The 72,089-nt window shown below is 40.8% G+C and overlaps 3 protein-coding genes across 6 annotated transcripts in view; 1 reads left to right on the top strand and 2 right to left on the bottom strand.

Annotated features, from left to right (window-relative positions):
* Window positions 1–6,621, bottom strand: part of LOC128702886 (lys-63-specific deubiquitinase BRCC36) — a 33,804-nt gene extending 27,183 nt beyond the window's left edge. The window contains exons 1-4 of one of the 3 annotated variants that reach the window (XM_053797373.2): window positions 6,486–6,621; window positions 2,108–2,235; window positions 1,325–1,423; window positions 965–1,070 (exon numbers count right to left, since the gene is read on the bottom strand). In XM_053797373.2, the coding sequence (XP_053653348.1) occupies window positions 965–1,070; window positions 1,325–1,423; window positions 2,108–2,221 (319 nt within the window). In that variant the 5' untranslated portion in view covers window positions 2,222–2,235; window positions 6,486–6,621. Of the gene's footprint in view, window positions 1–964; window positions 1,071–1,324; window positions 1,424–2,107; window positions 2,236–6,236; window positions 6,352–6,485 lie in introns of those variants that run through there. The other 2 variants (XM_053797376.2, XM_053797377.2) reach the window with 2 other exon arrangements.
* Window positions 6,622–26,167: 19,546 nt separating this feature from the next.
* Window positions 26,168–48,777, bottom strand: RpS8 (ribosomal protein S8). The gene is made up of 6 exons (XM_053797370.2): window positions 48,704–48,777; window positions 37,312–37,418; window positions 29,500–29,599; window positions 29,028–29,203; window positions 26,907–27,036; window positions 26,168–26,291 (listed from the first exon to the last, which is right to left on the bottom strand). Exons 1-6 carry the CDS (start codon window positions 48,705–48,707, stop codon window positions 26,182–26,184), a joined length of 627 nt encoding a protein of 208 aa, XP_053653345.1. The 5' UTR covers window positions 48,708–48,777; the 3' UTR covers window positions 26,168–26,181.
* Window positions 48,778–59,085: 10,308 nt separating this feature from the next.
* Rpp20 (ribonuclease P protein subunit p20) lies at window positions 59,086–71,501 on the top strand. Of its 2 annotated transcripts, none has more exons than XM_070102501.1 (4): window positions 59,086–59,121; window positions 60,246–60,416; window positions 65,639–65,804; window positions 71,005–71,501. In XM_070102501.1, the coding sequence occupies exons 1-4, from the start codon at window positions 59,101–59,103 to the stop codon at window positions 71,151–71,153; spliced, it is 507 nt and encodes a 168-aa protein (XP_069958602.1). In that variant the 5' UTR covers window positions 59,086–59,100; the 3' UTR covers window positions 71,154–71,501. The 2 variants fall into 2 exon arrangements, with proteins under 2 accessions (XP_069958602.1, XP_053653353.1); XM_053797378.2 differs by lacking the exon at window positions 59,086–59,121 and adding an exon at window positions 59,322–59,440.
* Window positions 71,502–72,089: the final 588 nt, after the last annotated feature.

The following is a 72,089-nucleotide window of genomic DNA, read 5'->3' as shown; positions in this document are numbered from 1 at the left end:
GTTTACTTTTGAAGTTTGGTAAAAATCGAACATTTCTGCTACTTTGAGCTCAATTTCAAGGCACCTTTCATTGTAAAACCAGTCCAAATCATCTCAATTTCAGTAATATGTCTTCCATTCTATAAAATGAGACCAAGAAAACTAGAATACAACAATAAATACCATACGAAAATACACTGCAAAGTCGCTGATTTATTAAAAAAAAATGGAAAAAGTTTTTTTTTTTCTCATTATGCACTGTGTGCTGCAGGATTTTTTTTAGACTGTGCACACTGACCACATAGACCCATTCTTTCATATGAAGGCCTACCAGCTTTCTCCCACTAGATTTGAGGTCGCTAGAATTTATGAGTACTAGTACGTCAAAAACCCCTACGCGTAAGACGTACTAGTACGACGAAAACCCTCAAAGGGTTAAAGTGCAGGCATTGTACTTCCCATTTCCAGGACTCAAGTCTGGCTATATAAAAATAACCGGTTTCCTTGAATTCCTTCACTAAATATTACCCTGCTCACACTCTAACAGCTCGTCAGGTCCCAAAAACCATTCGTCTCCATTCACTCCTATCTAACACACTCACACATGCATGCTGGAAGTCCAAGCCCCTCACCCACAAAACCTCCTTTACCTTCCCCTTCAATATTTTCAAGGGCGACTGCTACCCCGCCTTCCTTCCCCTACAGATTTATATGCTCTCCAAGTCATTCTACTTTGATCCATTCTCTCTAAACGACCAAACCACCTTAACAACCCCTCTTCAGCCCTCTGACTAATACTTTTAGTAACTCCACACCTCCTCCTAATATTTGTTATGACTGTCAAATCAAAAGGAATGTCCTATGGGAAAAGGTGTTGAAGATCTACTACAATAAGAAGTACATATACAGTACAGTATATCAAGCTCTCCTTGTTTTTGGTAATTTCATAGACACAACACAACATTAGCAGTGTGAAAATATTCACCAATATCAGAAGGCCACACTGTAATGTGAGGATGAGAGTGATACCATCCAACTATATGTAGCTCTTGGCCACTTGATGCTGACATCTGTTCTGCTCTCTGCTGGGCCTGCAAAGATTATAAACAACTTAAGCTTCTGTCTAAAGATATAACATGGTTATAAATTCATAAAATATAACTTAGGAATGAGTGTGTAACTGTGTAACAATATGACCTGCCTAGCAATGGGCCATTAGGCCTACTGCTGTGTGCCTTCATATGTTTTGATATTACAATTTTATTAATATCACTAACAAATGCACAGATTAATGCGGACTCTAGCTACATCCTGTATATCAAGCAGCAAATAATATGGTGTTTACCTCAATAAGCATCTCTGGAGAAATTTCTACCCTGTCCTTTCGCTTGTCAGATCTCCTAAGGGTGACAGCTGAATGAATGTCACACACAACTTCTGTACCCTATCAGAATAAAATACAAACATAACGAGAATGACCATTGGATAAATTAAAAAATATTCGAAACTTCATTAGAAATTCCACACTTTTTACCTCAACATCCATTTAGCCCAAAGGAACTGCATTCATCATCATTCATTCAATCACCATCTTGCCAGCTGTAACAATCCACATCATTATCATAATCTGAATGCATGACACTTTGCTATTTTAAAGTTTGATAATGTAATAAAATTATTTATTTATTTATATTTTATTACACTATCAAACTTTAAAACAATCTTTAGATATGTAGATGGGAAAATGCTAAAAAAAATCTTGCAACACGGTAAATTAAAATTGGAATATGCAATAGTGGTATGGTAAATGCACCTCAAAAATGTAGGCAAGATTGGAAAAAGTCCAACCATGAGCTATAAACAGGCACCAAGAGCTAAATAAAAATATGACAATGCAATACTGAAAGCATAAAATACGCCTTCATTAACCAACAGGAAGAAAAAGGATATGATAACTACATACAGTGTATGGTAATAAAAAAATAAATCAATAATAGAGAAGGGAAATTTCTGTAATAGTTGTGAACTAATAAATTTCTGTAATAGTTGTGAACTAATAAAGAAAAGGTGTTGAAAACATACTAAGAATGTTAGCTTTAAATATCCAGAACAAGATGCAAGACAGTACCTCACTAAACTCTCCAACTAAAAGTCCCAATACTTCCTCCTTCTCTGTTGTGAGAGCATGATGAAGACACACTAAGTACGCATCAGCTGCCAACCTCACATTTGACACACACATGGCCAATGTTCAAACTGAAAACACAAAATAGAACATAAATCTACCAAAATTTAGTACAGTACATGCTCTCTTACTCCATGCAAAGCAAATAACAAAAGATTAAATTATTATTAGTAGTAGTAGTAGTAGTAGTATTATTAGTTACTATTATTACAGCATACAGCAGTGTTCTATAAGGTACAGTATTCCCCAAAATCACAAACCCTATCCTATTTTTGTAAAAACTTAATCACATCTTGTACATCTGCACACTAACTGAATTATAATTATAATAAAAAAGAAGCGCTAAACCTATGAGGGTCATACACTAATTGAATACAAACTGAATGCTGCCAAGGAGCAACATTTAATTATTACCTTTTATATTTTTTGCCAAACAAAAATTCAAAATCAGTTTTTAATATATTTTAAGCATTGCTTAGGAGGTCCTGACAGTTGAACAAAATGAACTTAAGTCAGCTGTTCAATGTGCTCAGTATTTTAGGAAGTGTCTATTTGCCCAGCAGAGGGGAAACAGAGTTGGTTAATGGCTATTTTCATGGCAATCAAGTAGTGGCCAGTTCATCAGTTTGGTTATGTTAGGTTATGCTAGTCTATATAAATCAATAAAAACACATATTTAACCATGAATAAACAAACTGAAAAAAACAAACATGGTAGGTCTGACACTATGGTTCAATATCTGTTTATATTTGGGTACCTGGCTGCTGGTCATATAACCTCATGCATGGCAATTAACAATGCCTGAAAAAAATGTTGGCTATTTTTTTTGTTTTTTCAAAATTTTCCCATATTTTGAGCATTGCTGACAAAGTAGTAGTAAATGAACTGCAATTTTTTTTTATTATTTACATACCAGTTGTCTCCTGCCAAGCCAAGGCGACCCAAAAAAGAAGAAACACTGCACCATCACTCACTCACAGTATGTACATACATCAGTTATCTGTTCCTTTTTTAATAAATAATGCCTGAAAAGTGTATTTTTCTGTAAATATAAATCATGATATATATGATCAATTCAAACTTAAGATCTGATATTAGCACACACGAGTCAATAGTTAAAATTAAAATAATTTTCTTTTTATTTCTCAAGCTATACAAAGACCGCGGGTTCAATCCCGCCCGTGGTATGGTTTTTTTTAGTACAGTGTGTGTGTGTGTGTGTGTGTGTGTGTGTGTGTGTGTGTGTGTGTGTGTGTGTGTGTGTGTGTGTGTGTGTGTGTGTGTGTGTGTGTGTGTGTACTCACCTAGTTGAGGTTGCGGGGGTCGAGTCCGAGCTCCTGGCCCCGCCTCTTCACTGATCGCTACTAGGTCACTCTCCCTGAGCCGTGAGCTTTATCATACCTCTGCTTAAAGCTATGTATGGAACCTGCCTCCACTACATCGCTTCCCAAACTATTCCACTTACTGATTACTCTGTGGCTGAAGAAATACTTCCTAACATCCCTGTGATTCATCTGTGTCTTCAGCTTCCAACTGTGTCCCCTTGTTACTGTGTCCAATCTCTGGAACATCCTGTCTTTGTCCACCTTGTCAATTCCTCTCAGTATTTTGTATGTCGTTATCATGTCCCCCCTATCTCTCCTGTCCTCCAGTGTCGTCAGGTTGATTTCCCTTAACCTCTCCTCGTAGGACATACCTCTTAGCTCTGGGACTAGTCTTGTTGCAAACCTTTGCACTTTCTCTAGTTTCTTTACATGCTTGGCTAGGTGTGGGTTCCAAACTGGTGCCGCATACTCCAATAAGGGCCTAACGTACACGGTGTACAGGGTCCTGAATGATTCCTTATTAAGATGTCGGAATGCTGTTCTGAGGTTTGCTAGGCGCCCATATGCTGCAGCAGTTATTTGGTTGATGTGCGCTTCAGGAGATGTGCCTGGTGTTATACTCACCCCAAGATCTTTTTCCTTGAGTGAGGTTTGTAGTCTCTGGCCCCCTAGACTGTACTCCGTCTGCGGTCTTCTTTGCCCTTCCCCAATCTTCATGACTTTGCACTTGGTGGGATTGAACTCCTGGAGCCAATTGCTGGACCAGGTCTGCAGCCTGTCCAGATGCCTTTGTAGTTCTGCCTGGTCTTCGATCGAGTGAATTCTTCTCATCAACTTCACGTCATCTGCAAACAGGGACACCTCAGAGTCTATTCCTTCCATCATGTCGTTCACAAATACCAGAAACAGCACTGGTCCTAGGACTGACCCCTGTGGGACCCCGCTGGTCACAGGTGCCCACTCTGACACCTCGCCACGTACCATGACTCACTGCTGTCTTCCTGACAAGTACATGTATTCCCTGATCCATTGTAGTGCCTTCCCTGTTATCCCTGCTTGGTCCTCCAGTTTTTGCACCAATCTCTTGTGTGGAACTGTGTCAAACGCCTTCTTGCAGTCCAAGAAAATGCAATCCACCCACCCCTCTCTCTCTTGTCTTACTGCTGTCACCATGTCATAGAACTCCAGTAGGTTTGTGACACATGATTTCCCGTCCCTGAAACCATGTTGGCTGCTGTTGATGAGATCGTTGCTTTCTAGGTGTTCCACCACTCTTCTCCTGATAATCTTCTCCATGATTTTGCATGTGTGTGTGTGTGTGTGTGTGTGTGTGTGTGTGTGTGTGTGTGTGTGTGTGTGTGTGTGTGTGTGTTTGTTTGTGTGTGTGTATGTGTGTGTGTATGTGTGTGTGTATGTGTGTGTATGTGTGTGTGTATGTGTGTGTGTGTGTGTGTGTGTGTGTGTGTGTGTGTGTGTGTATGTATGTATGTATGTATGTATGTATGTATGTATGTATGTATGTATGTATGTATATGTATATGTATATGTATATGTATATATATATATATATATATATATATATATATATATATATATATATATATATATATATATATATATATATATATATATATATATATATATATATATATATATATATATATATATATATATATATTGGCAGTTTGGAGGGATATGTTGTGTATCTTTATACGTATATGCTTCTAAACTATTGTATTCTGAGCACCTCTGCAAAAGCAGTGATAATGTGCGAGTGTGGTGAAAGTGTTGAATGATGATGAAAGTATTTTCTTTTTGGGGATTTTCTTTCTTTTTTGGGTCACCCTGCCTCGGTGGGAGACGGCCGACTTGTTGAAATATATATATATATATACATAAATAATTTGATACAAAAAGTGGACACATAAGTCACAAATTATGCAGGTAACTCCAGGTACATTTCAGGCAAACTAATCATAAGGCATATATACTACTGTACTTAAATCTAGACCTAGCATGTTATTTAAGATAACATATGTAGTTCACTATAATCACGAGTACAATAATAATAATAATACTAATAATAATAATTTGGAAGTTAGGAGGAGGTGCGGGATTACCAAAACTGTCCAGAGGGCTGAGGAAGGGTTGTTGAGGTGGTTCGGACATGTAGAGAGAATGGAGCGAAACAGAATGACTTCAAGAGTGTATCAGTCTGTAGTGGAAGGAAGGCGGGGTAGGGGTCGGCCTAGGAAAGGTTGGAGGGAGGGGGTAAAGGAGGTTTTGTGTGCGAGGGGCTTGGACTTCCAGCAGGCATGCATGAGCGTGTTTGATAGGAGTGAATGGAGACAAATTGTTTTTAATACCTGACGTGCTGTTGGAGTGTGAGCAAAGTAACATTTATGAAGGGGTTCAGGGAAACCGGCAGGCCGGACTTGAGTCCTGGAGATGGGAAGTACAGTGCCTTCACTCTGAAGGAGGGGTGTTAATGTTGCAGTTTAAAAACTGTAGTGTAAAGCACCCTTCTGGCAAGACAGTGATGGAGTGAATGATGGTGAAAGTTTTTCTTTTTCGGGCCACCCTGCCTTGGTGGGAATCGGCCAGTGTGATAATAAAAAAAAAAAAAAAAATAATAATAATAATAATAATAATAATAATAATAATAATAATAATACAAATAATATTATCTTTATTTACAACAAGTACATGTACAAGGTATACAGGCCTAGCTGACATCAGCGACATACTACTATATAGAAAGCCGCTTGTTATGCTGAGCATTTCGAGCAAATTAGGTCAGTTTTGTCCCAGGATGTGACCCACACCAGTCGACTAACACCCAGGTACCCATTTTACTGATTGGTGAACAAAGACAACCTGTGTAAGGATTATCATGATCATCTTCAGCCTTGTTTATTTAATTAGTCGCCATGGCTATCATACTTTATCGAGACATACTTTTGACACCATGTAATATGCACCACCACAGCACTTACCTTAACGCAAAGACTCAGATAAGGTAAACAAGAACAGAAATATATAAATATATATGTTGTTGGGGGTATATAGGGCCACCTGGACTGACGCAGTATAGAATGTTTGATATCAATCAAGTAATCTGTTAGTAAGTTTATTTAGGCACAGGTACACATAAGTACAGTTATCATACACAGTGTAAATTACCTAGGATAATAAAAAAAAAGTCAAAGTGACTTATTTCCACACTAAAGCACTACTATCTTAGCTTAAGGTGTCTGCTTGCGGTAACTCCTAAGTCCCCACACTATGTATAATCAAATTCTATATTATTTAATTATAAGTTTAATTAAATGGCTTTAATATACACCCCCATGTCCATCTTGTGGGAGGTAGACTAAAGATTAGAGGCACATAATGGGTCAAGGAACTGGGCACCAAAGTTTTGATAGTTAACTAAGTTCATTTATAATGTACTAGTATTTACATGTTTATATATATTAAGTTACTTATTCAGACGTTAATTCAGTAAAAAATATTACGATGTAGATTATATATGGGTTTGAATCACTTATATTGCCTTATAATTTTTATAAGGTATGGTTGAATTTAAACAATTTTATGTGGTTATAAGAACATAAGAACATAAGAACGAAGGAACACTGCAGAAGGCCTACTGGCCCATGCGAGGCAGGTCCAAGTCCCTACCGGCTTAAGCCAATGCACCCAACCTAGTCAGGTCAGGTCACATTGACTTAAGGGAGGAACACGGCAACCGACCTGTTAGCACAAGCTATCAGGTCCAACTCACACCCACCCACATCTACTCATGTATTTATCCAACCTATTTTTAAAGCTACACAACGTTCTGGCCTCTATAACGGTACTTGGGAGTTTGTTCCACTCATCCACAACTCTATTACCAAACCAGTACTTTCCTATATCCCTCCTGAATCTGAATTTTTCCAACTTAAAACCATTGCTGCGAGTCCTGTCTAGGCTAGATATTTTCAGCACACTATTTACATCCCCTTTATTTATTCCTGTCTTCCACTTATAAACCTCAATCATATCCCCCCTAATTCTACGTCTTTCTAGAGAGTGCAGTTTCAGGGCCCTTAGTCTATCCTCATAGGGAAGGTTTCTGATACATGGGATCATCTTTGTCATCCTCCTTTGTACATTTTCCAGAGAATTTATATCCATTCTGTAATACGGTGACCAAAACTGTGCAGCATAATCTAAATGAGGCCTAACCAAGGATGTATAGAGTTGAAGAACAACCTGAGGACTCCTATTATTTATGCTTCTTGATATGAAGCCAAGGATTCTATTAGCTTTATTGCGAACACTTATGCACTGTTGTCTTGGTTTCAGATTACTGCTAACCAGAACTCCTAAATCTTTTTCGCAATCCGTAATATTAAGATCTACATTATTTAGTTTATATGTGGCATGGTTATTGTCCTGTCCAACATTTAGAACTTTGCATTTGTCTATATTAAACTGCATCTGCCACTTCTCCGACCACTGCATCAGTCTATTCAAATCTTCCTGGAGTGCTCGAATGTCCTCGTCAGAATGAATTCGACGGCCTATTTTGGTGTCATCGGCAAACTTGCCGATGTCGCTCTTTATGCCCTCATCTATGTCGTTTATGTAGATTGTGAACAGCAGGGGGCCCAACACTGACCCCTGTGGAACACCGCTCGTGACGCTTCCCCACTCTGATTTCTCCCCATTTATGCAAACTCTCTGCTGCCTATTTGTCAACCATGCCTCTATCCAGGAAAAAATTTCTCCTCCTATTCCATGTGCTTTAATTTTCCTCAATAGTCTCTGATGTGGGACCCTGTCAAAAGCCTTACTGAAGTCCATATACACAATATCATATTCATTACCATGATCTACCTCCTCAAATACCTTAGTGAAAAAAGTTAATAAATTCGTAAGGCAGGAACGCCCCTTTGTAAAACCATGCTGAGATTCGTTGATTAATTTATGCTTTTCAAGGTGGCTACGAACTGCCTCGGCAATTATTGATTCCATAAATTTTCCCACTATGGAGGTTAGGCTTATTGGTCTATAGTTCGAAGCTAAGGACCTGTCACCTGTTTTGAAAATAGGTATCACATTTGCCATTTTCCACTTATCTGGCACCATGCCAGTTTGTAGTGATATGTTGAAAAGATTAGCCAAAGGTGTGCTAAGCTCCTCTTTACATTCCTTTAGAACCCTTGCATACAGTTCATCAGGGCCTGGGGATTTGTTAGGTTTTAATTTATCTATTTGCCTAAGGACCATGTCACTTGTGACCCTAATAGTGCACAGTTTATTATCGTCCTGTTCTACATAATTTATCATTACTGGAATATCGCTGGTATCCTCCTGTGTAAAAACTGAGAGGAAGTATGTGTTAAAAATTCTACACATTTCCTTATCACTGTCAGTGAGCTGACCCGAGGAACTTTTGAGTGGGCCTATCTTGTCCCTGATCTTACTTCTGTATACCTGAAAGAATCCTTTTGGGTTAGTCTTCGATTCTCTTGCAACTTTAACCTCATAATCTCTATTTGCTTTTCTAATTCCCTTTTTTATTTCTCTCTTTAACTGAATATATCGATTTCTTAATTGCCCCTCTCCTCTTTTGATTTGCCTATATATGCCTCTCTTTTGACCAATCAGATATTTTAATCTATTGTTCATCCATTTAGGATCATTTTTGTTTGATCTGATTTCCCTATTTGGAACATAATTTGACTGAGCAGCTAGAACTATGCCCTGGAAAGCATCATATCGGCAACCATCACCACCTACCTGACCCCTAGTCAGGTCATTCCAGTTCAGCCCACCTAAGTAATTTTTCAGTCCTATGAAATCAGCCAAGCGAAAGTCAGGGACGGAGACTTGATTGCCATTATTAGGGGAATTCCATGATATGTTAAAACTGAGTGATTTGTGATCACTCTCCCCAAGCTCATCATTAACCTCAAGATTATTAATTAGTGTTTCCCTACTGGCAAGAACCAAGTCAAGGAGGTTATTTCCCCTAGTTGGCTCTGTCACAAACTGTTTTAAAAAACAATCCTGGATCGTATCAAGAAAGTCACCCGACTCTAAATTTCCTGTCAAATTGCTCCAGTCAATCTGTCTATAGTTGAAATCTCCCATTAGCACAACATTTTCGTATGTAGATGCCTTACGAATTTCGTCCCATAGAAGTTTACTGCACTCCCTATCAAGATTTGGGGCCCTGTAAATCACACCCAAAATTAGTTTTTCTCGGCCCTCGAGAAGCTGTAACCAAACAGATTCAGTGGCTGACGCTTCTAATTTAATATCTTGTCTAACACAACAATTTAAATTGTCTCTGACATACATCGCTACTCCACCACCTTTCCTGTTGACCCTGTCAGTGTGGAATAATTTATAGCCTTGTATGTGACATTCAGAGGGCATCTCTCTATCTTTCAGATTGAGCCAGGTCTCTGTTATAGCAATAATATCTATGTTTCCTGCACTTGCAATTAATCTTAGCTCATCTATCTTATTTCTAACACTCCTGCTATTAGTATAGTAAACCTTAAGGGAGCTAGTCCCTTGCTGCCCTCTGCTGTCCCCCTTTGTTTGCTGACCTGTTCTATTGTCTTTATTTATAACTTCATGCTGAATGCCTTTTATACATTTACTGTTTCCAACCCTAGTGTTGCAACCTGCTTGTTTCCCACACACACCCATACCTCTATCTTCCATCAGTTTAAAATCATAGGCATTTCACCAATGGCCTTCTCAATCGAGTCTGCAAGTGCTACCACCCCTGCCCCAGAGAGATGAACCCCATCCCTTGCATACATATCATGTTTGCGTCATTTATAATAGGCAGTCAGGGTATTTTTTTCCAGAATGTTTGGTAATATTCCAGGGGATAAAACTGACATTTCATGAACTTCAGTAAGTGAGTTGTCTTTGAATTCATTAATTTCTATCGTATTCCGTCCTTAATGACGCAAGGGTGACAACTGCTCATCTGGCAGTTTATATTTAGTTATGTCTGCATCAGCTGGTGATGCCGATGCATTCTTGTAGCCTGTGGCTCAATTGATAACGCACTCGCCTCACACACTTGAGTGTCCGTGTTTCGATCTCCAGTATGGGTGAAACCATGGGCATATTTCCTTACACCTGCTGCACCTGTTCACCTAGCAGTAAGTAGGTACCTGGGAGTTAGTCGACTGGTGTGGGTAGCATGCTAAGAGATAAGATTAAAGAACTCCAGTGGAAATAAGACATATAGTCCTGGACGACTCACTGACTGATTTGGGTTATCCGGAGGGTTAGCAACCCAGGATAACCCAATCTTAACCTCCCAATTGTACTTGTAGCCCAGCACGAGCCTTTGGATTTTATTATTATTATTAATCTATTTCCACAAAGTGCGTGATACAGCTGCTACTGACCTAGTTGACAGTGTTGGCGTACTTTATAAAGGCTCGTATGCAGAGCATTTCCCTAAGATGCGACCCATGACACTCAGCTAACACCCAGGTGCCTACTTACTGATAGGTGAATAAGGGTAGCAGGTGTAAGGAAACACGCCTACGAGGTGAAATTTCAACTATTCAGATATGGAAAACTTGAAGAAATTAAAAATGTGTTAGGGTATACCACAAATTCTAACCATACAATAGAGCGGAAAAGTAATGTGAAGGACTTGGAAGTGATAATGTCAGAGGATTTCACCTTCAAAGACCACAACAATGTATCTACCTCAACCGCTAGGAAAATGATAGGATGGATAATGAGAACCTTCAAAACTTGGGGCGCCAAGCCCATGATGATTCTCTTCAAATCGCTTGTGCTCTCTAGGCTGGAATACTGCTGTACACTAACGGCCCCCTTCAAGGCTGGCGACATTGCAGACCTGGAGAGTGTACAAAGAACTTTCACGGCACACATAAGTGCGATAAGGCACCTAAACTACTGGGAACGGTTGAAGGTCCTTGATCTGTATTCCCTCGAACGCAGGCGAGAGAGATGCATGATAATATACACCTGGAAAGTCCTGGAGGGATTGGTACCAAACCTGCACACGAAAATCACTCCATATGAAAGCAAAAGACTCGGCAAGAGATGCAACATTTTCCCAATGAAAATCAGGGGTGCCACGAGTACACTGAGAGATAACACAGGAAGTGTCAGGGGCCCAAGACTTTTCAATTGCCTCCCAGCATACATAAGGGGGATTACCAATAGGCCCCTGGCTGTCTTCAAGAAGGTACTGGACAGGCACCTAAAGTCAGTACCTGACCAACCGGACTGTGGTTCGTACGTCAGCTTGCGTGTGGCCAGCAGTAACAGCCTAGTTTATCAGACCCTGATCCACCATGAGACCTGGTCTCAGACCGGGCCGCGGGGGCATTGACCCCCGAAACCCTCTCCAGGTAAACTCCAGGTGAAAAATCCGTTCGGTGAAATGTCCGTCTGCGAAGTGTCCGTCAACCAAATGTCCGGGAGCCTTGCCCAGACATATTTTACAGTATAATATATTATTATTATAATCTAAAAGAAGCGCTAAGCCACAAGGGCTATACAGTATAATATAGCGGAATGAATAGCTGAGAATGAGGGTTATTAACGTGCACAAGAAGCGCACTTTCATTAAATGTCTCATCGGGAAAAGGATCAAGTGACTAATAAAACAGCCAGAGACAGGGAGGCCAAAAGTGAAGCATATTTTAATTCGTGTAAGCAAGTATATAGGCGAAGACTGGGAGAGTGATTCTGAAGCTCTCCCCGATTACCCCTGTATCTTCTTATATTCCACTCTAAGAAAGCAATAATCAGTAAGTAGGACAACAATAATAGCAGATAGGCTGTGTCTATGGTGTGGTGGTAGTGATAAATTAACAAGAACCGATTTGCGGGTACCTCGAAAATATGGTGTGGTGTAAGAGATTGTGGAAGCAAGAATGTGAATGCTTGAAAGGAGGGTCAGTGTCCATCACTGACAGCAGATAAGCGGTGGGAACTTGTAGGTAAAACAGAAAAAAAGACATTGGAAGTTACCAGAGATTATTATTAGTAGTAGTATAAAGAAATGAAGCGCTAAACCTACAGGGGTCATACAGCGGTACCAAAGGAGAGGACTGCGAGAAATTAGACGTATCCTGGGAGGAAGAAACTGGAGAAGGGATAGGTGTAGCGAGAGTACTGAGGGTAACTCATAAAATTGTAATGACACTATTGCAAACCATACCATGGATGGGACTTGAACTCGTGGTTCATGAGTCGTAAAACTACAGACTGACGCGTTAACCATTGGGCCAACTGACTTTTTTTTACTGAGGGTGGATCGACGTTCACAACTGTCACTGGCACAGGAAAGAATAAGGGACTCAACTCAGAGGTAAAAAAGTGACGCGTGTGGAAACAATGTGCTGGTAGGTTTTGGCAGTTATTGTAGTTTTGGACTTCAGAGGTGTTCGGGGCTTTGGAATGTCGATGTAAAAAATGAAGGTTTAGCCAGGATTATTATTATTTTAATCAAAAAAGAAGCGCTAAGCCACAAGGACTATACAGCAGGTTTAGCCAGGAAAGCCTGTGTGAATAGAGGAACTCATGGGGTAGATGGAGTAAGGATGGAAAATTTGGTAAGAACGTCAGAGGCAAGAACTGCATAAGGACTGGGCACGGGTGACTGGGACAGGGTACAAACAGGTTTGAGGACGTCGAGCATCCTTAAAGTAAGCGAGTCGTGAGTCTTTTCCTTGAAAGCGGAAGTGAGAGACAGTCATGGCATAAGAGGGCTCTTTCTTTTAGATAATGCATTTCCCGTTCCAGTAAGAAAACTGGGTAATGAGAATATGTAGCATATGCCTCTCCAGAGTATATGTAAGAAAGGTCGGTTGCGGGATGAACTCTAATCACTTGCACCACATTATTGCAATCAAAACTAAGCGCTAAACCCACAAGGGTCATTATTGATATAATCAGAACCAAGCCCTAAACCCACTAGGAGTCGTGGAGCACTGCAGGTAAACCACAGGCTGGGCATTCTGTCTTAGATTTACAGTACTTGGAGAGAGTGAAATACTGAAATCCCAGTACGACTTTGTGTTTAGTGAGCCACTAAGTCTGAGGATCGACGACCCAAATGATTTCTTCATGAATGAGCCTCAAAACTCCATAAATGTATGCCAGATTTCCGACATTGCTCTAACTCTGATAGACTTCGAAAAAACCATTGACAACATGCCCATGCACTCAGCCCCGGGCCCAGACTCATGGAACTCTGTATTCATTAAGAACTGCAAAAAAACCCTCTCACGTGCCCTAAGTACACTATGGAGGAGCAGCTTGGACATGGGTGAAATTCCAGTCACTTAAAACAACGGATATAGCCCCACTCCATAAAGGTGGCAGCAAAGCATTAGCTAAGAACTATAGACCAATAGCTCTGACGTCCCACATCATAAAAATCTTTGAGTGCTAAGAAGCAGGATTACAAATCACCTGGATTCCCAAAATCTGCACAATCCAGGGCAACATGGGTTCAGGGCAGGTCGCTCCTGCCTCTCACAAATACTGGATCATTATGATATGGTTTTGGATGCATTGGAAGAAAAACAGAATGCAGATGTAATATACACAGATTTTGCAAAAGCGTTTGACAAATGCGATCATGGCGTAATAGCGCACAAAATACGTGCTAAAGGAATAACTGGGAAAGTGGGGAGATGGATCTTCAACTTCCTAACAAATCGAACACAAAGAGTAGTGGTCAACAGAGTTAAATCGGAGGCTGCCATAGTGAAGAGCTCTGTTCCACAAGGCACAGTACTCGCCCCCCATCTTATTTCTCATCCTCACATCAGACAGAGATATACACCACAGCACCTCTTCAAGGGGGGCTCCTTGGCGTGGTGAAGAGGCTCTTGGTCTGAGGAATTAGCCCTGTCGGTCTTCTTCCTCAGACCGAACCTAATTACCCCCCATTCTCCCCTCCCCTATCCCATCCTCCCCTTTTTCCATTCCTCCTCCTCCTCCTCCTCACCCCTCCCTTTTGCCCTTCCTCTTTTTGGCCTTCGTGATTTCTCCCACAGGCGCGCTAGTTCCTAGGTAGGGGAAAGGACACCGGGGTCCATCCCATTCCGTTGAGGTTCTTGGCGGTGGCGTAGTTTGCCATGGAATCTGGATTGCCTGGGGATGTCCCGATCCCTCTCCGGTATCCCGGAGTAGCTTTGGGTGTCTTTTGGGCGACGGGTGTATCTCTGGAAGCCACCTTTCGGATTCCGGGGGTGGTGGCTGAAGGAGGTATGCTTTGTGGCGGATATCCGGCCGCCCTCTCTTTTGTCCACCGAGGTAGCTCGGCAGATGTGAGGTTGCTATCCCGGATTGCTGGTTTACTGGCATGAAGGGTAGGGTATGGCATGGGTTCCATGCTGCATCTGCGGTACTAGCGGTGTCGAGTCCTCTTGGGCGCGGAGGGAGATTTCCGGCCCTTTCATTCCTCCTGGGAACTATTCCTCCCCGCTCCCCCCTTTTTTTATTCTTTTTTTTATTTTTATTTTCTTTTCTTCTTTCTTTTTTTTTCTTAAAAACAAAAAGCAAAGGAGTAACCTAACCATGGCAGCCCTAGTCCATGAAACCACTACCCCCGGGCCCCTTCTTGATACCGCACCCCATTCTGACCCTGCCTTGTGTTTAGACCACTCTTCGGACACTCCTGATGCCCCTGTACCTCTTGCTGGTGCTGTTTCCTCACCCGCTTCAGGTACCGGGGCTTCGACTAACTCCTTCGATTTGTCTGAACTCCGCTCTCCTTTGACTATGCTTCCGGCTTCTCCCTCTACGGTACGGCAATTTTCGAATCGCCCACCCATTTCATGCCGGACCAACTCCGGTCCTACTCCTAAACGCCAACGTCACTCTCCTGATGATGCTCCGTCGTTACCTTCCCATTCTACTCGGAAACGACCGACACGTCAAGCACTCCCTCTCCACGCTCAGTTTCGGACCACACAATGGACTAAATTCTTTACTTTAAGACCAACTTCTTCTTCTGCCTACCTTTCTGACCATAGTATTGCCAAAGCGCTCCTGCGTCATGTTGGCAGAGATATTTCATTTCACGCTCTCAAGAGCGGTACGCGCATCGTCACTGTCCAGAATGCTACCCAAGCTCATGATCTTTCTCTCCTGTCGAATATCGATACTACTCCTATCACTATTGAAAAACATCTTTCTCTCAATTCTTGTAGTGGTACTGTCATTCTGCCCCATACCATAGTCCAACAGAATTTCCAGTCATGTGGCAATGACATTTTTGAACAGCTGGAACTCCAGGATCTCCCAATCCTCAAAGTAGACACTTATGTCCTTCCTGCCCGGGGGCGGAGACGTTACCCTTGCAATGTGGCTTGTTTAACTTTTGACAGCCGAGAACTCCCGTCCTCTGTATATGTCGCGGGACATCGGTTACAAGTTCGAAAGGTGATACCTACACCGCAACAATGTAGAAATTGCTGGCGTTTTGGTCACCCAGCGAAATATTGCAGATCTATGGCCGAATGCCCAGTCTGTGGTGCCGACGACCATTCTAATACATCTTGCAGTCAACCTCCATCTTGCCTTAATTGTAATGAAGCTCACCCTTCGTACTCCCGCCGTTGCCAGGTCTACTTAAATGAACGTGAAATCCGTTGCCTCAAAGAGGCAGAAGGTCTCCCTTATGCTATGGCAGTTACTCATCTCCGCCTCCAAGGGAGACTACCCCGTGTTTCTTATTCTCGTGTTTCCAAACGTCCCCCCACTTCTGGGGTCCCATCTTCTGCAGCCTCCTCTGTTGTTACCCCTCCCATAGCCACTACGGCATCTAATCCTTTTGCTGTCCTTGGCTCTGACGTCCCGACTACAACTCAGTCTGTTCTCACATCTTCGCGTCCTTCCTCACAAGTCCCAGTATCGACAAGACCTCGTACGACACCTAATACCAATCGCCCCTCTACTCAGAAGTCCAAAAAATCCACATTGCTCAAATCTTCTTTGCCCCTTCCTTCCCTTCTTCCACCTCCACACTTTACCTTTCCAGTCTCTGTACCTAGTTCTTCCCCTCTCTCTGGCTCTATTACAAGTGTGGAGATTCACCCTCCTCCTCGTACTATGCCTTCCACCCCCGTCCCCTCCCAAGTTTCTCCCTCTTCTGTCACCTCCCAGGTTTCTGCCTCTTCTGTCCCCCCCCACACTTCATCTCCAGTCCCTTACACTTTTCCCTCCCCCTCTACTTTGGTACAGTCCATTACTGTCCCAATCTTTACTCACCCTCCTCCTCCTATCTCCAATATGGTCTCCCATACATCTTTGAATTCAGAAACACTTGAAGCCATTTCAGAATATATTGCAGAGACTAAACCTTCAATGGACACTGATTCACTTCCTGTTCCTTCTCTTCCCTCTCCTCCACCTTCACAACCCCATTCTTCGCAACGCTCCGTTCCTTCGCTACTTGAACATCTTCCAATGCCACCACACGTTGACTTTTCTAACCCCTCTAGTCCGTAGGTACCTTTACCTACAGATTCCTGATATTTTCTTCATCGCCAATCATGGCCTATTTACAGTGGAATATCCGCGGCCTCAGGGGTAATCGGGGTGAGCTTCAGATGTTGCTTTCCAGGTTTTCCCCTGTTGGTGCTTGCTTACAAGAACCAAAATTACACTCGGCTGTTTTCCAACCTATCTCAGGCTATAATTTATTGTATTCTTCGGATCCTTTCTCAGATGGGACCTTTAATGAAAGTGCCCTTCTTCTACGCAATGATATTCCGTACTGTCAACTATTTGTCCATACCTCGCTGCATTACACTGCAGCCCGTATCCACTTGAATAAGTGGTTTACAATATGTTCTTTATATCTCTCTCCTTCTCGAGCATTTTCTATCCCAGACTTTGCCTTTCTTGTTTCATCCTTACCACCACCACTTCTGTTACTTGGTGATTTTAATGCCCACCATTTCCTCTGGGGGGGGTCTCATTGTGACTCACGTGGCATTCAGTTGGAGGCTTTTCTTGCCTCTCACCCCCTCCATGTTTTAAATACGGGTACTCCCACCCATTTTGATCCTCGTACTCATACTCTCTCTTGCATCGATCTATCAGTCTGCTCTTCCTCCACTGCACTAGACTTCACCTGGTCTGTTCTACCAGACTTACATGACAGCGATCATTTTCCGATCATTCTTACTTCTCCTTCCTATTCACCACCTTTCCGTAGCCCTCGCTGGCAATTTGATCAGGCAAATTGGGATCTTTACTCACACCTCACTGCTTTTAGTGAGGTTCCTTCTTCATCCTCCATTGATGAGCTCCTACACATCTTCTCGACATCAGTTTATACCGCAGCTTCTCATTCTATACCCCAAACCTCAGGCAGGCATTCTCAGAAGTGCGTGCCTTGGTGGTCTCCTGCTTGTGCTCGTGCAGTACGTTTGAAACGTGCTGCATGGGGCAGGTACCGGTACAATAGAACCGCTGAGAGACTTGTTGATTTTAAGCAGAAGCGTGCGATCGCTCGCCGTGTCATCTGTGAAGCTAAACGCACTTGTTGGCGAGACTATGTTTCCACCATCACCTCTGCTTCTTCTATGAGTGCAGTCTGGAAAAAAGTGAGGAAATTGAGTGGTAAATACTCTCCTGACCCGGCTCCTGTTCTACGGGTCACTGGTGTTGATATAGCAAACCCTCTCGATGTTGCCATTGAACTTGGCACACATCTGGTCCGTATTTCCCGAGGGCTCCATCTATGCCCCTCGTTTCTTTCCTCAAAGTCTGCCAGAGAGTTAGTACCCTTGGACTTTTCTTCTCTCGGAGAAGAACAGTATAATGTGCCTTTTACACTTCAAGAACTGGAGGCAACGCTCTCAGCTTGCCGATCATCGGCAGCTGGGCCTGATGACATTCATATTCGTATGTTACAACATTTACATCGGTCAGCCCTTGTAGTCCTCTTACACCTCTTCAATCTTATTTGGGCACAAGGAGTTCTTCCTCAGCTGTGGAAATCTGCCATTGTTCTCCCTTTCCGCAAACCGGGTACTACAGGACATGATGCCTCCCACTATCGCCCCATCGCTCTTACAAGTGCAGTTTGCAAAGTGATGGAACGCCTCGTAAATCGACGTTTAATGTGGTATTTAGAGACTCACAACAGTCTCTCCGCTAGTCAATATGGCTTTCGTAAGGGTCGTTCTACCATAGACCCCTTACTACGCTTGGATACGTATGTTCGTAATGCCTTTGCGAATAATCACTCAGTTATTGCCATATTTTTTGACCTTGAGAAGGCATATGACACAACTTGGAGGTATAATATTTTGGCCCAGGCCCATTCCTTAGGCCTCCGAGGCAATCTACCATCCTTCCTTAAGAACTTTTTAACTGACAGACATTTCCGTGTTCGAGTCAATAATGTTCTTTCCCCGGACTTCGTCCAAGCTGAAGGTGTTCCTCAGGGATGTGTTCTAAGCACAACACTTTTTCTCCTTGCTATAAATGATTTGGCCTCTGTTCTTCCACCCAATATTTGGTCATCACTCTATGTTGATGACTTCGCTATTGCTTGTGCAGGCGCTGACTGTCACCTTATTGCAGTTTCTCTCCAGCATGCGGTCGACCGTGTTTCCACTTGGGCCACCACACATGGGTTTAAATTTTCAAGTACCAAAACTCACCAAATTACTTTCACTAGACGCTCTGTTATCTCCGATCATCCTTTGTATCTCTATGGCTCCCGTATCCCCGAACGTGATACAGTCAGGTTTCTAGGCCTTCTCTTTGACCGTCGGTTAACCTGGAAACCTCACATTACCTCTCTGAAGGCAACTTGTCACAGCCGGCTAAACCTTCTTAAAACCCTTGCTCATCTTTCCTGGGGAGCTGATCGTCGAACTCTGCTTCGCCTACATTCAGCCCTCGTTTTATCGAAACTCGATTATGGTGACCAGATTTATTCCGCGGCCTCTCCTGCTACTCTCTCTAACCTTAACTCTATCCATCACCAAGGCTTACGTTTGTGCCTTGGTGCTTTTCGCTCTTCCCCTGTTGAGAGCCTCTATACAGAAGCAAATGTTCCATCCTTGTCTGATCGCCGTGATGCCCATTGCCTTCGTTACTATGTACGCTCTCACGATCTACACAATCCTTCCATTTATAGAATGGTCACCGATATTAGTAGACATTCTTTATTCGTTCGCCGCCCCTGTTTGCTCCGTCCCTTTTCTCTTCGCCTACATTCACTCTTGTCTTCCCTTCAGTTACCACCTTTATATGTTCATGTAGCATCTCACTTTTCCCTACCCCCCTGGGAAGTTCCAGCTGTTCGGGTCTGTTCTTTCTCACTCCCTTGCTCGAAAGCTCAACTGCCTACGGTGGCTTCCCGCTCTCTTTTTCTTGATCACTTCCACTCCCATTCTCATGCCACCGCTGTGTACACAGATGGCTCTAAGTCTTCAGACGGCGTCGGATTCGCAGCAGTGTTTCCGGACAGCGTCGTACGAGGGCATTTACTATCTTCAGCTAGCATTTTTACTGCTGAACTGTATGCCATTCTTGCAGCACTTATTCGTATCGCATCTATGCCTGTGTCATCATTTGTAGTAGTCTCAGACTCCCTTAGTGCTCTACAGGCTATACGAAAATTTGATACATCTCATCCCCTAGTTCTCCGTATCCAACTTTGGCTACGCCGTATCTCTACCAAACATAAAGATATTGTTTTTTGTTGGGTCCCTGGTCATGTCGACGTACAGGGCAATGAACAGGCAGACACTGCTGCGCGGTCAGCAGTATATGACCTACCAATTTCCTATCGAGGTGTTCCATTTCTGGACTATTTTGCTGCAATAGCTACCCACCTTCGCACCCGTTGGCAACAACGTTGGTCAACTCTGCTCGGTAACAAACTTCATTCTATTAAACCGAGCATAGGTTACTGGCCGTCTTCTTGTCATCAGTGCCGAGGTTGGGAGACCACTCTCTCCCGCCTTCGCATTGGCCACACTCGTCTTACTCATGGGTATCTCATGGAGAGGCACCCTGTTCCTCTCTGTGAGCAGTGTCAAGTTCCAGTATCGATTAGCCACATTCTGTTAGACTGCCCTCTCTATCAACGAGCACGCAGAATTTACCTCCAACGTCGTCTTCGTTCTACTACTCTCTCTCTACCTTCCCTTCTTGCTGATGGACCCTCCTTTAAACCTGACTCTCTCATTGACTTCTTGACAACGACTGATTTACTCCACAAACTCTGATGATACTTTTCGCACTCCCCTCAGCCCTTTCTAGTTCAGTCTCTTGCTGCCCTTTACCCTTTCACCATCCACTACCCCGCTGTTCTCCGTAACCTATTGCTCATCCATCTCCCTTTTGCCACCTGATGCCCTCGCTTCCTTCCTGCCCTGCAGCGCTGTATAGTCCTTGTGGCTTAGCGCTTCTTCTTTTTGATTATAATAATAATACACCACAGCACCGTATCATCCTTTGTGGATGATACTAGGATCTGCATGAGGCTGTCATCTGCCGAGGACGCGTTTAACCTCCAAGAAGATATAAACAAAGTTTTCCATTGGGCAACGGAAAACAATGTGATGTTCAATGAGGACAAATTCCAACTACTCCGTTATGGAAAACTGGAGGAGATAATAGCTAGAAAAGAGTATACTACAAACTCTGGCCATACAATAGAGCGGAAAAATAATGTAAGGGACCTGGGAGTAGTAATGTCTGAGGATCTCACTTTCAAGGATCACAACAGTGCCACGATCACAAGTGCAAAGAAAATGATAGGATGGATAATGAGAACGTTCAAAACGAGAGATGCCAAGCCAATGATGATCGTTTTCAAATCACTTGTTCTCTCTAGGCTGGAATACTGCTGTACATTAACATCTCCATTCAAAGCAGGTGAAATTGCAGATCTTGAGAGCGTACAGAGATCCTTTACTGCATGTATAAGTTCTGTCAAGCACCTTAACTACCGGGAACGCTTGGAAGCACTTGACTTGTACTCGTTGGAATGCAGGAGAGATATATCATAATCTACACTTGGAAAAATCCTGGAAGGAATGGTCCCGAATCTGCACACAGAAATCACTCCCTACGAAAGTAAAAGACTGGGCAGGCGATGCAAAATACCCCCAATTAAAAGTAGGGGCGCCATTGGTACACTAAGAGAAAACACCATAAGCGTCCGGGGCCCCAAGTCTGTTCAACAGCCTCCCATCACGCATTAGGGGAATTACCAATAAACCCCTGGCTGCCTTCAAGAGAGAGCTTGACAGATACCTTAAGTCAGTGCCGGATCAGCCGGGCTGTGGCTCGTACGTTGGACTGCGTGCGGCCAGCAGTAACAGCCTGGTTGATCAGGCCCTGATCCACCGGGAGGCCTGGTCATGGACCGGGCCGCGGGGGCGTTGATCCCTGGAATAACCTCCAGGTAACCAGGGAGGAAAAGATTGAGAATTTGTTCAGCATTCTGTGGAAAGGAGGATGGAAAGCATTCGGTGAATTGGAGCATAGATCAAATTCCTTAGATCAAGAGCCCCTCACCAGCATCAAGGCCTTCCTGCGAGGGGATTTATTCACAAAATATGCGAATGTTGAAGCACATTTAGGGAATTTAAACCCCTTTAATTAAAGAGCCGGAACTAACATCTGATATGAAAGTTACTTCCATGAAGAGTTATTCCCGACTGAAGGCGGCGTCCCTTGAAAATGACACCGTCTCCAACAGTAACTCATATCCGATATTTTTGCGCATTAGTTCAGTAAGAACCTGTTTCCCTTTGGAAACAAATTAAATCATACCCAACGTATTTGGTGTAAAATTCAAATGTAAATTAAACTAATATTTTGAATTAATATTTACGTCACTATTTTATGGTACAACTTCAAAGGCGGAGAATATAAGCCGAGGTAGCATATAAATTAAGGCATCACGAAAGAACTATATTACCCCCCCCCCCATTCACCTAAAGTATAATTGAATTTAAACGCAAAGGATGTTATTGTTCGACCTTACTCTCTATAATTGCAATCACTTTTTAATGCCCAACATTTCTTCCCTCAAATTATAATACAAAATATGGTTACATTATTATTATTATTATAATCAAGGGGGAAGCGCTAAACCCGGAGGATTATACAGCGCCTGGGGGGGATGTGATAGGCATTCAGGCTTAATTCGGGGAACTGGAACACAGATCCAATTCCCTAAATCAAGAGCCCCTCACCAACATCAAGGAACCTTCCTTGAGGGGAAAATATGGTTACAGCACAAACATATATAGGTGGTGGAATTTGGAAATCTCCCCTTTCACCTGTCCTTATCTACCGTCATGTGATGCTCGTTTCATATTATTCTGTACAAATTCATTATTTTCACAAACTCCAGCAGCCACTTTTGTGCCAGTCCACCTTCAAGGAAGGAGTTTCAAATTTAGGAATTATAATAAAAAAAAAGAAGCGCTAAACCTACAAGGGTCATACAGCAGATTTAGGTGTAGAAAAGATGGCAAATTATTTTTAATCCACAAACTCTTGCAAAAATTAGTTTGCACACCTCCACGTTTCCAAACCTTTGAACTTGCCTCACCAGCATCAAGGAAACACCCGTAACAGGTTTCTTGTATATTGGCAACTCGGAAAGGTTGCCAGTTAAGTACACTAGGTCATCTCACAGTTCACTAGGTTTAATATTACTGTCGGCACTAGTCTGCAGATGAGAAACTGTTAGTATGTCAGAAGCAAATTATTATAATCAAGGGAAGCGCTAAACCCGTAGGATTATACAGCATCTGAGGGGAGATGTGGAAGTTTTTGAGGTGTAATTTGGGGAACTGGAGCAGATCCAATTCCCTAGATCAAGAGCCCCTCACCAGCATCAAGGAACCTTCCATGAGAGGGTCAGCACCACACACTGACATTTCCCCATTATATAATGAAAGCAGGATACCCATAGGGGAGTGGTGTAATGCAGCACTAAAATTAGGTAATCATTTAATTTGGGAAGGGCAGCTCCCATACCTTGAATTACATGGCAACATTTCAAAGGGTCCCTACCTCTGCAGCCTGGTCCAATCCCAAGCTTTCCCTTAACAGTATGACTAATGGTTGTTGGCTGTACAGCTATTGAGAAGTGCAAGACTCAAGAAATCGTAATGACACGATTGCAAACAAACCATACCCCCGGCCGGGGGTACGATTTATTGAGTCATGTTGACGGCAGTGAAGGGACTTGAGCTAGAGTTCGTCACGGCCACGCTAGCTGCAGATTCGTCTGTAAAAACTTGCATTTGTGGTCACAGTGGTGCCTGTGCTAACCTTTCTATGGTGTAGAAATATACCTAGTTGGATGAATCTTATTGTGGCTAGCTGGTCTAGTGGCTAAAGCGATGGGCTGGAGTTTTGAGACTATGACCGCGGGTATGGTTTGGAGAAGTGCATGGTTCAACTGCTGGGGCAGAACGAGATTCTGTCCGAGGAATGGAACGTCAGGTCAAGTTCTTAGTAGACCCCTCACAAGCATCACAGATGCTTGTGAGGGAGTTAAGCTTCTAATTATCATGGCCTTTCACCAGCATCTTGACACTACTCAAATGCTGTCTAGTGCCTAAATAAAGACATTAAAGTGCAATCCAGAGGAATATAGTACCTAGGATCAAGAGGCCCTCACTGGCATCAAGGAACTTCCCATGAGGGGGGTGTATAGTATCCATACCATGGATTTGCTAAATAAGACCAGTCAGGGAAATTCTCCCACTCCCTCTGGAGGAAACTACCTTCAAAATAGCATTATTTACAATATATTGGGAAGATGGAGGGAATATTTTGAGGAATTGTTAAATGTTGATGAAGACAGGGAAGCTGTGATTTCGTGTATAGGGCAAGGAGGAATAACATCTTGTAGGAGTGAGGAAGAGCCAGTTGTGAGTGTGGGGGAAGTTCGTGAGGCAGTAGGTAAAATGAAAGGGGGTAAGGCAGCCGGGATTGATGGGATAAAGATAGAAATGTTAAAAGCAGGTGGGGATATAGTTTTGGAGTGGTTGGTGCAATTATTTAATAAATGTATGGAAGAGGGTAAGGTACCTAGGGATTGGCAGAGAGCATGCATAGTTCCTTTGTATAAAGGCAAAGGGGACAAAAGAGAGTGCAAAAATTATAGGGGGATAAGTCTATTGAGTATACCTGGTAAAGTGTATGGTAGAGTTATTATTGAAAGAATTAAGAGTAAGACGGAGAATAGGATAGCAGATGAACAAGGAGGCTTTAGGAAAGGTAGGGGGTGTGTGGACCAGGTGTTTACAGTGAAACATATAAGTGAACAGTATTTAGATAAGGCTAAAGAGGTCTTTGTGGCATTTATGGATTTGGAAAAGGCATATGACAGGGTGGATAGGGGGGCAATGTGGCAGATGTTGCAGGTGTATGGTGTAGGAGGTAGGTTACTGAAAGCAGTGAAGAGTTTTTATGAGGATAGTGAGGCTCAAGTTAGAGTATGTAGGAAAGAGGGAAATTATTTCCCAGTAAAAGTAGGCCTTAGACAAGGATGTGTGATGTCACCGTGGTTGTTTAATATATTTATAGATGGGGTTGTAAGAGAAGTAAATGCGAGGGTCTTGACAAGAGGCGTGGAGTTAAAAGATAAAGAATCATACAAAGTGGGAGTTGTCACAGTTGCTCTTTGTTGATGACACTGTGCTCTTGGGAGATTCTGAAGAGAAGTTGCAGAGATTGGTGGATGAATTTGGTAGGGTGTGCAAAAGAAGAAAATTAAAAGTGAATACAGGAAAGAGTAAGGTTATGAGGATAACAAAAAGATTAGGTGATGAAAGATTGGATATCAGATTGGAGGGAGAGAGTATGGAGGTGAGTGGTGCACTTAGGAGTCTGTGGAGACAACGAACTTTGTCCTTGGAGGCAAAGAGGGGAATGTATGAGAGTATAGTTTTACCAACGCTCTTATATGGGTGTGAAGCATGGGTGATGAATGTTGCAGCGAGGAGAAGGCTGGAGGCAGTGGAGATGTCATGTCTGAGGGCAATGTGTGGTGTGAATATAATGCAGAGAATTCGTAGTTTGGAAGTTAGGAGGTGCGGGATTACCAAAACTGTTGTCCAGAGGACTGAGGAAGGGTTGTTGAGGTGGTTCGGACATGTAGAGAGAATGGAGCGAAACCGACTTCAAGAGTGTATCAGCCTGTAGTGGAAGGAAGGTGTGGTAGGGGTCGGCCTAGGAAAGGTTGGAGGGAGGGGGTAAAGGAGGTTTTGTGTGCGAGGGGCTTGGACTTCCAGCATGCATGCATGAGCATGTTTGATAGGAGTGAATGGAGACAAATGGTTTTTAACACTTGACGTGTGAGCAAAGTAACATTTATGAAGGGGTTCAGGGAAACCGGCAGGCCGGACTTGAGTCCTGGAGATGGGAAGTACAGTGCCTGCACTCTGAAGGAGGGGTGTAAATGTTGGTTTAAAAACTGTAGTGTAAAGCACCCTTCTGGCAAGACAGTGATGGAGTGAATGATGGTGAAAGTTTTTCTTTTTCGGGCCACCCTGCCTTGGTGGGAATCGGCCAGTGTGATGATAATAATAAAAAAAATAATATAAAGTACCAAACATTAAGACAATGGGTCAAAATAAAAGGTCATCAACATCTTACATTATTTTATTTATTCTTCTTGCTCTTTATCTTCCTAAGGTAGAATTCCAGTTCTTTTCCCTCTATAATGTAGCCATCACAGCGGCCACACTGGCCAGGGCGTGAAGAGATGCAAGCTGGAAAGTAAATATGAACATACATCAGCAGTATTTGAGGAGAACTTTAAATCCCTATGTGATAATTACATCAGTGTAACTATGACAATTACTGCATCGACCATGCCAGTAAAAATAACTAAGCATAAGTGGTCTAGTAAATAGTTTTATCATCAGGCTGTGGACAATTAAAAACTGGTCAAAAGCTAATTTTCAAAAGAAGCCTATTTTACATGGTCCATTTTAAATTTAAGTCAGTTTGCAATTTAATCATATTTTTACATAGCTGGTAGTTACTAGAAAGAATATGAAACAGTGCATCTATACTGCCTGAACAATTTCATGGTCAATTACCCATTCTCTACATCCTGCCAATACCAAAACCATTTAGCAGCTAACTGTCCTTCGCATGTGGGGGCGATGATTTATGAAAAAATTCTGCATAAAATTTTTTTTTTTACTGTGAAGTCACTTCATGATTAACTACTTTCAATTCAACATGATGTAGCTCAATCCAGATTTTTTTTATTCTGCTTTGGTTCAACAGTTTATACATTAATACCTGTAAAGTATATTTAGAATAAACAAAACTATTTGTATTGAAATGTTTATTCACTGTACTTCATTTTATCTTACCCAGAATACGGCCAGTCATGAACTGGTCTTCAAGTGCAGCTTCGACTTTGGCAGTACGCTGGCGTTCCTTGTACTTCTTTTGGGTTTTCTTTGACCTTTTCTTGTTTAAAACAGCCTCTTCAGCATCAGTCTATGAAGAGATTAGAAGACAAAAATATGATAAATCCCAGAGTTAGGTCCACTCATGAAAAATATTTTATTTGGAATCAGAGTAACTATGATCATGTATCACAGACAGCTGCAGTGAAAACTACAAACACCATCTATTTAAATGGTTTTTCATCACTTGACAAAACAGAAATGTACAAGTAAATGTGTTGTGGTAGGCATAAAGCCTGCATCCTCTGTTTTAAAGGAGTAAATATCCTACCAGTCTATTATTGTGCTAACAAAAGGGCATGGATCACCATGAACATCTTATCTAATTTTATTATTATTAATACACCGGCCGATTCCCACCAAGGCAGGGCGAGCCGAAAAAGAAAAACTTTCATCATTCACTTCACTGTCTTGCCAGAGGGGTGCTTTACACTATAATTATTAAACTGCAACATTAACACTCCTCCTTCAGAGTGCAGACACTGTACCTCCCATCTCCAGGACTCAAGTCTGGCCTACCGGTTTCCCTGAACCCCTTCATAAATGTTACTTTGTTCACACTTCAACAGCACGTCAAAACCTAAAAACCTAAAAACCATTTGTCTCCATTTTTTTTTTTCAACAAGTCGGCCGTCTCCCACCGAGGCAGGGTGACCCAAAAAGAAAGAAAATCCCCAAAAAGAGAAAATACTTTCATCATTCAACACTCACCTCACTCACAATCACTGTTTTTGCAGAGGTGCCCAGAATACAACAGTTTATAAGTATATACGTATAAAAATACAATATATCCCTCCAAACTGCCAATATCCCAAACCCTTCCTATCAAATACATTCACGCATGCTTGCTGGAAATCCAAGCCCCTTGCACACAAAACCTCCTTTACCCTCCTCCCTCCAACCTTTCCTAGGCAGACCCCTACCCCTCCTTCCCTCCACTACAGATTTATACATGCTCGAAGTCATTCTGCTGCATTCCATTCTCTCTACATGTCCGAACCACCTCAACAACCCCTTGTCAGCCCTCTGGATAATAGTTCTGGTAATCCCGCACCTCCTCCTAATGTCCAAACTATGAATTCTCTGCATTATATTCACACCACACATTGCCCTCAGACATGACATCTCCATTGTCTCCAGCCTTCTCCTTGTTGCAACATTCATCACCCATGCTTCACACCCATATAAGAGTTTTATAAATATACAATAAGGTTTTACAAATATACAAATATTCCAAAATCCAAAATTGGAAACCACTTCCAGTCCCAAGTATTTCAGATGAGGGATTCTCAACTGTATTCACTTTCATTCATCCAGTAGCAAATGCCTCTCTAGGCTGACATACTGCAGTACACTAAGAGCCACTTTAAAGGCAGGCAAACCCTGCAGGTACAAAATCTTCACTGCATGCACAAGTTCAGTCAAGCACCTTAATTACTGGAAATGTTGGTAGTCCCTTGACCTGTACTCCTTGGAACACAGGTTAGAAAGATGCATTATAATTTACACTTGGAAATTCCTCAAGGAACTGGTCCTAAAGCTGCACACAAATCACTCCCTACAAAAGCAAAAGACTTTTTAGATGGGGTAACACACCCCAATGAAAAGCAAGGGTAACTTGAGTACACTATATAAGCAATAAGTCCCAGGGGCCCAAAAGTGTTCTGTTCAACAGCCTCATAAGAGGAATTACAGACAGATCCCAAGCCATCTTCAAGAGGAGACTGGATAGATGCCAAGTCAGTACTTGACAAGTTGGGCTGTGGTTTGTATGCTGGACTGCGAGAGGTCAGCAGTAACAGCCTAGTTGATAGGCCCTCATCCACATGGGCAGTGACTCTGAAACACCCTCCAGGTAGCTAGCCCATCACTGCCTTCAAGAAAAAACTAGGCATTTCCTTGCAATTTTTGTGGACTTCAAAGTGCCATACAATCTTGAGTTGCATAAATTTTAAAAACCATTAATGATTAAGAGAGGGTTCCCTATCTCCCACTAGAGGAAATTAAAATGTCCTTAATTACCAGCTTTGTAGTCTTTTTGCGTCCAAGCGGAAGCGCATAATGAGCTTCATACCACTGTCTGAAGGGTGCAGCATCAACAACAACAATGGCATTCTTCACAAGAGTCTTGGTTCGCACAAGTTCATTACTGCTCGCATTGTATACTACATCAACAATACGAGTCTTGCGCGTCTGACCTAAGGAGAGAAATTTTGAAATTACAGCATCCTAAAACTAGATTTGCAATTACTTTTATACAAGCTAACAATAACCATAAACCTAAGCTCTCTTATTCAAACAATGGCTGATATATTCAAATATACTATAGCCTATAGATAGAAGAATATAGCATGCATATATTAACAGGAATATTTTTCCAGTTTGGACAAATTGGCTATTAAAAAGATGACAAACTATTTATTCAAGATTTCACCGTTCCTTTGAACAAAATTAACTTTCAAAGTCATATACAAGTTTTATATTCAGTACACACCTTCTGAACCCCATGAAAAGTTGCCAGTATCAAGGCGGAGAGCACGATACTTCTTGTTGCCACCACGAGTTCGCACAGTATGGATCCTTTGAGGTCCAAGCTAAGAAAGACTGAATTAGTATAAAAATGAGTAAATACTCTAAGACAACTAGAATTCTAAATCAGAAATTGAACCGTGATTTTTTGTCGTCACTGGTAATCTACGAGGAAAGTTGATTCATCACAGAAAGGGGGCAAAATATTTCTACAATTATTTCATAATTTAGGGAAGTCAGGAATATTTTTGTAATAACATTCTAAAGAATTATGCACTCAATGGAATGTACAATACAGCCTCTTCTCACTTAGCAACGTACTCTTTTACCGATGCCTCGGACTTACAACGGGTACCAATACAGTGGACCCTCAACCAGCGATGGCATCGATTAACGATAAATCTGACTAGCGACACACTTTAATGCAAAATTTTTGCCTCGACTAGCGCTTAAAAACCCGACCAGCACTATTCGTTCCGTACCATACGCGTCCACTTTGGCCTGAGCGTGCCTCACTTGTCCCTTGGTGCCAGTGTTTACAAGCCAGCCAGCCACCGCGGTTGCTTCCAAACATACAACTGGAACATTTCATATTATCACAGCCTTTGTAGTGATTGCACCTGCAAAATAAGTCACCATGGGCCCCAAGAAAGCTTCTAGTGCCAACCCTACAGCAAAAAGGGTGAGAATTACTATGGGGATGAAGAAAGAGATCATTGCTAAGTATGAAAGTGGAGTGCATGTGTCTGAGCTGGTCAGGTTGTATAATAAACCCCAATCAACCATCGCTACTATTGTGGCCAAGAAAATAGCAATCAAGGAAGCTGTTCTTGCCAAAGGTGCAACTATGTTTTCAAAACTGAGATCGCAAGTGATAGAAGATGTTGAGAGACTGTTATTGGTGTGGATAAACGAGAAACAGATAGCAGGAGACAGCATCTCTCAAGCGATCATATGTGAAAAGACTAGGAAGTTGCATGACGATTTAATTACAAAAATGCCAGCAATTAGTGATGTGAGTGAATTTAAGGCCAGCAAAGGTTGGTTTGAGAGATTTAAGAAGCGTAGTGGCATTCATAGTGTGATAAGGCATGGTGAGGCTGCCAGTTCGGACCACAAATCGGCTGAAAAATATGTGCAGGACTTCAAGGAGTACATAGACAGTGAAGGACTGAAACCTGAACAAGTGTTTAATTGTGACAAAACAGGCCTGTTTTGGAAGAAAATGCCAAGCAGGACGTACATTACTCAGGAGGAAAAGGCACTCCCAGGACATAAGCCTATGAAAGACAGGCTTACTCTGTTGATGTGTGCCAATGCTAGTGGTGATTGCAAAGTGAAGCCTTTATTGGTGTATCACTGAAACCCCCAGAGTGTTCAGGAAAAACAATGTCCTCAAGGCTAATTTGTGTGTGCTGTGGAGGGCAAACAGTAAGGCATGGGTCACTAGGGACTTTTTCTATGACTGGTTACACCATGCATTTGCCCCCAATGTGAAAAATTACCTAATTGAAAAGAAATTAGACCTTAAGTGCCTCCTGGTATTAGACAATGCCCCTGGTCATCCTACAGATGTGGCAGAGTGACTTTCTAGGGACATGAGCTTTATTAAGGTGAAGTTTTTGCCTCCTGCAGCAGGTTATTTCCAACTTCAAGAAACTACACAAAAGCTATGTTTGAAAGGTGCTTTGTAGTGACCTCAGAAACTCAACTGACTCTAAGAGAGTTTGGGAAAGATCATTTTACCATCCTCAATTGTGTAAACATTATAGGTAAGGCTTGGGAGGAAGTGACTAAGAGGACACTGAACTCTGCTTGGAAAAAACTGTGGCCAGAATGTGTAGACAAAAGGGATTTTGAAGGGTTTGAGGCTAACCCTGAGAATCCTATGCCAGTTGAGGAATCCATTGTGGCAATGGGGAAGTCCTTGGGGTTGGAGGTTAGTGGGGAGGATGTGGAAGAGTTGGTGGAGGACAGTGAAGAACTAACCACTGATGAGCTGCTAGATCATCTTGAACAGCAAGAGGGCAGACCTGAGGAAACTGCTTCGGAGGAGGGGAGAGAGAAATTGAAGAAGTTGCCTACTTCTAAGATAAAGGAAATGTGTGCAAAGTGGCTTGAAGTGCAAACCTTTTTTGATGAAAATCACCCTGACACAGCTACTGCAAGCCGTGTTGGCAACCTGTACACTGACAATGTTGTGAACCACTTTAGGAAAGTCATAAAGAAATGAGAGGTACAGGTATCTATGGACAGATATGTTGTGCGACAGAAGTCCAGTGACTCTGAAGCTGGTCCTAGTGGCATTAAAAGAACAAGGGAAGTAACCCCAGAAAAAGACTTGCTGCCTCAAGTGCTAATGGAAGGGTATTCCCCTTCTAAACACTAACACCTCTCCCCTCCTCCCATCCCATCAATCATCACCAGATCTTCAATAAGGGTAAGTGTCATGTAACTGTGCATGTAATCTTCAGTTTGTGTGTATTAAAATTAATATTTCATGTGGTAAAATTTTTTTTTTTCAATACTTTTGGGTGTCTTGCACGGATTAATTTGATTTCCATTATTTCTTATGGGGAAAATTAACTTGACTAACGATAATTTTGATTAACGATGAGCTCTCAGGAACAGATTAATATCGCTGGTTGAGGGTCCACTGTATTTATATCTAAATAATGTACATTAGAGCTGATTTCCACTATTCTGTTTATTTTAATATACAGTATCCTACTGTATAACCATTTAAAAATATACCAGAAATGTTATAAATGGTGCAAAGGCGACATTAAAACAATATCAAAGATGGTCGACAAAAACCCACTACCATTATAGCATGCTCCTCACTTAGCGACGAATTCGTTTAACAACGTGATTTTAGGAATGGAACTCCGTAGTTAAGTGAGGAGAGGCTGTATTGAGAAATTACTAACGAGAAGAATATGCTAAATAAATTATCTCTGACATATTGAAAGAAATTGTTGCACTTAGCAATATTTCCTCTCAGTTTCTTTTGTAGGAAACTACTGAAATACTAGAATCAAAATGTTACATAGGAGAGGGTGAAAATATGTTATACAAGATGAAATTTACACGTGATATGGTTTTCAGGCGAATAGATAGATTAGCCCTTTCTGTCCGTCATGTAGAAATACATCATTGAACTCAAAAGTCCCTAATGGAGAACCATGATTAAATTCTAGCAGTTTTACATTTACCATGGAGACCTGGTAGGCCTAAATATAAGAGAATGGATCTGTGGTCAGTGTGCAGAGTATACAAGAAATCAGCACTCCCACAATGCATTTTGGGAATGCCATCTTTAGCACACTGTTCACCATGCCTGGTGGTCTGAAAACCCTCAATGAGGCAAACTGAACATCTTTTTCCAAGTGACAGTTCTAACAATAAAATACATGGAACTGATGAGAACAGTAATAACACAAAACATTTTTACTTTATGCAAACAAATTTTGTAAACTGTACTGATAACACCATTAACCCTTTGACTGTCGCGGCCGTATATATACGTCTTACGAGGTATCATGTTTGACGTATATATACTCATAAATTCTAGCGGCTTCAAATCAAGCAGGAGAAAGCTGGTAGGCCCATATGTGAGAGAATGGGTCTGTGTGGTCAGTGTGCACCATATAAAAAAGATCCTGGAGCACACAGTGCATGAGAAAAAAAAAAAAACTGTTTTTAATTAAAATGCCGACTTTGTGGTCTATTTTTGTATAGTACATGTATTTATGCTTGTATTCTCGTTTTCTTGGTCTCATTTGATAGAATGGAAAATATATTATAGAAATAGAGGCGATTTTGATTGATTTTACTATAAAAGAATCCTGGAAATGGAGCTCAAAGTACGGGAAATGTGTGATATTTGCCGATGTTCAAAAGTAAACAAATGATGTCATTGTCCAATAAATGTCCAACTAGCCATTCTAATATGCAGTCATGAATGGGTTGATGTTATTTAAACAATTATTACAGTATTGCAGTAGTCTGCATAACAGTAAATCTTCTATTTTTTGTTTGAATAAAAATTCAAAATAGAAAGCAAGAGTAATATCACAAGGGCCTGGAGACATGACTGATGAACAAAGAAATGTTATTTTAGAGCCAGGAATGTCTGCATTGTTCATTCTGGTCCTTAGTTTGAAATTGTCATATTTTTTAATTTTTGTGAAATTTACCAAATTGCAAATTTCTGACCACGTTATTGGGTAGTTAATTTGGTAAATGGGCAGTTTCTTGTACTCAATCGATAGAAAAAATGGAGTTCTAAAGAAATAGCTATGAGTTTGGTAGACTGGAACAATGGAATTAACCGAAAATAGGGCTCAAAGTGGGCGAAATCCCCGATTTGTAAATATCGCCGAGGTCGCTAACTTCGCGAGAGCATAATTCTGTCAGTTTTCCATCAAATTTCGTTTTTTTGGTGTCAATACAATCGGGAAAAGATTCTCTATCATTTTATAAGAATTTTTTTTTTTTTAAATTTTGCGACTCCACAGGATTGGGGGTTGCGACAGTCAAGGGGTTAATGCAGGTATGGTGTTGCATACAACATGCGGATATATGTACATTGTGCATTATATGGGTCTCATGGGCCACAAAAGTTACTGGAAAATATAAAATATTTGAAAACACCCAGAAAAAGTATAAAAAAAAAAATACAATTAAAAATAGTGGAGCCCATAGCAGTTGCCAATATTGCAGTCAGCAGGTCATTAACCTTCAACTTCATGCTTCTATATCCCTATAAGTACTGCTGGTAATTTTTTTTGCATTACTAGGAAAATATACTCGACCTGGTAAAAGAATTTCAGTGGTTAGGACAAAGAAAGTAAAAGCCAAACAAATCACCAAGCTCTGATGATGGGAACTTAAGAGGAACTTAAACCATTAGCTAGTCTTTTCAACAGATAGCACTAAAATCTGGTATGGTACCAGACAAGTGGAAAATGGCACAACAGGCATGATAGGTTACTATTCCAATTACATGGCATGATAGGTTACTATCGGCGAGTGAACATTACCCTGAGAGATCATATGAAACATTTTGTAATAATCCATTTTTTTTGCGCTTGTTTATTGTGTGACTGCTAAATAAGCCACCATGGACCCAAAGAAAGCTTCTAGTGCCAGCCCTTTGATAAAGAAAGCGAGAAACAATTGAATTCAAGAAAGAACACACCAGCCAGGGTACTTCCCCACACACACACACCAGCCAGGGTACTTCCCCACACACACACACCAGCCAGGGTACTTCCCCACACACACACACCAGCCAGGGTACTTCCCCACACACACACACACACACACACACACCAGCCAGGGTACTTCCCCACACACACACCAGCCAGGGTACTTCCACACACACACACACCAGCCAGGGTACTTCCCCACACACACACACACACACACCAGCCAGGGTACTTCCCCACACACACACACACACACACCAGCCAGGGTACTTCCCCACACACACACACACACACCAGCCAGGGTACTTCCCCACACACACACACACCAGCCAGGGTACTTCCCCCCACACACACACACCAGCCAGGGTACTTCCCCACACACACACACCAGCCAGGGTACTTCCCCACACCAGCCAGGGTACTTACCCACACACACACACCAGCCAGGGTACTTCCCCACACACACACCAGCCAGGGTACTTCCCCACACACACACACACCAGCCAGGGTACTGCCCCACACACACACACCAGCCAGGGTACTTCCCCACACACACACACCAGCCAGGGTACTTCCCCACACACACACACACCAGCCAGGGTACTTCCCCACACACACCAGCCAGGGTACTTCCCCACACACACACCAGCCAGGGTACTGCCCCACACACACACCAGCCAGGGTACTGCCCCACACACACACCAGCCAGGGTACTGCCCCACACACACACCAGCCAGGGTACTGCCCCACACACACACACCAGCCAGGGTACTGCCCCACACACACACCAGCCAGGGTACTGCCCCACACACACACCAGCCAGGGTACTTCCCCACACACACCAGCCAGGGTACTTCCCCACACACACACACACACCAACCAGGGTACTTCCCCACACACACACCAGCCAGGGTACTGCCCCACACACACACCAGCCAGGGTACTTCCCCCCACACACACACACACCAGCCAGGGTACTCCCCCCCCCCCCACACACACACACCAGCCAGGGTACTTCCCCACACACACACACACCAGCCAGGGCACTTCCTCACACACCTGACAACCCTACACTTGTTGTGGAATCTCTTGTGGCTTTGGGGAAGTCCATGGGATTAGACTAAGTGGCCAGGATGTGGAAGAGTTGGAGGACCACATTGAAGAGCTAACCACTGAAGAGCTGTAAGACCTTCATTTGGAACAGCAACATATCACAGCTGTTGAAACTGCTTCAGAGGAGGAGGATGAGAGGGAAGAAGGTTCCTTCTTCAGTGATTAAGGTCATTTGTGCAAAGTGGAGTGAGGCGCAAACATTTGTGGAGGAACATCACCCTAACAGAGCTGTTGCAGGCCGTGTTTGCAACATGTTCAATGACAATGCCTTGTCCCATTTTAGGCAACTCTTAGACGCTGGAAACAGAGCTCTGGAAATTTTTTTTGTGCGACAGGGGTCCAGTGACTCAAGCTGGTCCTAGTGCCATTAAAAAACAAAGAAGGGAAGTAACCCCAGATAAGCACTTGGTACCTGAAGTCTTTATGGAAGGGGATTACCCTTCCAAACAATCAGTCCTCCCTCTCCCATCCTCCCCATATTTGTGTCCCACACAGATTATTGGACCCCTTACTGTTCACTCCTTTTCAATGCTAGTTAAGGCTTGTCATGTGGGTTCGATAACGTGGATGGGGTAAAAACACTCACGTAGGCTGGGTAGTACGTATAATTATAACGAAAAGTATGGGAAGCACCATCAGCCGCCCTGCCTCTCTCTGCTCTCTATCTCAGACTGACCCACCAGTGCCTAGGGGCGAGTGTTGTTCAAAAACATGCTATGGTCAGCAGCAACGTGAATAACAGTCAATGATTCACACAGACGGTTGGTAGCGAGTCATCTACTGGTAACTGGTACTACTGAGAGCCAATGCCAGTTAAGGCTTTCTAGACAGAATATCAGCTTTCCCTCTGGTCTAGAGTATTAACGTTCATTAAGTAATGGACACCAAAACTGAGCAGCATAATCTAAACGAGGCCTTACCAAAAATATATAAAGATGGAACATATCCTTAGACTATCATTTATTCAGTATTCTCGATAGGAATCAAAGAATTTTATTAGCTTAATTACAAACCCTTATAAATTAAGTACTGTATATCTTAAACTGCACAAGTGCCATAGTTTTAAGAACACAAACATATTAAGGCAGGAACAACGTAGCAGGCCTACTGGCCCATGCTAGTTAAGTCCAGTTCACACCTACTCGTGTGCTGGTTCAATCTATTTTTAAGAGGAACCCAAGGTTCTCGTTTCAATGAAGCTACTTGTGAGTTTGTTCCACTTAGCCACTGCACCCCTTGGATTAGAATCTTATGTTAGTCTGCCTTCAACTGTTACTACTAGGATCACTTAAGCCTATCCAGATCATCCTGTAGCTCCTAAGCATCCCCAGGCAACTACTGAAATGGGCATAAATATTATACATACAACTTGCTAATAAAAGATTGGGTTGGATAATCAAGCATCCACACTAAACTGTTATACCAAAAACAAGCTGCCAAAATTATTCTACCTTTGTGTTAGCGGCAGGCCGACCTAACTCAAACTTCCTTTTCTTGCGAGGCTGGACACGTTTGCCTCCGGTGGCTCGCCGTTTATGCCAGTGATCACGCGAGATACCTAAAACCAGAGTAAGCCATATTAATGTTTAAAATATGATTGCTCTAAAATTCTTATGTTCATAATCAGCATTTCCCTACTCTTGTAAATAAACCCTGAAAGAGCACTGCAGTAGCCAATATTCCTAGAATTCAATACTGATATCAAAACTAATTTCCCAATGACTTTACAACTATATTGAGCAAATTTAGGTAATTTATGTAAACTGACAACCAGAAATAATTTGCATCTTAAGTGTTTGTAATATATTGTACCACTATTATATCCTTCATACTTCTATTACTTGTGCTTATCGATATGAAGCTGCCAGACTGTAGCTGGGCCCCCTGCACCTTTTGCTTTAAGGTCAAATTTGTCTGAGCCTAACCTGAGGGAGGAACTAACCACTTACCTCCAGGCAGGTAAGCAAAGAAGTCAACCTTATAGCAAAAATGTGTGCACTGTTGCCTCCAACAGTGCATCAACACTACACTTTATTTTGATTCAAATAATGTTTCTCTGAATTGACTTATCAGCCTAATTGTCTTTAGCGAATCTTTTCATTACTTATGCCCTATACCTTCATATACACTGGCATTCTTGAGGCCAGTATAGGAACACCACAGCAAGTCTACTGGCCAATACTAGCCAATCCTTTTCAAATCCAATCTATTCTCACTCACATTTGTCCAACTATTCCCAATGTTAGCAAAGTTAGCTTCAATACCTAGTGATAAGACAGGTTCTAATCACTCTTATATCTGTAACCGATTTTTAAAGCTTTGAAGGTTTTAGCTTTTATGACCCTACTTGGCAGATTGTTCCACTCGACAACTCTGTTCACAAACCGGTATTTAATAATTTCCTTTCCAAATCAAACTTATTTAATTTAAATCCATAAATAGAGTTCCTTCCTGATTCAATATCCTCAGCACTTTTTATATCTCCTTTGTTTATGCCAGTCTCCCATGTTTATATCCCCACATCCTACATACCTGAAGACAATGAAGGCTTATACAGTGAATTAATTTTAACATCCTCTGTTTTCCAAATGCATCTACATTATACCAAGTCTGTATTATGGTGACCAAAACTGAACTGCATAATCTAATTGAGGCATTACTACTGATAAACAGAGCTGTAAAACAACTTCTGGAGTCCTGTTACTTATACTTCGATAAAAACCCATGTAATCTGTTAGCCTTATGGCACACACTTAAACACTTATCTTGGTTTCAGAACTGACTAACCAAACCTTGAAGGTCAATGGTATCCTCAAACTATTATTCTGCCTATTTACTTATAAGAATATACGAAAGAAGGAACACTGCAGCAGGCCTACTGGCCCATGCGAGGAAAGTCCAAGTCCCTCACCAGCCCAAGCCAATGCCCCAACCTTGTCAGGTAAGGTCATATTCACTTAAGGAGCATGGCATGTGACCTAGTAACACAAGCTAGTCAGGTTCCAACTCTCACCCACACCCACTCGTGTATTTATCTAACCTATTTTTAAAACTAATTGGGAGTTTGTTCCACTCATCCACAACTATTACCAAACCAGTGCTTTCCTATATCCTTCCTGAATCTGCATTTTTCCAATTTAAAACCATTGCTGCACGTCCTGTCATGGCTAGATATTTTTTTTAGCACACTCTTTACATCCCTTTCATTTATTCCTGTTTTCCATTTATTCACCTCAATCATATCCCCCCTAATTCTATGCCTTTCAAGAGAATGCAGATTCAGGGCCCTCACTCTATTCTCATAGGAAAGATTTCTGATACATGCGATCAACTTTGTCATCCTCCTTTGTACGTTTTCCAGAGCATTTATATCCATTCTGTAATACGGTGACCAAAACTGTGCAGCATAATCTAAATGAGGCCTAACCACAGAGTAGGTTGGAGCATTAGCTTAAGCCGGTAGGAGACTTGGACCTGCCTCGCATGGGCCAGTAGGCATGCTGCACTGTTCTTTCTTTCTTATGTTCTTAACCAAGGATATATCGAGTTGAAGACCAACTTGAGGATTCCTATTATTCATGCTTCTTGATATAAGAACATAAGAATGAAGGAACACTGCAGCAGGCCTACTGGCCCATGCGAGGCAGGTCCAAGTCTCCTACCAGCCAATGCACCCAACCCAGTCAGGTCAGGTCACATTGACTTAAGGGAGGAACACGGCAACCAACCTGGTAGCACAATCTATCAGGTCCAACTCACACCCACCCACATCCACTCATGTATTTATCCAACCTATTTTTAAAGCTACACAACATTCTGGCCTCTATAACTGTACTTGGGAGTTTGTTCCACTCATCCACAACTCTATTACCAAACCAGTACTTTCCTATATCCTTCCTGAATCTGAATTTTTCCAACTTAAAACCATTGCTGCGAGTCCTGTCTAGGCTAGATATTTTCAGCACACTATTTACATCCCCTTTATTTATTCCTGTCTTCCATTTATACACCTCAATCATATCACCTCTAATTCTATGCCTTTCTAGAGAGTGCAGATTCAGGGCCCTTAGTCTATCCTCATAGGGAAGGTTTCTGATACATGGGATCAACTTTGTCATCCTCCTTTATACATTTTCCAGGGCATTTATATCCATTCTGTAATACGGTGACCAAAACTGTGCAGCATAATCTAAATGAGGCCTAACCAAGGATGTATAGAGTTGAAGAACAACCTGAGGACTAATATTATTTATGCTTCTTGATACGAAGCCAAGGATTCTATTAGCTTTATTGCGAACACTTATGCATTGTTGTCTTGGTTTCACATTACTGCTAACCAGAACTCCTAAATCTTTTTCGCAATCCGCAATATTAAGATCTACATTATTTAGTTTATATGTGGCATGGTTATTGTCCTGTCCAACATTTAGAACTTTGCATTTGTCTATATTAAACTGCATCTGCCACTTCTCCGACCACTGCATCAGTCTATTCAAATCTTCCTGGAGTGAATAACAAAAAAAGGCACAATACCGTGACTGGAACGATACACAAATAACCCACACATAAAAGAGAGAAGCTTACGACGACGTTTCGGTCCGACTTGAACCATTGACAGTCACACTGACTTTGTCAATGGTCCAAGTCGGACCGAAACGTCGTCGTAAGCTTCTCTCTTTTATGTGCGGGTTATTTGTGTATCGTTCCTGGAGTGCTCTAATGTCCTTGTCAGAATGAATTCGACGGCCTATTTTGGTGTCATCGGCAAACTTGCTGATGTCGCTCTTTATGCCCTCATCTATGTCGTTTATGTAGATTGTGAACAGCAGGGGGCCCAACACTGACCCCTGTGGAACACTGCTCGTGACGCTTCCCCACTCTGATTTCTCCCCATTTATGCAAACTCTCTGCTGCCTATTTGTCAACCATGCCTCTCCGGGAAAAAATTTCTCCTCCTATTCCATGTGCCTTAATTTTCCTCAATAGTCTCTGATGTGGGACCCTGTCAAAAGCCTTACTGAAGTCCATATACACAATATATTCATTACCATGATCTACCCCTCAAATACCTTAGTGAAAAAAGTTAATAAATTCGTAAGGCAGGAACGCCCCTTTGTAAAACCATGCTGAGATTCGTTGATTAATTTATGCTTTTCAAGGTGGCTACGAACTGCCTCGGCAATTATTGACAATTATAAGTAGGTTGGTAAACAGCAACCACCCAGGGAAGTACTACCGTCCTGCCAGATGATTGTGAAACAGAAACCTGTAACTGTTTTGCATGATGGTAGGATTGCTGGTTTCTTTTTCTCTTATAAACACGCTAGATAACAGGGATATCTTGCTACTCCTACTTACGCTTTGGTCACAGTTCACAGACACGCACATGCATATATATATATACATACGTCTAGGTTTTTCTCCTTTTTCTAAATAGCTCTTGTTCTTCTTTATTTCTTCTATTGTCCATGGGGAAGTGGAAAAGAATCTTTCTTCCGTAAGCCATGCGTGTCATATGAGGCGACTAAAATGCTGGGAGCAATGGGCTAGTAACCCCTTCTCCTGTCGACATTTACTAAAAAAGAGAAGAAAAACTTTATAAAACTGGGATGCTTGAATGTGCGTGGATGTAGTGCGGATGACAAGAAACAGATGATTGCTGATGTTATGAATGAAAAGAAGTTGTATGTCCTGGCCCTAAGCGAAACAAAGCTGAAGGGGGTAGGGGAGTTTCGGTGGAGGGAAATAAATGGGATTAAATCTGGAGTATCTGAGAGAGTTAGAGCAAAGGAAGGGGTAGCAGTAATGTTGAATGATCAGTTATGGAAGGAGAAAAGAGAATATGAATGTGTAAATTCAAGAATTATGTGGATTAAAGTAAAGGTTGGATGCGAGAAGTGGGTCTTAATAAGCGTGTATGCACCTGGAGAAGAGAGGAATGCAGAGGAGAGAGAGAGATTTTGGGAGATGTTAAGTGAATGTATAGGAGCCTTTGAACCAAGTGAGAGAGTAATTGTGGTAAAGGACCTGAATGCTAAAGTAGGAGAAACTTTTAGAGATGGTGTGGTAGGTAAGTTTGGGGTGCCAGGTGTAAATGATAATGGGAGCCCTTTGATTGAACTTTGTATAGAAAGGGGTTTAGTTATAGGTAATACATATTTTAAGAAAAAGAGGATAAATAAGTATACAAGATATGATGTAGGGCAAAATGACAGTAGTTTGTTGGATTATGTATTGGTAGATAAAAGACTGTTGAGTAGACTTCAGGATGTACATGTTTATAGAGGGGCCACAGATATATCAGATCACTTTCTAGTTGTAGCTACACTGAGAGTAAAAGGTAGATGGGATACAAGGAGAATAGAAGCATCAGGGAAGAGAGAGGTGAAGGTTTATAAACTAAAAGAGGAGGCAGTTAGGGTAAGATATAAACAGCTATTGGAGGATAGATGGGCTAATGAGAGCATAGGCAATGGGGTCGAAGAGGTATGGGGTAGGTTTAAAAATGTAGTGTTACAGTGTTCAGAAGTTTGTGGTTACAGGAAAGTGGGTGCGGGAGGGAAGAGGAGCGATTGGTGGAATGATGATGTAAAGAGAGTAGTAAGGGAGAAAAAGTTAGCATATGAGAAGTTTTTACAAAGTAGAAGTGATGCAAGGAGGGAAGAGTATATGGAGAAAAAGAGAGGGGTTAAGAGTGGGGTGAAGCAATGTAAAAAGAGAGCAAATGAGAGAGTGGGGGAGATGTTATCAACAAATTTTGTCGAAAATAAGAAAAAGTTTTGGAGTGAGATTAACAAGTTAAGAAAGCCTAGAGAACAAATAGTTTTGTCAGTTAAAAATAGGAGAGGTGAGTTATTAAATGGAGAGTTAGAGGTATTGGGAAGATGGAGGGAATATTCTGAGGAATTGTTAAATGTTGATGAAGATAGGGAAGCTGTGATTTCGTGTATAGGGCAAGGAGGAATAACATCTTGTAGGAGTGAGGAAGAGCCAGTTGTGAGTGTGGGGGAAGTTCGTGAGGCAGTAGGTAAAATGAAAGGGGGTAAGGCAGCCGGGATTGATGGGATAAAGATAGAAATGTTAAAAGCAGGTAGGGATATAGTTTTGGAGTGTTTGGTGCAATTATTTAATAAATGTATGGAAGAGGGTTAAGGTACCTAGAGATTGGCAGAAAGCATGCATAGTTCCTTTGTATAAAGGCAAAGGGGATAAAAGAAGGTGCAAAAATTATAGGGGGATAAGTCTGTTGAGTATACCTGGTAAAGTGTATGGTAGAGTTATTATTGAAAGAATTAAGAGTAAGACGGAGAATAGGATAGCAGATGAACAAGGAGGCTTTAGGAAAGGTACGAGGTGTGTGGACCAGATGTTTACAGTGAAACATATAAGTGAACAGTATTAGATAAGGCTAAAGAGGTCTTTGTGGCATTTATGGATTTGAAAAAGGTGTATGACAGGGTGGATAGGGGGGCAATGTGGCAGATGTTGCAGGTGTATTGTGTAGGAGGTAGGTTACTGAAAGCAGTGAAGAGTTTTTACGAGGATAGTGAGGCTCAAGTTAGAGTATGTAGGAAAGAGGGAAATTATTTCCCAGTAAAAGTAGGCCTCAGACAAGGATGTGTGATGTCACCGTGGTTGTTTAATATATTTATAGATGGGGTTGTAAGAGAAGTAAATGCAAGGGTCTTGGCAAGAGGCGTGGAGTTAAAAGATAAAGAATCACACAAAGTGGGAGTTGTCACAGTTGCTCTTTGCTGATGACACTGTGCTCTTGGGAGATTCTGAAGAGAAGTTGCAGAGGTTGATGGATGAATTTGGAATGGTGTGCAAAAGAAGAAAATTGAAAGTGAATACAGGAAAGAGTAAGGTTATGAGGATAACAAAAAGATTAGGTGATGAAAGATTGGATATCAGATTGGAGGGAGTGAGTATGGAGGTGGTGAATGTATTCAGATATTTGGGAGTGGACATGTCAGCGGATGGGTCTATGAAAGATGAGGTGAATCATAGAATTGATGAGGGGAAAAGGGTGAGTGGTGCACTTAGGAGTCTGTGGAGACAAAGAACTTTGTCCTTGGAGGCAAAGAGGGGAATGTATGAGAGTATAGTTTTACCAACGCTCTTATATGGGTGATGAATGTTGCAGCGAGGAGAAGGCTGGAGGCAGTGGAGATGTCATGTCTGAGGGCAATGTGTGGTGTGAATATAATGCAGAGAATTCATAGTTTGGAAGTTAGGAGGAGGTGCGGGATTACCAAAACTGTTGTCCAGAGGGCTGAGGAAGGGTTGTTGAGGTGGTTCGGACATGTAGAGAGAATGGGGCAAAACAGAATGACTTCAAGAGTGTATCAGTCTATAGTGGAAGGAAGGCGGGGTAGGGGTCGGCCTAGGAAAGGTTGGAGGGAGGGGGTAAAGGAGGTCTTGTGTGCGAGGGGCTTGGACTTCCAGCAAGCATGCGTGAGCGTGTTTGATAGGAGTGAATGGAGACAAATGGTTTTTAATACTGGATGTGCTGTTGAGTGTGAGCAAAGTAACATTTATGAAGGGGTTCAGGGAAACCGGCAGGCCGGACTTGAGTCCTGGAGATGGGAAATAACAGTGCCTGCACTCTGAAGGAGGGGTGTTAATGTTGCAGTTTAAAAACTGTAGTGTAAAGCACCCTTCTGGCAAGACAGTGATGGAGTGAATGATGGTGAAAGTTTTTCTTTTTCGGGCCACCCTGCCTTGGTGGGAATCGGCCAGTGTGATAATAAAAAATTTTTCCCACTATGGAGGTTAGGCTTATTGGTCTATACTTCGAAGCTAAGGACCTGTCACCTGCTTTGAAAATAGGTATCACATTTGCCATTTTCCACTTATCTGGCACCATGCCAGTTTGTAGTGATATGTTGAAATGATTAGCCAAAGGTTTGCTAAGCTCCTCTTTACATTCTTTTAGAACCCTTGCATACAGTTCATCAGGGCCTGGGGATTTGTTAGGTTTTAATTTATCTATTTGCCTAAGGACCATGTCACTTGTGACCCTAATCGTGCAGTTTATTATCATCCTGTTCTACATAATTTATCATTTCTGGAATCTCGCTGGTATCCTCCTGTGTAAAAACAGAGGAAGTATGTGTTAAAAATTCTACACATTTCCTTATCACTGTCAGTGAGCTGACCCGAGTAACTATTGAGTGGGCCTATCTTGTCCCTGATCTTACTTCTGTATACCTGAAAGAATCCTTTTGGGTTAGTCTTCAATTCTCTTACAACTTTAACCTCAATCTCTTTTTGCTTTTATAATTCCCTTTTTTATTTCTCTCTTTAACCCTTTCAGGGTCCGTCCCGTAGATCTACGGCTTTACGGTGAGTGTCCAAACCGTAGATCTACGCCATGAGCTCAGCTCACTCTGATAAACTGTGAGTGGTACATTTGGGCCTAGATATGAGAGAATACATCTATGTGGTATGTGTGCACCACATAAAACAGATCCTGCAGCACACTGTGTATAATGAGAGAAAAAAACTGAAATCATGATTTTTCGATTAAAACAGCAACTTTGCAGTGTTTTTTCGTATGTTTTTTATAGTTGTATTTGCGATTTCTTGGTCTCATTTGATAGAATGGAAGACATATTACAGAAATAGAGATGATTTTGATTGGTTTTAGCACTGGAAATGGCTTGAAACTGAGCTCAAAGTAGCGGAAATGTTAAATTTTTGCCGATATTCAAGAGTAAACAAACGACCTCACACGTCTAATACACGTCAGCTGGTGGGTCTAATATACATTCACAAATATGGTGATGATATTTATACAATTATTACAGTATTGCATAACAGTAAATCTTCTATTTTTTGGTGTGAATAAAAATTCATTATGTGAATAAAAAATCAAAATGGAATTTATTTGTAAAGCCTCAAAACATAACTAATGAACAGAGGAAATGTTAGTTTAGTGCCAGGAATGCCTACATTGTTTATTCTGGACCCTATTTTGAAATTGGAATATTTTGAACTGTGTTAAATTGGCCAAATTAACAATTTCCGATCACTTTATTTTGTAGTTGAAACAGCTGACTTGGCGATTTCTTGTGCTCAATCGATAGAATAGAAGTAATACTAGTGAAATAGCTAAGAATTTGGTTGATTGGAATAATGTAATTGGCCTAAAATGGGAGTCAAAGTCGGCAAAATCGCCGATTCGTAAATATCGCTGACACATCAAAATTCGCGAGAGCATAATTTCGTCAATTTTCCACCAAATTTCGTACTTTTTGTTTTATTACCTTCACAAAAAGATTCTCTACGATTTCATAAGAAAAAATAAAAATTTTTTTTTTTTAAATTCTTGGACACTGGTGCGTGACTTCAGATTTTGGCCTTGGACCCTGAAAGGGTTAACTGAATATATCGATTTCTTAATTGCCCCTCTCCTCTTTTGATTTGCCTATATATGCCTCTCTTTTGACCAATCAGATATTTTAATCTATTGTTCATCCATTTAGGATCATTTTTGTTTGATCTGATTTCCCTATTTGGAACATAATTTGACTGAGCAGCTAGAACTATGCCCTGGAAAGCGTCATATCGGCAACCATTCTCAGTAGTAGTAACCAGTTACCAGTAACCAGTGTACCGTTGAGTCAACAGTACACTGGTTACTGGTAACTGGTAGTACCCTTAGTCAGGTCATTCCAGTTCAGCCCACCTAAGTAATTTTTCAGTCCTATGAAATCAGCAAAGCAAAAGTCAGGGACGGAGACTTGATTGCCATTATTAGGGGAATTCCATGATATATTAAAACTGAGTAATTTGTGATCACTTTCCCCAAGCTCATCATTAACCTCAAGCTTATTAATTAGTGTTTCCCTACTGGCAAGAACCAAGTCAAGGAGGTTATTTCCCCTAGTTGGCTGTCACAAACTGTTTTAAAAAACAATCCTGGATTGTATCAAGAAAGTCACCTGACTCTAAATTTCCTGTCAAATTGCTCCAGTCAATCTGTCTATAGTTGAAATCTCCCATTAGCACAACATTTTCGTATGTAGATGCCTTACGAATTTCGTCCCATAGAAGTTTACTGCACTCCCTATCAAGATTTGGGGCCCTGTAAATCACACCCAAAATTAGTTTTTCTCAGCCCTCGAGAAGCTGTAACCAAACAGATTCAGTTTCCGACGCTTCTAATTTTATATCTTGTCGAACACAATTTAAATTGTCTCTGACATACATCGCTACTCCACCACCCTTCCTGTTGACCCTGTCAGTGTGGAATAATTTATAGCCTTGTATGTGACATTCAGAGGGCATCCCTCTATCTTTCAGACTGAGACAGGTCTCTTATAGCAATAATATCTATGTTTCCTGCACTTGCAATTAATCTTAGCTCATCTATCTTATTTCTTACACTCCTGCTATTAGTATAGTAAACCTTAAGGGAGTTAGTCCCTTGCTGCCCTCTGCTGTCCCCCTTTGTTTGCTGACCTGATCTATTGCCTTTATTTATAACTTAATGCTGAATGCCTTTTATACATGTAAATTATGAACAATAGGCCTAAAACTGACCCTCGTCGATGGCTCCCATTCAGATTTCACTCATTTATGCAAACTCACAAGAACAGTTTATTGATCTAATTCCACCATGTATCTATTATAAAGAATAAGGTAGCACAATCTTGCTAACTTATCTAATTTTACCAAATGAAAGTAGGCTTATAATACTGCATTCATAGAGAACAAGCAAGATTTAACAGGATTTAACTTAATTCTGGTTAGCAGTAATCTAAAGCCAAGACAACAGTGTAAGTATTCACAAGCAAGATAAGATGATTCTTGGCTTCATATCAAGTGTAAAAAAACAGGATTCCAAGTTATACACAACTATAAATCACTGGTAAGGCCTCGTTTAGATTATGCTGCACAGTTCTGGTCACCGTATTACATAAATGCTCTGAAAACAGGATGACAAAGCTGATCATGTATCAGAAATCTCCCATACAAGGACAGACTGAGGTCACTGAATATATATTCTAGAAAGGCATAGAATTAGAGATGGACATGACCGAGGTATATAAATAGAAGACAGGGATAAAAATTATCCCATAAATATCAAAATATCTAACCAACACAGGACTCGTGGCCATGGGTTTAAATTGGAAAAAAACGTAATTTAGAAAGGATCTAGGAAATCATTATTTTGGTATTAGCTGTGGATGAGTTCCACCAAGTAACGTCATTAAGCGAAACTGCGTGTAGCTTTAAGAACAAGTTAGACAGGTACACGAGTGGGGAAGTGGATGGCGAAATGTGACTTCAACCTGCCTAGCATGGTCCTGTAGGCCTGCTGCAGTATTCTTTTTTTACCTTATGTTCATGGGGGCAGTGTATGTGGAAAGTCAAGTAAGGAAACTTCATCAAAGAGGTTACCCCCTGTCATCAAGAGGCCTTTACCAGCAAAAGGCCAATAGTCTATAGGCCTAGACCTATGCTCAGTGAGCCAAGATTCCAGCCTAAGTCCCCGATTCTTAAGTTTAGTTTCGTATTACGTAAATCCTAGTAGGCTCTAATTCTAAATATTTAAAATGCTTCTCTTTTTAATTCTGAACCAACTAATTTTTATCTAAAAATTCAACGGAAGTCCGAGAATGAAACTTAGCACATTCGGTACGAGGAGCTTCATTTCCACACACCTTAATTTTAACCCAATAATAATCACACCATTGTTGTACTCGTATTTAATTCCTTTGTTACATTTGGTGTAAACCCCTACACAAGACTAGCACAAATACATATTAATTTATAAAGGGATGACGATGATAACGGGAGATAAATGAGGAGGAATGTATGAAGTAGACTCACCCATGGCTGCTGCGGCTGGTAGAGGAGAGAGGAAGCTCAGGCTGCGCTGCTACACCACAACAAACCTCATGACTCAAGAGTGACGCACGATGCGCAACTACGCAAATCAACATTAAAAAAAACGTATGTTAGTAAGTTTATTTAGGCACAGGTACACACAAGTACAATTATCATACGTAGTGTATATTACTTAGGATAACCCCAAAAAAGTCAGTGATTTATTTCCATTGGGGTACTTGTCAATTTTGATTACGGTTATACGTTGAAGCAGTAACTGCATGACTGATTTCTGCTGTATCTGACAGCTAGGTTTTAAATAATAAGATATTACAAGGACCCTCAATGGAAATAAGTCACTTTATCCAAGGTAATTTATACATATGTTAGTACCCCAATGGAAATAAGTCACTCTGACTTTTTTGGGTTATCCTAGGTTCTCTACACATATGCTGCTATGTATGATAATTCTATGTAACTATTGTGTATACCTGAATAAATTTACTTACTTACTTACTTACTAGTAAGCAAGTACGTTTATTACGGTAGAGGTACACATAAGTACACCTATCATATATATTGTAAATTATCTAAGATAACCCATAAAAAAGTCAAGTGACTTTATTTCCACTGGGGTCCTTGTTACTAGGTATGATAATTGTACTTATGTGTACATGTACCTAAATAAACCTATATATATCTTCTTAAGAAGGGGGTATCTGAGCTGCAATGTTGGTGCGCCTCTGGCAAGACAGCGATGAAGTTACTTAAAAGGAATTTGCTACAAGGAAACTACTTTTCAGTTTGGTACGTTTACGTACGACTGCTTTATTGAGCCAGTTCCCTTCCATATCCTGTCTATCCTACTTAGATCATGTATGTCTAACTTTCATTTAAACACTACTACCACGTTCCCAGTCCACCTGAAGTTTCATACTTCAGACTGAATTATTATTATAATAAAAAAGAAGCGCTAAACCACAAGGGCTATACAGTACTTCAGATGCATGAAACCCATCCTGTGTGATGAAATATGACAGGAAAATTTGGCTAGCTTTTGTTTTCACTTTGCAATTGTCATATAGAGTAGGGTAGCAGCACACCGATAGGTGGCTCAATATGTAGCAGCTTCAGCTTACACACTCAGGTACTGGGATTCGATACTCTGACGAATGGAAATAGGTTATTTCCTTTGGGGGTCCTTTAATTCTCTCCCCCAGGATGCATGAATTGTATCACTGTAGACAACAAGAGCATTTCACCCCCCATGGAAGATGTGTTCATTTAATATCACATGCCTGCAAGTCCCTCCTAAGAAGCTCATTGTTAGTAATCCCTTCCTTAAATCACTTGTCAAAGCAACTGCTCAAGAAGAAATTTTTCGCCTAGCTGGTAGTAATAAGTTATCACAAGTTATATACACTGATGGATCTAAACAGGAGTCTTCTGGCAGGGCTGCATCTGCTCTTGTTGCTACCTCCCAGTTAAGAACGATAATAAATTTGTTGAACTAGGCATAAGAATTAACAACTGGGCGTCTACACTGCAAACATAAGAACGAAGGAACACTGAAGCAGGCCTACTGGCCCATGCGAGGCAGGTCCAAGTCTCCTACCGGCTTAAGGCAATGCACCCAACCTAGTCAGGTCAGGTCACATTGACTTAAGGGAGGAACACGGCAACCGGCCTGGTAGCACAAGCTATCAGGTCCAACTCACACCCACCCACATTCATTCATGTATTTATCCAACCTATTTTTAAAGCTACACAACGTTCTGGCCTCTTAAACTGTACTTGGGAGTTTGTTCCACTCATCCACAACTCTATTACCAAACCAGTACTTTCCTATATCCTTCCTGAATCTGAATTTTTCCAACTTAAAACCATTGCTGCGAGTCCTGTCTAGGCTAGATATTTTCAGCACACTATTTACATCCCCTTTATTTATTCCTGTCTTCCACTTATACACCTCAATCATATCCCCCCTAATTCTACGTCTTTCTAGAGAGTGCAGATTCAGGGCCCTTAGTCTATCCTCATAGGGAAGGTTTCTGATACATGGGATCAACTTTGTCATCCTCCTTTGTACATTTTCCAGAGCATTTATATCCATTCTGTAATACGGTGACCAAAACTGTGCAGCATAATCTAAATGAAGCCTGACCAAGGATGTATAGAGTTGAAGAACAACCTGAGGACTCCTATTATTTATGCTTCTTGATATGAAGCCAAGGATTCTATTAGCTTTATAGAATCCTTGGCTTCATATCAAGAAGCATAAATAATAGGAGTTCTCAGGTTGTTCTTCAACTCTATACATCCTTGGTCAGGCCTCATTTAGATTATGCTGCACAGTTTTGGTCACCGTATTACAGAATGGATATAAATGCTCTGGAAAATGTCCAAAGGAGGATGACAAAGTTGATCCCATGTATCAGAAACCTTCCCTATGAGGATAGACTAAGGGCCCTGAATCTGCACTCTCTAGAAAGACGTAGAATTATGGGGGGATATGACTGAGGTGTATAAGTGGAAGACAGGAATAAATAAAGGGGATATAAATAGTGTGCAATAGTGTTTGCAATCCTAATGGCGCTAAAGCTAACCTATGACACTGAGTTTGACTCTATCATCATTACTGATTCTATGTCATTACTGGATGCTCTTAACTCATATAATGACTCCAACAACATGCTCATTGGAGAAGCCAAGTATAGATACTAAAAAATCAGGGACAAAGGAATTAATGTACATTGCTATGGATCCCATCACATATTGGATTACTCCTTCATGATAAAGTTGATATGTTAGCCAAGAAGAGTACCCAGAAGGAGAATGTAGAATATAACTTTGGTATATCTATGTCTAGTTTTAGGACTAATATTAGGAGAGAAGTAAATAATGAAAATGATTGTTATAGGAATGCAGTTAGAAGCCTGAGTAGATCTATAACCCACTATGATAACATGAACATAGATAAGTATGTTTATGGAGCAACTTGCAATGTGAACAGACTGACTGCTGTTGTGATGGCCAGGCTTAGGCTTGGTTACAAGTACTTCTGGCAGTTTGGGAGACACACAGATGATGATCAAACTAAATGTAAATTATGTGATCAGGCATATGGTCACTGTCTTGAACACTATGCGCTTAATTGTCCACTTATTGAGGAATGCAGAGACAGACAGTATAATAACCTATATGGCATGTCAAGATATCTTATTAATGAAAATAAGATACCAGATATACTAAGCAAATTTCCTAAATTTGCATGTAACAGATTCAAATTCAATTCAATTCAAATTCAAAGTTTATTCTCTATAAGGATTATAATGCTGAGTTTACAGAAATTTGGTTATTGTTTGGTTTACATGTAGTAAAATTGTGATTACAGAGTGTACCACTAGAACGCTTAGCATGGCTAGGCATTTCGGGCATACCTAGTTTTATTCTTAATTGTAAAATATTACAAATTATGAGGTAAGTTGGTATTATGGCTAAGTGACTAAATACTAGTTTATGAGTTTAGCAATGTGAATGCTTTTGTTTTGGCACAGTATATAGTTTCAGTATTGGAGTATCACAGGATTCATTATTTTAAGACTGAGATTAATATTTCTGTTTATGGTTAAATGAGTGAGCGAGTGTAAGTGTGAACCACCAGGTGGTATTCGTGTAGTTAGTTGACGGGGTGTATTAGGGAGATAAGATGTTTTCTAATGGTAGTTTTGAAGGTGATGAATGTGTCTGCAGTTCTAGAGTTCTCAGGTAGGGTATTCCAGATTTTAGGGCCTTTGACATACATTGAATTTTTGTAAAGGTTTAGTCGGACACGGGGAATGTCGTAGAGATGTTTGTGTCTGGTGTTATGCCTGTGGGTTCTGTCACAACTATCAAGAGAGCGTTTTAGGTCAAGGTTGATATTAGAGTTTAAGGCCCTGTAGATATAGATTGCACAGTAGTAAGTGTGGATGTACTGAACTGGGAGTAAGTTTAGATCTTTGAAGAGTGGGGGGGTGTGCTGCCAGGGATGGGATTTAGTGATTATTCTTACTGCAGCTTTTTGTTGGGTTATTATTGGCTTTAGGTGTGTTGCTGCAGTTGATCCCCAAGCACAAATAGCATAGGTGAGGTATGGATAAATAAGTGAGTGGTATAGTGTGAGAAGGGCATTTTGCGGCACGTAGTATCGTATCTTGGAGAGGATCCCAACCGTTTTGGATACTTTTTTGGCTATATGCTGGATATGGGTGCTGAAATTCAGGTTGTTGTCAAGGTATAAGCCTAGGAATTTTCCCCCATTATTTCTGGTAATTAGAGTGTTGTCAATCTTAATGTTAATTTGTGCATCTCCTGCTCTGCTACCAAACATAATATAGTAAGTTCTGTCAGTGTTAAGCGTAAGTTTATTGGCTGTCATCCAAGTCGATATTTTAATCAGCTCCTCATTCACAATGGTGTTGAGGGTGGCAAGATTAGGGTGAGAGATGACATAAGTCGTGTCATCAGCAAAGAGAATGGGTTTCAGGTGTTGGGATACGTTTGGAAGGTCATTGATGTATATGAGGAAGAGCAGGGGACCAAGGACACTTCCCTGCGGAACTCCAGTATCAAGTGGCCGTGTTGCTGATGCTGTGTCTTTAATGGTGACGTACTGATACCTATTAGTAATGTAAGATTTGAAATAAGCAAGCGCATGGCCTCTTATACCGTAGTGGTCAAGTTTGTGGAGTAGGATTTGGTGGTTTACTGTGTCAAAAGCTTTTCTTAGGTCAATAAAAATTCCTAGTGGGTATTCCTTATTTTCCAATGCTGTGTAAAGCAGATCTAGCATTTTTATGATTGCATCATTAGTGCTTTTATTTTTCCTGAATCCAAACTGGCAGGGGTTGAGTATGTTTTGAGCCGTTATAAATGAATACAGTCTCTTGTACACGAGTTTCTCAAAGATTTTGGATAGCAATGGTAAGTTAGATATTGGCCTATAGTTGTTTAAGTCTGTAGGGTCACCACCTTTATGTATTGGTGTAACCCTTGCCATCTTGAGTAGTTTCGGGAAGGTGCTAGTCTCTATTGACTTGTTAAAAAGTAATGAAATAGCATGCGAAAGGACATGGGCCGCTCGCTTGTACAGTAATGGTGGGACATGAGACAGATTCCCCGAGTTATTTTTAAGTGAACTGTAGATATGTAGATGTAAATCCAAATGTACACCTGTTAGCTCTTTTGGGGCCTAGTTCCTAGGCCTTTTGTGTATCCATATGCTCTTGCGCTACCCTCCACAGGATGGATATGGGGTGCACAATAAACTAGCCACTTCCTGGAGTTTACCTGGAGAGAGTTTCGGGGGTCAACGCCCCCGCGGCCCGGTCTGTGACCAGGCCTCCTGGTGGATCAGCGCCTGATCAACCAGGCTGTTGCTGCTGGCTGCACGCAAACCAACGTACGAGCCACAGCCCGGCTGATCAGGAACTGACTTTAGGTGCTTGTCCAGTGCCAGCTTGAAGACTGCCAGGGGTCTGTTGGTAATCCCCCTTATGTGTGCTGGGAGGCAGTTGAACAGTCTCGGGCCCCTGACACTTATTGTATGGTCTCTTAACGTGCTAGTGACACCCCTGCTTTTCATTGGGGGGATGGTGGCAAAATCTAAAAATCTAAAAAATCCCCAGGATGCCACCGACACCAATCAGTCAGCACCCAGGTACATACTGCTAGATGAACAGGTGCAGCAGGTGTAAGGAAACAAGTCCAACGTTTCCACTAGTCTGAGGATCTAACCCCAAACCCTCGGTGTGTGAGCTGAGACCTTTAGTAAGTTTGAGAAGTGATAAACCTGTAAGGGACACGGCGCATGGGTTTGTGTTTGGATGCTCACCGGCATCCAAACACACTCCTAGCCCCTCACCCTTGACGGATTGTAGTATAAAGAGTTCATTCGGGCTCGATACGGCGTATGCTGTCAGTGGCCCTGAAACCCAACAGAAGAAAAAGAAGAAGAGTTCATTCACTATTATTTGCCAGATTTTAGATTTTGCCACCGAAGTGGCTAGTTTATTGTGCACCCGATATCCATCCTGTGGACGGTAGCGCGAGAGCATATGGATACACAAAAGGCCTAGGAACTAGGCCCCAAAGGGTTAACAGGAATACATATGGATTTATATCTACATATCTATAGTTCACTTATCTGTTACAAGCAAATTTAGGAAATTTGCTTAGTATATCTGGTATCTTATTTTCATTAATAAGATATCTTGACATGTCACATAGGTTATTATACTGTCTGTCTCTGTATTCCTCAATAAGTGGACAATTAAGCGCATAGTGTTCAAGAGAGTGACCATATGCCTGATCACATAATTTACACTTAGTTTGATCATCATCTGTGTGTCTCCCAAACTGCCAGAAGTACTTGTAACCAAGCCTAAGCCTGGCCATCACAACAGCAGTCAGTCTGTTCACATTGCAAGTTGCTCCATAAACATACTTATCTACGTTCATGTTATCATAGTGGGTTATAGATCTACTCAGGCTTCTAACTGCATTCCTATAACAATCATTTTCATTATTTACTTCTCTCCTAATATTATTCCTAATGCTAGACACAGTTATACCAAAGTTATATTCTACATTCTCCTTCTGGGTACTCTTCTTGGCTAACATATCAACTTTATCATGAAGGAGTAATCCAATGTGTGATGGGATCCATAGCAATTGTACATTAATTCCTTTGTCCCTAATTTTTGAGTATCTATACCTGGCTTCCCCAATGAGCATGTTGTTGGAGTCATTATATGAGTCAAGAGCCTTCAATGATGACATAGAATCAGTAATGATGATAGAGTCAAGCTCAGTGTCATAGGTTAGCTTTAGCGCCATTAGGATTGCAAACAATTCAGTTTGCAGTGTAGACGCCCAGTTGTTAATTCTTATGCCTAACTCAACAAATTTATTATCGTTCTTAACTAGGGAGGTGGCAACAAGAGCAGATGCAGCCCTGCCAGAAGACTCCTGTTTAGATCCATCAGTGTATATAACTTGTGATAACTTATTACTACCGGCTAGGTGAGAAATTTCTTCTTGAGCAGTTGCTCTAACAAGAGATTTAAGGAAGGGATTACTAGCAATGAGCTTCTTGGGAGGGACTTGTAGGTATGTGATATTAAATGAACACATCTTCCATGGAGGGGTGAAATGCTCTTGTTGCCTACAGTGATACAGTTCATGTAGGTTATAAAACTTAATGCAATTGCACGTTTTCACAATCCATTTAGATCTGTGTGTATTTACCTCTAGACACTTGGTAAGATTCACTGTGACAGTGTCTGGTTCGTTTCTCAACATTCTAATACCGAGTACAGTGTTAATTTCAACAATCCTATCACTGATACTAGAAATACCAAGCTCCTTCCTCATGTTAAGAACTTTTGTAGATCTGGGACAGCCAAGAATAATCCTGAGAGCTTCATTTTGCATTAACTTCAAGGGTCGGAGAGAACTTTCTCTAGCTAATATCAACATGGGAGCAGCATAATCAATTAAGGACCTAACATAGGCTATGTACATCATTCTCACGATTCTCACATTAGCACCATAGTTGGGATTGTAGCCAGCAACAGCTTTGAGAGCATTTAGCCTAGCTTTGCATTTCTTGTTTAGTTGTGGTATAGTGGATTTGTTAAAGGGTACATCTACACCAAGATATCTGTAAGTTTTAACGTAGCTAATGATTTCACCCTGCAAATAGATGGGTGGGGGATGTCGTTTGCTTGTTAAGATCTTTGTTTTAGAGGAAGATATTATGAGGCCTAGTCGATTACAAATTGCTTGAACTTCATTAAGAATGGTATTCATCTTCTTATGCCCTGTTGTATGGATCATGATATCATCAGCATAGCTTATAGCTATATGTTTAGGTGAGGCAGGTAGAGCATTTAGGAGAGCATTAATCAGAATATTAAATAGCATGGGACTAAGAACTCCTCCCTGCGGTGTACCTAAAGACATTTCTTTAGAATCACTTCTGAAGCCTTGGTAAAGGACAGAGGATACTCTATTTGACAGGTATCCTATTATCCAGCAGAGTAAGCTACCACCAATATTCATTTTGGCTAGTTCATGTAGTATAACGGTTCTGTTCGCAATATCAAATGCAGATTTTAGATCAAGAAAAGTGGTAAAACTAGTAGAGGTGTGTGCAGTGAGAAAGGTGGAAATACAGTTCTGCACACTTACCTTTCATGAACCCATAGAGGTAGGGGGAAAGTTGGTGTCTGATTCTGTAGTACAGTCTGTTAAGCATCATTCTTTCAAAAGTTTTACAAAGACAACTAGTTAAGGAGATCGGCCTAAATGTATCAGGCTGTTGGGGCTTAGGGATAGGCACAATGAGACTATTGGTCCAGGAAGTAGGAAGAACGCCCTCAGTGTAACTGAGATTATACAGTGCCAACAGAGGGTTATCAGGCACGTGCCTTAGAGTTCTGAGAATATCATAGGTTATACCATCCTCTCCAGGAGCAGTTGCCAGCGGAGTCCCAGAATGAATTTATAGCATCAAGTGCTGACCATGTACATACGTTACATTAAATAAATTGTTATGTTCTGTAAGTTGCTATAATAAGTAAGTCAGTTTATTCAGGTATACACAAATACAGTTACATAGATTATCATACATAGCAGCATATGTGTAGAGAATCTGGGATAACCCAAAAAAGTCAGAGTGACTTATTAGTAGATGCAACACCTAATTTATTTCAACAAGTGGACACAATTTTTATACCGAGGAATGTATTCATACCATCAGAATGCTCTTCCTTTTTCGCTTAAGATTTCTAGTTAAAATTTATTTATTGCAATATGAAAATTTGGCTCTAGTTTTCATATATGGTGTTCGATATCTCAGTTGATCATAGATCAGAGCTTAAGGGTATGGCAATAATTCCGATGTAATGGCTGAGAAGTCTGCTTCTTTGTTTTCAGTTATCTTCTACTTTTTAATACCCCTCAAAGGAGGTTCCTTGATGCTGGTGAGGGGCTCTTGATCTAGGTAATTGGATCTGTGCTCCAGTTCCCTGAATTGAGCCTGCATGCCTCCCATCCCCCCACATGCGCTGTATAATCCTACAGGTTTAGCGCTCCCCATGATAATAATAATAATAATAATAATAATAATAATCCACTTTTTACTATTTTTCCAGTTCTTACGCATTTTCTCATTGCCTCTGTTTCTCTTTATAAGCTATGGTTACATTATGGTCTCTGCATTACCTCCGCTTAATGACAATTCCTCATCCTCGTCCTTTCCATCTAAGTAAGTTTATTCAGGTATACCTGGAGTTTACCTGGAGAGAGTTTCATAGAATTATCATACATAGCAGCATATGTGTAAAATACCTAGGGTAATCCAAATAAGTCAGACAGTAACTTATTACCATTGGAGTCCTTTAGGTACTCCAGTGTCCCATTCATTGTCATTTCTATTATAAATACATTGAGAGGGTCTATCATACTTGCATAATATTTTCTCCTTGTCTAGTTTGTAGCAAAGGTAGTTGAACCTCCAGACTATGTGGATGCTAGCAACAAGAAAAGATATAATGCTCCAGTGTATGGCCCTGTCCATCCACACAGTAGATTTTGTCATTGACATCTCCATACAAACCGTACTGCCAGATGCTTATAGCCTAGTCTTAGTCTGGCAGTGGAAAACCACGACCTAATTAATGGTTGTAATTATAATAATAATTTTTAAAGGGGGTGGAGGGGTAAGCCAGTGGAAGGCCTCGGTCAGATGGCCAAAAGCTCCAGATGCGGGCCATCATATAGACTAAAACCCGCGTCGGGAAATACCTGTCCTGTTTCCTGACACCTTCCTAACCTAACCTAGCAGAAGAAACATCTTGCACTCTCCTTAGTCTAGCAGTAGATATGTTTAACTTCACATTATGACTGATGATGTATCTGCTATTTCCTATCTGCATTGTTCTGCTTTCTTCAGGCTCGTTGCTAATTCCTTTCTGACTGTTTCTAAAGTTTGTTTGAAAAAAAAAACATCATACTCAACATTCTTTTTATTTAATGTTTGTTTAGCTCATTCCTTCACTGTGTCATGCTCCTGGAGGCCTATGTAAGAGGGAATCTACAAAAGTTTAATTGTAATATCTTTCTTAATAATTTGTGTATATCCGTGCCTAGCTTCACACACAAGCATGCTGATAAATTAGACACATGTGCAACTCTTGGGCATCTTTATTGAGGAAACGTTTCGCCACACGTGTCTAATTTATCAACGTGTCGGTTCTCTGAACCATTGATCTACACAAGCATGCTACAGTCAGTTCTCAGGTTATTTAGAACAAGTAATGAGGAAAGTGTTAGTTACAAATGATGTATGCACGATGGTACTCTTCCTCACTATTGTACGTAAATCCATGTAATCATTAGTAATTTGTAATATTGAATAAGAATTATTATTAGTCTGCCCGAAATGCCTAGGCTTGCTAGGCATGCTAGTGTCATTCTTTGTAATTGTTGTTTTATAATATGTAAACCCATTGTAATCTTAACAGAGAAATAAACACTGAAACTGAAATTTCAATTTCAATTTCAAATTTGACAGCAACAAATTTGAAGGAAAGCCATGTCTGTGTCCCTCCTGGGAAGCTCACGCCTCCGTCCGTCCTGGGAAAGATAAGTGCTAGCTCCAGCTGGTAGGCTGGATGTCAGAATTATCTCAAGGTAAACACTTCCTGACGCTAAGTAATATTATGATATAAATCTGAGTTTTTAACAAAGTTCGACCAATAAAACTGAGGAAAAAAATACACCAGTAGTCTGAGAAGAAAATAGTTAAATCTTGTATAGCTTTTCTTGGAAGAGTAATAACGAAAATGCGTAATTTCTGTGAGCATACAGGTAATGTAGGTACATGGGTAGATACATGAGTAAATTAGTAGGCACAAAGACAGCCACTAATTATGAAATGCATTTCGGGCAAATAATCGTAAGGCTTACAAACTATTTAAGAACTAGACATAGCATTGTGTAGGTCTTTTTGTATAGTTAAATAGGACCCCAATGGAAATGTCACTGGGTGGCTAACTCTCTGGGGTTAAAAATTAGAACAAAATCTTATATGTGACTTTTTTTGGGGTTATCCTAGGTAATTTACACTGTGATGTATATGTGTCCGTTACTATAATCATAGCTAAGCGCTAAACCACAAGGCCATACAGCACTGTGTACCTGTGCCTAAATAAATTTACAACAGTAAAGCAGCAGATGACAAAGCAGTCAGTTAGAAAACATTTACATATTATTTAAACAGGTTCCATAATCAGTTTTATTGCATAAATGAATCCAGATTGTGAAATTACAACAGGTTACTTAAATTACAATATAAATCTAGTGGGACAAGAGATGTATTGTATCTGTTACTTGATTATTGTGTGGGAGGTCTGGAGCTGCCACTTGGACCCTCCTGTATTTTAAAAAATGATCTCTAAATATAGTCCACTTAAAATCAATCAATACTCCCATACAGAGGAACTGGAATGATCATGTAATGGCCACAGAAACAAGAGAAACTGCCCCTCAGGTTAACAGCAGCATTGCTAGCATTGATCCAGAGGAGCAGAGGTTGCGACGAAGGCTGCCTCGGCATTTGCCTAAACGAGCTAATGATATATATGTGAATAGCCACTCAAACATTAAGGTGAGATAAACATAATTTATTTAATTTCTGATAAAAATAACTCGGACTGTTTAATTAAATGATATACAAAAAAGTTAGTAGCCATTTGGTGACTTTCTGGTCTTAATTTTTTGGGGGAAATAATGTAGACTTTTCCTGATTTTGTATTGAATAGGGATTATGATTGAATTTTGGTGCATGTGTGATATGGTCATTTTTTTTTTCTTAGTAAACATCATTTAAGAAATGTGGAATATGCTAAACTTTATAATGAATCCCTATATTATGCATGTTATAATGGATTTTGCCTATGCAAATTTGCTTTATCTGCCAATGGCCAGGAGTGCATCTATTGTATAGAGGGACACCTGAATACTATCTGCCCATCCAGTTTTTGCTGACCAATTTCTGTGACTGTCATAATAGCTTAACAGATTTGATGTACATAAATGTACAGAAATTTCCAGACCAAGTGCCAGACTATTTACTAGTCTGCAAGTTATTTATATTCTTTTTTGTTGGCTGGGTATTACAACCACGACTAATGTGAAAAGTCGTGACTTGTTACTTGGCTAAAACTGTCTGCATGTGTGTGATTTGGCCACAATCCCTACCTCAGGATGCAGAGGGGCTGCATAGGATATCATATAGTATTAACATCTGCACCAATGTGTGTGTATCTAGTAATTCAGTTTTATATATTTTTTTTTTTTTTCAACAAACCGGCCGTATCCCACCAAGGCAGGGTGCCCCAAAAAGAAAAATGAGTTTTTCTTTTTAAATTTAGTAATTTGTACAGGAGAAGGGGTTACTAGCCCCTTGCTCCCGGCATTTTAGTCGCCTCTTACAACATGCATGGCTTATGGAGGAAGAATTCTGTTGGCCTGGTGGCTGAAGCTCCCGCTTCACACACGGAGGGCCCTGGTTCGATTCCCGGCGGGTGGAAACATTTCGACACGTTTCCTTACACCTGTTGTCCTGTTCACCTAGCAGCAAATAGGTACCTGGGTGTTAGTCGACTGGTGTGGGTCGCATCCTGGGGGACAAGATTAAGGACCCCAATGGAAATAAGCTAGACAGTCCTCGATGACGCACTGACTTTCTTGGGTTATCCTGGGTGGCTAACCCTCTGGGGTTAAAAATCCGAACGAAATCTTATCTTATCTTCCACTTTCCCATGGAGATAAGAGGAAATAAACAAGAACAAGAACTAGAAAGAAAATAGAAGAAAACCCAGAGGTGTGTGTATATATAAGCTTGTACTTGAGTCCTGGAGATGGGAAGTACAGTGCCTGCACTCTGAAGGAGGGGTGTTAATGTTGCAGTTTAAAAACTGTAGTGTAAAGCACCCTTCTGGCAAGACAGTGATGGAGTGAATGATGGTGAAAGTTTTTCTTTTTCGGGCCACCCTGCCTTGGTGGGAATCGGCCGGTGTGATAATAAAAAAAAAAAAAATAAAATAATAATGTATATGAAGTGTGACCTAAGTGTAAGTAGAAGTAGCAAGATATACCTGAAATCTTGCATGTTTATGAGACAGAAAAAAGACACCAGCAATCCTGCCATCATGTAAAACAATTACAGGCTTTCGTTTTACACTCACTTGGCAGGATGGTAGTACCTCCCTGGGCGGTTGCTGTCTACCAACCTACTACCAAGGTCAATTTTATATACATGTACTGACAGTAGTTTGTTGGATTATGTATTGGTAGATAAAAGACTGTTGAGTAGACTTCAGGATGTACATGTTTATAGAGGGGCCACAGATATATCAGATCACTTTCTAGTTGTAGCTATACTGAGAGTAAAAGGTAGATGGGATACAAGGAGAATAGAAGCATCAGGGAAGAGAGAGGTGAAGGTTTATAAACTAAAAGAGAAGGCAGTTAGGGTAAGATATAAACAGCTATTGGAGGATAGATGGGCTAATGAGAGCATAGGCAATGGGGTCGAAGAGGTATGGGGTAGGTTTAAAAATGTAGTGTTAGAGTGTTCAGCAGAAGTTTGTGGTTACAGGAAAGTGGGTGCAGGAGGGAAGAGGAGCGATTGGTGGAATGATGATGTAAAGAGAGTAGTAAGGGAGAAAAAGTTAGCATATGAGAAGTTTTTACAAAGTAGAAGTGATGCAAGGAGGGAAGAGTATATGGAGAAAAAGAGAGAAGTTAAGAGAGTGGTGAAGCAATGTAAAAAGAGAGCAAATGAGAGAGTGGGTGAGATGTTATCAACAAATTTTGTTGAAAATAAGAAAAAGTTTTGGAGTGAGATTAACAAGTTAAGAAAGCCTAGAGAACAAATGGATTTGTCAGTTAAAAATAGGAGAGGAGAGTTATTAAATGGAGAGTTAGAGGTATTGGGAAGATGGAAGGAATATTTTGAGGAATTGTTAAATGTTGATGAAGATAGGGAAGCTGTGATTTCGTGTATAGGGCAAGGAGGAATAACATCTTGTAGGAGTGAGGAAGAGCCAGTTGTGAGTGTGGGGGAAGTTCGTGAGGCAGTAGGTAAAATGAAAGGGGGTAAGGCAGCCGGGATTGATGGGATAAAGATAGAAATGTTAAAAGCAGGTGGGGATATAGTTTTGGAGTGGTTGGTGCAATTATTTAATAAATGTATGGAAGAGGGTAAGGTACCTAGGGATTGGCAGAGAGCATGCATAGTTCCTTTGTATAAAGGCAAAGGGGATAAAAGAGAGTGCAAAAATTATAGGGGGATAAGTCTGTTGAGTGTACCTGGTAAAGTGTATGGTAGAGTTATAATTGAAAGAATTAAGAGTAAGACGGAGAATAGGATAGCAGATGAACAAGGAGGCTTTAGGAAAGGTAGGGGGTGTGTGGACCAGGTGTTTACAGTGAAACATATAAGTGAACAGTATTTAGATAAGGCTAAAGAGGTCTTTGTGGCATTTATGGATTTGGAAAAGGCGTATGACAGGGTGGATAGGGGGGCAATGTGGCAGATGTTGCAAGTGTATGGTGTAGGAGGTAGGTTACTGAAAGCAGTGAAGAGTTTTTACGAGGATAGTGAGGCTCAAGTTAGAGTATGTAGGAAAGAGGGAAATTTTTTCCCAGTAAAAGTAGGCCTTAGACAAGGATGTGTGATGTCACCGTGGTTGTTTAATATATTTATAGATGGGGTTGTAAGAGAAGTAAATGCGAGGGTCTTGGCAAGAGGCGTGGAGTTAAAAGATAAAGAATCACACACAAAGTGGGAGTTGTCACAGCTGCTCTTTGCTGATGACACTGTGCTCTTGGGAGATTCTGAAGAGAAGTTGCAGAGATTGGTGGATGAATTTGGTAGGGTGTGCAAAAGAAGAAAATTAAAGGTGAATACAGGAAAGAGTAAGGTTATGAGGATAACAAAAAGATTAGGTGATGAAAGATTGAATATCAGATTGGAGGGAGAGAGTATGGAGGAGGTGAACGTATTCAGATATTTGGGAGTGGACGTGTCAGCGGATGGGTCTATGAAAGATGAGGTGAATCATAGAATTGATGAGGGAAAAAGAGTGAGTGGTGCACTTAGGAGTCTGTGGAGACAAAGAACTTTGTCCTTGGAGGCAAAGAGGGGAATGTATGAGAGTATAGTTTTACCAACGCTCTTATATGGGTGTGAAGCGTGGGTGATGAATGTTGCAGCGAGGAGAAGGCTGGAGGCAGTGGAGATGTCATGTCTGAGGGCAATAATTGCCCATGTCATAGGTTATGAGTTTCCTTTTTTTTTTTTGGTGCATTGTATTCAACCCTTTCACTGTATAGACCCCCAAAATTAATATTGCTCCCAGTGTCTACTTTAAAAAAAATGTTTTCTTCTAAATTGGTAGAATCTTTTTCTGAAGGTAATAACACCAAAAGTGTGAAATTTGATGGGAAACCTACGGAATTACGCAGACACAAAATTAGTGGTCTGAGCACAATTTACATATCAGCGACTTTGCCCATTTTTAATCCTATTTCAAGTCAATTCCATTGCTCCATTTGACTAATTTCTTAGCTATTTTGCTAGTATGGCTTCCATTTTATTGATTGAGCACAAGGAACTGCCCATTCAAGTATTGCAACTAATCTGTAAGGTGCACAGAATTTGGTTATTTACCCAGTTTTACAAAAAAATTGAAAAATACCAATTTAAAAATACAGTGCAAAATAAACAATGTAGACATGGAGCTAAAAGAACTTTTACCTTATCCATTAATCACATCCTAGGCCTCTCCTATATTACACTTGCCTTCCGTTTTAATTCATAATCACACAAAAACCGATTTAATCTATTTTCTGGATAATAACATATTACCAGGAATGATTAGTCATGGTTGACAGCATCCTAATAATTGAATCAGATCTATTAGACACCCATAAAACAGACCAGGGGGTGTAGGGGGGCCTTACCTGTCCTCAGGAAAATTGGCAGAAATTTAATATTTTTGCTACTTAGAGCTCAATCTCTTAACTACTACTGGTCTTGAAACCAATGAAAATCATTTCTGTTTCAGTAGTACATCTTCCATTCTGTCAAATGATACCGGGGTTAAATTCGAGAAGCCAGTTGCTGGACCAGGTGTCCAGTCTGTCCAGGTCTCTTTGAAGTCCTGCCTGATCCTCATCTGATTTAATTCTCCTCATTAACTTCTAGAAACCTCAAAGTTTCTATTTTAAACTAAAAAAAACGGGGAAGGACTCTTTTTATACTGTGTACACTCATTGCATGGACCCATTCTCTCATGTCTAGGCCAAAATTTACCACTCAGCTTATCTGAGTGAGCTGAGCTCATGATGTAGAAATATGTGAGGGACCCTGGCCTTAGTGATGTAGTTCTACATGTCAGCCACTGAAAGGGTTAAGTATCCTTTCTAAGGTCTTCAGTTGACTCTTATCATGATTTTTGGGTACTGGTGGTAGGATTCCTTTAGTGGTTCATGAAACTTCAACATAAATAGCATTTTGAAGCGCAATGAAAAATTACTTTGTGGAAGGTTTCATGAACCACTGTGTCCACCATTTCTACTTGTCAGCTATTCCTCATCAGGCTGTTCCAGTTGAAGTGTGAAGCTTGTGCCATGAGTCAGCCAAGGGAATGCAGGTGTGTATGGCATGTGAAATGTAAGCGGGACTAACTGGGCAAAAATGTGAGCTAAAATTCTATTACTGGTGTTATAAAGGTTATACAGAGAGGCAGTAATTCCTGAAGAAAATTATCAGTAGTTGATGGTTTGTTTATTTTGTCTTAATATTTTCTTTTTTTCCAGGGACAACAATCACGTGGTGTGAGCTTACTGAATGAATCAGGCTGGGTGGTAGTCCATGGTCTGGGACCAGCTGTGCCTTATGCCATTAACTTAGCACTCACTCTGCAAGCTGCTGTTTCTATGCCCTCTACACTCCATACAAATACATCTTCAGTATATCTCAGTGGTTAAGTTTTAAATTTTTTTTTTATGTATAAATTATTATATTACTTCCAACATATATTTTAGTTGTTTCATTGTACATGGTCAGTGAAGGCTTTCTGTACCAGTCTAGTGAGAATAAACAACTTAAAGTATCATCATTGGCATGGCATTTTATTTGTTTTGAAGTCATTGTCCAGCCTTGAATATGAAATTTGACATTATTACTTCCAAGTCCCTTACATCAATTGACCTCTCTATTGAGTAGTTTGAATTTGTTTTACACTTCATTCCAGTTTTTTATTTCCCCAATTAATCCATAGCATATTAACTAAAATTTGTTTTCCATAGTCTCCTGGAAGATCTGGTTTATATCGACTTGGAAATTTGTTTGTCCTAAATGGATGCCACTCTAGTACAAGTTTTAGTATTGTTTGCAAAGGATGATATGATGGTATGATTTGTGTCTGTCAGATTTTTTTTTTTTCAACAAGTCGGCCGTCTCCCACCGAGGCAGGGTGACCCAAAAAAGAAAGAAAATCCCCAAAAAGAAAATACTTTCATTATCATTCAACACTTTCACCTCACTCACACACAATCACTTTTTGCAGAGGTGCTCAGAATACAACAGTTTAAAAGCATATATGTATAAAGATACACAACATATCCCTCCAAACTGCCAATATCCCAAACCCCTCCTTTAAAGTGCAGGCATTGTACTTCCCATTTCCAGGACTCATGTCTGAATATATAAAAATAACCGGTTTCCGTGAATCCCTTCACTAAATATTTCCCTGCTCACACTCCAACAGCTCATCAGGTCCCAAATACCATTCGTCTCCATTCACTCCTATCGAACACACTCACGCACGCTTGCTGGAAGTCCAAGCCTCTCGTCCACAAAACCTTCACCCTCTTCCTCCAACCTTTTCGAGGACGACCCCTACCCTGCCTTCCTTCCCCTACAGATTTATATGCCCTCCATGTCATTCTACTTTGATCCATTCTCTCTAAATGTCCAAACCACCTCAACAACCCCTCTTCAGCCCTCTGACTAATACTTTTATTAACTCCACACCTTCTCCTAATTTCCACACTCCGGATTTTCTGCATAATATTCACACCACACATTGCCCTTACACAGGACATCTCCGCTGCCTCCAACTGCCTCCTCGCTGCAGCATTTACAACCCAAGCTTCACACCCACATAAGAGCATTGGTACTACTATACTTTCATACATTCCCTTCTTTGCCTCCATAGATAACGTTTTTTGTCTCCACATGTACCTCAACGCACCACTCACCTTTTTTCCTTCATCAATTCTATGATTAACCTCATCCTTCATAAATCCATCCACTGACACGTCAACTCCCAAATACATATCTGAAAACATTCACTTCTTCCATACTCCTCCTCCCCAATTTGATATCCAATTTTTCTTTATCTAAATCATTTGATACCCTCATCACTTTACTCTTTTCTATGTTCACTTTCAACTTTCTACCTTTACACACACTCCCAAACTCGTCTACTAACCTTTGCAATTTTTCTTTAGAATCTCCCATAAGCACAGTATCATCAGCAAAAAGTAACCGTGTCAATTCCCATTTTGTATTTGATTCCCCATAATTTAATCCCACCCTCCTCCCCAACACCCTTGCATTCACTACTTCTGCAACCCCATCTGTAAATATATTAACCCTTTGAGGGTTTTGGTCGTACTAGTACGTTTTACGCGTAGGGGTTTTTGACGTACTAGTACTCATAAATTCTAGCGGCCTCAAATCTAGTGGGAGAAAGCTGGTAGGCCTTCATGTGAAAGAATGGGTCTATGTGGTCAGTGTGCACAGTCTAAAAAAAATCCTGCAGCACACAGTGCATAATGAGAAAAAAAAAACTTTGACCATTTTTTTTTTAATAAATCAGCGAATTTGCAGTGTATTTTTGTATGGTATTTATTGTTGTATTCTAGTTTTCTTGGTCTCATTTTATAGAATGGAAGACATATTACAGAAATTGAGATGATTTTGACTGGTTTTACAATGAAAGGTGCCTTGAAATTGAGCTCAAAGTAGCAGAAATGTTCGATTTTTACCAAACTTCAAAAGTAAACAAATCGTGCCAAGCGTGCAATACACGTCAACTGGTGAGTCTAATATTCTTTTACAAGTGCACCAATAATATTTATACCATTTTTTACACTAATGCAGTAGTCTGCATAACAGTAAATCTTATATTTTTTGTGAGAATAAAAATTCAAAGTGGAAAGCAAAAGGATATAAGAGGGCCCTTGAGACGTGACTAATGACTAGAGGAAATGTCATTTTAGTGCCAGGAATGTCTTTCTTGTTTATTATGGACCCTATTCGGAAATTGGCATCTTTTGAAATTTGTGTGAAATTGGCAAAATTGCTAAATTCTGACCACTGTACTGGATAGTTGAATTTATAAATGGGTGGTTTCTTGCACCCATTCGATAGAAAAAATGGAGTTCTAGCGAAATATTCATGTTTTTTGTCGACTAGTACAGTGAAATTGGCCGAAAATGGGGCTCAAAGTGGGCAAAATCGCCGATGCGTAAATATCGCCGAGACCGCTAACTTTGCGAGAGCATAATTCCGTAAGTTTTCTATCAAATTTCAAACTTTTGGTGTCTTTATGATCGGGAAAAGATTCTCTATCTTTTCATAAGAGAAAATAATTTTTTTTTTTTTTTTAAATTTGGCCGACCCTGAGAACGAGTTTCGGAGAGGGCTTGTCGACCCTCAAAGGGTTAAACAACCATGGTGACATTACACATCCCTGTCTAAGACCTACTTTTACCCTAACCTGAGCCTCACTATCCTCATAAAAACTCTTTACAGCATTTAGTAACTTACCACCTATTCTATATACTTGTAACATCTGCCACATTACTCCCCTATCCACTCTATCATATGCCTTTTCTAAATCTATAAATGCAATAAAAACTTCCCTACCTGTATCTAAATACTGTTCACATATATGCTTCAACGTAAACACTTGATCTACACATCCCCTACCCACTCTAAAACCTCCTTTCTCATCAGCAATCCTACATTCTGTCTTACCTCTAATTCTTTCAATAATAACCCTACCATACAATTTTCCTGGTATACTCAGTAAATTTTTATTTTTTTTAACAAACCGGCTGTATCCCACCAAGGCAGGATGGCCCAAAACGAAAAAAGAAAGTTCTCTTTTTAAATTTAGTAATTTATACAGGAGAAGGGGTTACTAGGCCCTTGCTCCCGGCATTTTAGTCAAGTCTTACAACACGCATGGCTTACGGAGGAAGAATTCTGTTCCACTTCCCCATGGAGATAAGAGGAAATAAACTAGAGCAAGAACTAGAAAGAAGAAGAAGAAAACCCAGAGGAGTGTGTATATATATATATGCTTGTACGTGTATGTGTAGTGTGACTTAAGTGTAAGTAGAAGTAGCAAGACGTACCTGAAATCTTGCATGTTTAAGAGACAGAAAAAAGACACCAGCAATCCTACCATCATGTAAAACAATTACAGGATTCCGTTTTACACTCACGTGGCAGGATGATAGTACCTCCCTGGGCGGTTGCTGTCTACCAACCTACTACCTACAACTCAGTAAACTTCTTCCTCTATAATTTTTACAATCTCTTTTGTCCCCCTTCCCTTTATATAAAGGGACTATACATGCTCTCTGCCAATCCCTCTTTCATACATTTATTAAACAAAAATACCAACCACTCCAACACTATATCCTCCCCTGCTTTTAACATTTCTGTCATGATCCCGTCAGTTCCAGCTGCTTTACCCCCTTTCATTCTACATAATGCCTCATGCACCTCCCCCACACTCACATCCTGCTCTTCTTCACTCCTACAAGATGGTATACCTCCCTGGGCAGTGCATAAGAACATAAGAAAGAAGGAACACTGCAACAGGCCTACTGACCCATGTGGAGCAGGTCCATGTGCCCCCCCCCAGATTAGCCCAATGACCCCCCCCCCTCGGATTAGCCCAATGACTCACCCAGTCTGGTCACCTCCACTCAAGGATGGAGCACGGCACCAGACCCAGCAGCACAAGCTAGCCAGGTCCAACTCACACCCACTCATGTATTTATCTAACCTAATTTTAAAACTACACAACTTTTTAGCCTGAATAACTGCACTCGGGAGTTTTTTCCCACTCATCCACGACTCTATTACCAAACCAAACCTATATCCTTCCTGAATCTGAATTTTTCCAGCTTGAAACCATTGCTGCGAGTCCTGTCTTGGCTGGAAATTTTCAGCATGCTATTTATATCCCCTTTATTTATTCCTGTTTTCCATTTATACACCTCTATCATATCCCCCCTAATTCTTCGTCGACATTTAAAAGTTCCTGAAAATATTCTTGCCATCTACCCAATACCTCCATCTCCCCATCCACTAACTCCCCTACTGTGTTTTTAACTGACATATCCATTTGTTCCCTAGGCTTTCTTAACTTATTTAACTCGCTCCAAATTTTTTTATTATTTTCATTAAAATTTCTTGACAGTGCCTCTCCCACTCTATCATCTGCTCTCCTTTTGCACTCTCTCACCACTCTCTTCACCTTTCTTTTACTCTCCATATACTCTACTCTTCGTATAACACTTCTGCTTTGTAAAAACCTCTTATAAGCTACCTTTTTCTCTTTTATCACACCTTTTACTTCATCATTCCACCAATCACTCCTCTTTCCTCCTGCACCCACCCTCCTATAACCACAAACTTCTGCCCCACATTCTAATACTTCATTTTTAAAACTATTCCAACCCTCTTCAACCCCCCCCCCCCTACTCGCACCAGCAAACCTTTCTGCCAATAGTTGCTTATATCTCACCCGAACTTCCTCCTCCCTTAGTTTATACACGTTCACCTCCTTCTTACTTGTTGTCATTTTCCTCTTGTCCCATCTACCTCTTACTCTAACTGTAGCCACAACTGATATTTGAAAAAACTGGGGAGAGTTGAGCAGATCTTTACACTGTGGCAGTCTCTGATTTTACTTTGGCCCTCCCCTCCCCCCTCAGAAAACAAAATAATGCAACTGTCAGCTATTTTTCAGACTTCATTAATATTACTGTAAATCATTCGGTATGTGAAAATATGCTTTAATGTTGCTACATGATAATTTGTTGCTCTGTGTAGATACTTGCAGATATTTATTTTATTCATTCCATTTATACAGGTGATGCTGAACCCTCACTAGATGGAGTAGACCACAGTTATCACTCGAAAGGCTGTGCAGCTGTGCACATCAAGATTTCTCTTCCTCAGAGTAATGGTAAAATCAATTCTACAGCAAAAGATCCCAACAGACTGGTAAAAGGAAGCTAGTGTGTAGTAAATCTTGCAAATATAGTGTTTTGTTATGTAAAAGTTATCAGTTTTACATAACTAAATATTCTAATGGAAGTTTATTAACAAAAAAGAGAAATTAAAGTGCATTTGTGTCAGATTTGTGGCTGAAAAGTTTTGCAATGTACATACGCTGTGTGTATAGGAATTAACTAAAAGCATATGAAAATGGTATTTGTTTTAAAACATTTTTATGCAAAAACTGAAAAATTGAAAATGCTGTGGTAGTGTGAAATAAGTATCCATGTGTCAATATGCTTTTAAGCATCTAAGAATTGGCAAATTTATGAATATCAAGAAATTAGACATCCAATAAGCAAAGATGTTTTTCAGTCTGCGTGAGCTAACACTGTGGCTTGGAGTAACTATATTGGAGGTAAGAAATAATTTTTTAAAATTGTATATTAATATAGAATTGTTAAATAAATATTAGTTTTTTGAAGTACAGTGGAACCCCAGTTTTCGTCTTTAATCCGCTCCAGAAGAGCAGCCGAAAACCGATTTGTATGAAAACTGAAGTAATATTTCCCATAAGAAATAATGTAAATCTAATTAATCCGTTCCAGGCACCCAAAAATACTAAGAAAAAGTACATTTTCTAGAGAATAACTAGTTTTACATACAGAAAACAATGAGAAATAAATATAAAGCACTTATGAAATGGATAAATGAACACTTAAATCACTTTTACCTTTATTGAAGACTTGTTGGCATATGAAAGATGGCAAGGAGGGGAGAGGGAGGAGAGGTTATCTCTACCACCATCAGTACCACAATCACTACCACCCTCTACCATCATCACAACCACTACCACCCTCTACGAGTAATAAAGGCAGACTGAGTCGTGAGCATATGAGGGCTGCATCCTGCAGGCAGGTGGACGCTTCTGGTATGGACGATTTCCGAGCGGATGTA

This window comes from Cherax quadricarinatus, chromosome 82 (assembly GCF_038502225.1).
Source record: "Cherax quadricarinatus isolate ZL_2023a chromosome 82, ASM3850222v1, whole genome shotgun sequence".
In the NCBI taxonomy this organism is placed as follows: domain Eukaryota; kingdom Metazoa; phylum Arthropoda; class Malacostraca; order Decapoda; family Parastacidae; genus Cherax; species Cherax quadricarinatus.
The sequence above is the reverse complement of the archived record's forward strand: the minus strand, read 5'-3'. Positions and strand labels throughout refer to the sequence as shown.

Coding starts and splice junctions, on each gene's coding strand:
- RpS8 (XM_053797370.2), bottom strand. Junction 29,204..29,499: donor CTTTTCATGGGGTTCAGAAG/GTGTGTACTGAA, acceptor TTCTCTCCTTAG/GTCAGACGCGCAAGACTCGT. Junction 26,292..26,906: donor CATGACTGGCCGTATTCTGG/GTAAGATAAAAT, acceptor TTTACTTTCCAG/CTTGCATCTCTTCACGCCCT.
- Rpp20 (XM_070102501.1), top strand. CDS start 59,101: ATGGTACTCTTCCTCACTATT. Junction 60,417..65,638: donor ATAGCCACTCAAACATTAAG/GTGAGATAAACA, acceptor CTTTTTTTCCAG/GGACAACAATCACGTGGTGT. Junction 65,805..71,004: donor ATCTTCAGTATATCTCAGTG/GTTAAGTTTTAA, acceptor CCATTTATACAG/GTGATGCTGAACCCTCACTA.